Source organism: Miscanthus floridulus, chromosome 5 (assembly GCF_019320115.1).
Source record: "Miscanthus floridulus cultivar M001 chromosome 5, ASM1932011v1, whole genome shotgun sequence".
Taxonomy (NCBI): Eukaryota; Viridiplantae; Streptophyta; class Magnoliopsida; order Poales; family Poaceae; genus Miscanthus; species Miscanthus floridulus.
In genome coordinates this window covers 32,906,089-32,977,644 of record NC_089584.1, presented here as the reverse complement: position 1 = coordinate 32,977,644, position 71,556 = coordinate 32,906,089, and the positions used below count along the sequence as shown (strand labels likewise).

The window sequence follows — 71,556 nt, the reverse complement described above, 5'->3', positions numbered from 1 at the left end:
CCTGATTCTGACCCCTATGGGGGTCTGTCGTTCTACGACCATGCGTTCAGTCTCCCTACGAGTCCAACTTTCCTCGAGCCCACACCCATAGTAGGGGTTCGGTCGAGGGTCAGCTCGTCTTTGTGATAGTCTTCCCTCAAGCATTTTTTTCTGATAAAAATAGAGGGGCTAAATGGTGCCATGATTTTCCTCTATGGACGAATCATGGTGCTCAATGAGCTGTTAATAGCCTAGTCTGAGCGGGGCCCTGGCATCCCATTCGTGGGGTCTGGCTTGGGTCAACTGGTGACCAACTCCAGATTCTCAGTGGTCAATCCATATAGTTCTCGGGTCCATTCGGTCGGTCCCGAGGGCTCTTTGCCTTTCTTCGAGGAAAAACCATGGATCGTATCTGCCCGAGACTCAAACGTGGGCCAAGATACCCACGACGCTCATGCACCCGGGTACTGGCCACTAGCAGGCCCATCCCTTTCCACCCCTCACTCTAAAGGTGCCTGAACCGATTGTCAAACCCATCGGTGGGCCAACCTTCGAACTCCTAGGCCTAGACGGGCCGTAGGAGCGTCTTTAGCTCCGTATCCCTCTTACCTATGATGGATCGTGGTCCGTTTGGGGAGGTAAAATGTCTGACGTGTTTTCTAAGGGGACAACCATAAGTTGCGTGCACACGCCCCATGATGAGACATGGTGATAGGTCATGGCAGACACGAAGATCTAGGCGGGCGGTTGGTTTCCTCGCCCCCGTTGCCCTATAAAACAAAAGGGGTTAGCCCTCCATGTTTCATACGCACGCCTGCATCCTTACCTCTACAACCACTCCGCCACCACCAACGCTTAGGTTTCTTGCCTCCGTATCTCCACCATCGTTGAGCTCACATCCATCCGCCCCCACCTCCAATGGATCCATGGTGCTGTTTCGACATCACCTCTAGTGCATGGAGGGCCTTATCCATCGCGGTCTTCTCCGTGCATGAACATCAGCCAAGGAGTGGTTGCTGTCCGGCAATGAGGATTTGTTGTTGCCGCTCGTCGGCTACGTAGTGTTGTTCGCCTACTTCCGCGAGCATGGGCTCATGACCCCCGCCCACAAATTCCTCTGGGGGCTGCTATACTTCTACAAGATTGAGCTACAACATCTTAATCCCAATGAGATCCAGCACATGGTGGCGTTCATCACACTGTGCGAAGGATTCCTGGGGATCAGCCCCCACTTTGACTTGTGGAGGTATTTCTTCATCGTCAACCTCCAGAAGAAGAGGGAGAAGGATGGCAGGCAGGAGCTGCATGTCACAAAACCGACCAATTTATAACAGCACAAGTACAAAAACAATCGTCGAAATGATCAAATTCTCGCACTTGAGCCCATATAAATCTGGTAGTCAACTGAAACCATGAAGGATTTCAAACCAACTTGCATACAACCAAGATCACAGTAATTCAACATAACACATTGTACGTTACAACATTTCACAAACGGTTTGCAGATAGATTACAACACCTCAGAGTCATTGTTATTACAAAACAAGTCTTGTAAAGTAGTGGAAGCAAATAGTTTAACTCACACACACGAGTTCAAATACAAGTACCAGCTTGCTGATCATAACCCACAAAAGCATTTGGATAAGATAAACAAAGATCATACCCATGATCTAGTCTTCGTCACCCGCCGGGTGGAGACAATACTTACAGAAGCCCTGATAAAGAAGGTCATCTGCAACAAGAGGGAATAAACCCTGAGTATGAGAATGTACTCAGCTAGACTTACCCGTCGGAAACCAAAACAAATGACACCAAGGATCATGCATAGCTTAATTTAGTGGATCTGGCTGACACTTTCTTTTTGCGGAAAAGCATAAATAATAATGATCAACTCTTAACCTGAGCTAGCGTGACTTTTATCCTTTAACCTGTCATCTATATTAGCACATGTACTAAGCAATCATTTGATTAAGATGTAAACATTAATAACTATAGCAGGTATAAATCGTGGCAACATTATCATCATCATCCATTTAACCATATCGTTAAATTAATTGAATCTACGTTGCCGCTGCTCAGTCAAGTTCTCACTATCCGGACGGCGATTTGAATCGATTCCTATCCAACTGGAGGGGTATTCCTAACACAAACCTTGCTTCCTCCGTCAGGGTCGCAAACAAGTCACCTTTGGTACAATTCAAGAGTCGCGAGTCCGATCAGTGCCACAAAATCAGAGAACCACTCTGCCATGAGTGCTCGGTGACTTAACCCGCCCTTGGGCTTATGCCAATGGCTCTCCGCACATCCTTACTGCCATCCAGATTGCGACCACTGCTCACGTCCCTGGCCTAAATCGAGCTACTAGGCTTTGCGGTCGGAACGAGTTATCTGGCCAGCTAAATATTAGGCTGCGTTCAACATGACATAAGGACGTACAGCATATCGGTCCTTAAACGACATAGACAGAGTCACTATGTCCAAACCTACATAAGACTCTGCCCGGTCTTAATTCATTATTAATATGGTTCTTTTTTACGATAGCAAATATAGCCAACCGTGATCCACCTCATCCTAAAGCTCGCAGGTGACAGGAATCACCCGACTTCTACCGCACTAAGCATGGCTAAGCATTTAGTCTATTCCTGAACTTAATTAGGATTCAAGTGCGATATCTGGACAAGGATAGATATATAATGCAACAATTGGTTTCAACCAATTCCTATACTTAATGCATCATCAATGAATAAAAGATACTCAAGATATTTGTAAAAACATGGGAGACTTAATATGCTCCGGGGCTTGCCTTTCAGGAAAGAGGACGGGTGGTGGTCAGGGCACTTGGGCAACTCCTCCTCGGTGGCTGCTTCGTCGATTGCCTGAACCTCGGGCTCCTCCTCCTGGCTTGCTCCCTCGAACTCCAGAAGCGTCATTCCCTCCGGCACACCTATTGCATGTATGCGCAAGATAAATATCATGGATGCACATGAACGAAGTTAGAAATGCTCGGGGAATGCACATGCTTACTACAGTCCACATTTTTCGACTTAAGCTCTATTCAAATCACCTTAACTCACCAAGTTTATACAACCTAATGTACAATTGCTCATCTTTAGTTAAGGACCTAGCTCCTACACCTAAGCATGTTCTTAAGTTAGGCTAGCACCTAAACAATCAACAAGAACATCGCAACTGAGCATACACACAAACATTCGTATTTCAGCAAAACATGAACTTATATAGTGGTACAGTAAACTGATCATAACTGGAGATCTACAAATCGAAATAATAGGCAACAAGACAATTTGGAAAGCTTATGAAATTTCCTACAATTCATTTTCAAACCTCAAGGCATGATTCTAAACTTTAATAGGTCGAATTTACAGAACTACATAATCAGGTCCAAACAAGACAGAGAGCAAGCAAAACTATGATCTAACTTTGAACGACTGTAGCTCCTAAACTACTAGGCCAAATGCCACCAAATTTTGACAGGAGCTTCATACATCATTTATCTACAACCTTTGTATTCACCACTTTCCCAGCAAACCAAAATATCATGGTGAACTTTGTAAAGTCTCGAGAACTGTCTAGAAAGGCATAATGCAAGGATATATTTATTAACTTATGTTGTAAACATATAATTGGACAAAACCAACTTTACTCACTTATCACACATATCACAAGAACACCAGAAAGTAAAGTGTTCACCACCAATTCATTTCTTTTAATGTCTTTCTTAATTTAATTAATTAATTAAGAGGAATGATAAACATATATGAAAACTGCACCATTTAATCTACAAAAATTACAGTAGGTACTACATGCTACAAGTAGACTACTGTAAAAATTTCACATCATTTGAGCAAGTATAACATCCTACACAAAAATGACAAGGCATAAAGGCTTAAAATGACATAATTAGGAAACCCTAGTAAAAAGTGTCAAGCAACAGATTTTATATTTTTCCTAGCATCCTTAAGGTACTAGGGCATCCTCCAATAAATTTCATGGTCATTGGATTCATAGATAAATTACTAAAATTCACACAATGATCATCCAATGATAAAAGGAAAATCTATAACTCAAAAACCATACATGCAATGACTCTCAAATTTTTACCAGAGCTTCTACTCATCAAGAAGAGCTCACCAACAACATTTCATAATTGTTGGAGCATAGGAACTTAAGATATAAATTAAACAAGTTTGCATCCATTTAAAAACACATTTCAAGTTTCAATTTAATTCTTCCAAAAATTCCACTACAAGGGTTCATGTTATATTTTTCCTAAATACTACACTTCACCACGATCCTAACAAAATTGGAACCACCCAATTTGGATTTACAAAACTAGAGATACAAGTTTTACAAAACAGCAATCAAATCTGAGTTATTTGAACTATCCTTTGAATACTCAGTCACTGTCAGGCGGGGTCCACCTGCCAGCTGGGCCCGCACATCAGCGACACAAAAATAGGGGAGGCGGCTTGCTTGACGTGGAACTGGTGGAGCTCATCGACGGCGGCTTCACCGGCGACGAGGAGGGTACCTCCGTGCTCGCCATGACCTCCCGCACCGATTGACACCCTAACCCTAAACCCTACTGGCCCCTAAGTACCCCGCCCACGGAGCTCGGCGGCTCGACCATGGCGCACGGCGGTGCGCGGCTGTGTTCTGGCCTGGCTGGACCGGCGTGGATGGTGACATCTTCACCTGAGCATCAGTGCATGATAGAGAAGGCTAGACGGAAGCTAGGGAAGGAAGAGAGGAGCGGTGCAGTGCTGGCCACGGAGAGCGCAACTCCGATGAGGTTCGAACGGCGGCGGAAATGGAAATGTGGCCACTACCTTGGTTCTCTGGCTCAACGGCGAGGTGGACGAGCTAGAGGAGGCTACGGTGGAGTTGTGGGGTAGCTGGAGGTAGTGTTTTTGTGGTGGCGAGGGAGCTAGGCGACGGTGGTGCTCGGCGTCAATGGCGGAGGTAGGGCTGTCGCGACGAACGCTGCGCTGAGGCGAAGGAAAGTGAATGAGAGCGAGCTGGGAGGGTAGAAGGACGCGGCTTCAAGCGGAGGATAGTGGACAGCGGCGCCAGGCTAGCCATGGCGTGTGCCAGCCATGCCGTGGCAGAGGCCTGTGACTGGTCGGCACTGTAGCATGTCTAAATTTTTCGATTCAGTTACCAAAGGTGCCGACTGATAGCGGCATTTCCACGATCCATAACTTCCAAACCGTGATGATCTAGCTCATGGTGTAGTTGACAAAGTTGGAGATCAACATGAGGGCTACAACTTTTACAATTGGAGCTCGAGCTGGTTCGGCTTGGTTTGGGAGATACAATGCTCCAAACATCAACACATGAAACTGAAACTTGCTTTGTGACTTAGAAAATTTTCAGAGTCTCCAATTAGACCTCAAAACTGACTTGTGGGCCCTTTTTGAGTATGTTTTGTACATTTTCATGAGATGGTCATAAAATAACTTTTGTTCCTTATAAAATTTTCTACAACTTTGCTTTAGGTTGCTCAGACATGCAAACAATCTAAGCTATACTTTTTAATTAGTCAAACAAAAGAGCTCTAGAGGTCAACACTAGTCAAACCATGACTTGGAAACTTAATTAGGCAAAATGATCAACATGAACATTGTTCCTAATGACATTCTAAGTATAACTAAGTTGCTTAAGAGGATAATTAGCCACACCACACATTGGTCACCCAAAATCAAGCATCACATGTATTAAAACTAGGAAAAACAATGACTTTGTTACTTCTATTTCAAAACCATGTTTCCTGAGTTTGTGGCATTGTACTAGCTAACCATGTTTCACTAAAGTGTGTTGCACATGTTGCACTTGAGGGTTGCACCCTATTCACTTCCTAAAACAAACACACATGGAATATAACAATATGTTGCAATGTCTCAGAAGCATGTTTCATACAATCTAAGCTCATGAATGGATGAATGATGCTCATGTTTATGAAATGCAAGTGCAAATGTGGAAGCCAAACACCTGGGGTGTTACAACCCTCCCCCCTTATAAAAATCTCGTCCCAAGATTTGACAAGCGTATCATTGTTGATAGAATTCCATATAACCGTTCCTCAAATAATCTTCTCTTTCCCACGTTGCATCGCGTTCACTACCCTGATTACTCCACATGACCTTGTAAAACTTGACCACCCGACTCTGAGTCACTCGCTCCCGAGTGTCAATTACTTAAACCGGTTTTTCTTCAAAAGTCAAATCAGATTTTAACTCAATATCCCCCAGTGGAACTCTCTCTTCAGGGACACGAAGACATTTCTTCAACTAGGATACGTGAAAGACATTGAAGATAGCACTCATCTCAGGAGGTAATTGGATCTTGTATGCTACCTTACCACTTTGTCCAATGATTTGAAACGGACCGACATATCTTGGCACAAGCTTTCGCTTCACACCAAAGCGTTGGACACTCTTCATGGGTGAAACTTTCAGATAAACGAAGTCTCCAACTTCGAACTCGATAGGTTTTCTACGGTGATCAGCATAACTTTTCTGCCTAGCCTGAGCTGCGGCCATATGGGTTTGGATAGTACAGACTTGTTCTTCAGCTTCTTGAACAAAATCAATTCCATAATATCTCCTTTCACCGGCTTCAACCCAATTCATCGGGGTTCTACACTTCCGGTCGTACAAAGCTTCAAACGGTGCCATCTTGATGCTCTCTTGATAACTATTATTGTAAGAGAATTCAGCTAGAGGTAACCATTTTTTCCATGAACCCTTAGCCGAGATGACACATGCTCTCAACATATCTTCTAAGATTTGATTTACTCCCTCAGTTTGTCCATTGGTTTATAGATAATAGGCAGAGCTTCTTACTAGCTTAGTTCCCAATAATCCGTGTAAGTGCTCCCAAAAGCGAGCAGTGAATTGTAGTCCTCTATCAGAGACAATAGTGCGAGGTATCCCATGGAGTTGGACTATCTGATTAAAGTACAACTCCGCATAGTCAGTTGGACGGAAATCTATGCGGACAGGAATAAAGTGTGCAGACTTGGTCAGACAGTCTACAATCACCCAAATAGAGTTAAAAAATTTTTGAGTAGTAGGAAGTCCAACAATAAAATCCATACTTATCTCCTCCCATTTCTAACCTAGAATAGAGAGTGGCTGAAGCAATCCAGCCTTCATGTGTACAGCTTTAACTCGACAATAAATGGCTATCTCTTTCTTCATCTTGGTCCACCAAAAGTGAGGCTTCAAATCATGATACATTTTGCTACTACCAGGATGAATAGATAATTTCGAGGAATGTGCTTCGGATAGGATTTGATTTCTAAGCTCTCTATCTTTCGGAACCACTAATCTATCCTTGAACCATAACACATCATTCTCATCTACCCGAAAATGCTTGGTTTCTTGCTCTTTCATCTTGCGCTTGATGTGGAACACACCTGGATCTATCTTCTGTAGCTCAATAATTCGACTCTGTAGAGTACAACTAACAATGATGTTGTGAAGGACTACCGGATGTAGGAGTTTTGACAAATAGAGGTCACTTTCAATCAAAGAGTGGCAATGAGATTTCCTGCTCAAGGCATCTGCAACGACGTTTGCCTTGCCAGGATGGTAGTGCACTTATAGGTTGTAATCCTTGATCAACTCGAGCTATCTTCTCTGACGCATATTCAACTCAGGTTGAGTGAAGATGTACTTAAGACTTTTATGATCAGTGTAGATGTTGCACACATTGCCAAGCAAATAATGTCTCTAAGCCTTCAAAGCATGAACAACTGCAGCGAGTTCTAAGTCATGCGTCGGATAGTTCACCTCATACTTCTGAAGTTGGCGAGAGGTATAAGCAATGACTCTACCCTCCTGCATAAGAACACCTCCTAAATTTGTACCTGATGCATCGCAAAACACATCAAAAGGTTTCTCGATATCCGGTTGCGCCAGAACCGAAGCCAAAGTTAGAAGGGTTCGCAGGGTGTGAAAAGCCGCATCACACTCGAAAGTCTAGACAAACCTCATGTCTTTTTGCAGCAACCGAGTCATAGGCTTGGCTATTTTAGAGAAATCCGGGATGAAGCGACGATAATAGCCAGCCAATCCTAGAAAACTCCGAACCTCGTGCACCGAGATTGGAGCCTTCCAGTCCAACACTTCTTGCACCTTGGTGGGATCCACCATAATTCCACCATCGGACAACACGTGTCCGAGAAAAGGTACCTCACGAAGCCAGAATTCACACTTGCTGAACTTTGCATAAAGCTTATGTTCACGCAATCTATTGAGAACCACTCGCAAATGTTCAACATGATCTTCTTCATTCTCAGAATAGACCAAGATATCATCTATAAATACCACCACAAATTCATCCAACTCGGGCATAAACACCGAATTCATCAAATACATGAAGTGTGCGGGGGCATTGGTCAATCCAAAAGACATAACAAGATACTCATACAGACCGTATCTTATAGAGAATGCAGTTTTTGGAACATCCTCAGGTCGAATTTTGATTTGATAATAACCCGATCTCAAATCAATCTTGGAAAAGACTTTTGCTTTTGACAACTGATCAAATAAGATATCTATGCGAATGTTGTGCTTACACTCAAGAGTCTTGGTATTCATGACTTAGTTAACTTTGACTTCATGGATCCACCTCCATCAGAAGCCCTATTAAGGGCTCTGGAACAACTTTTTGCTCTCAGTGCACTCAACAGTCGTGGAGAGTTGACCAAGACTGGAAGAAGAATGGCAGAATTTCCACTGGATCCTATGTTGTCGAAGATGATTGTTGCTTCAGAGAAATATAAGTGTTCTGGCGAGATCATCTACATTGCATCCATGTTGTCAATTGGCAATTCTATATTTTATCGTCCGAAGGACAAACAAGTTCATGCAGATAATGCAAGGTTGAACTTCCACACTGGCAATGTTGGGGACCATATAACACTACTAAATGTGTATAATTCTTGGAAAGAAACAGACTATTCAACTCAATGGTGTTATGAAAACTATATACAGGTGCGCAGCATGAAGAGGGCAAGAGATATTCGTGATCAACTACAGGGGCTTATGGAAAGAGTTGAGATTGAGATTTGCTCAAATGCCAGTGATTTAGATGCTATTAAAAAAGCTATAACATCAGGTTTCTTCCATCATTCTGCACGGTTGCAGAGGGATGGTACATATAAGACTGTCAAGAACCCTCAGACCGTACATATCCATCCTAGTTCAGGATTAGCGGAGATACGTCGCGGTGGGTAGTATACCATGAATTGGTTCTCACAACAAAAGAGTTTATGCGCCAGGTGATGGAACTGAAGCCTGAATGGCTGGTAGAGATAGCACCACATTATTACCAACTAAAGGATGTGGAAGACTCTGGAACAAAGAAGCTACCAAAGGGCCAAGGACGAGCTGCATTGTAGCTAGGACCCTAGGACCCATGGATGTTTTGTGTTGGACTCAGCCTAGGAGCATCAGGCTTTGAGTGAAGATGTATATAACTCCTTATACTGCGAACATGATAGATGATGTCACTATTCATTGTCCTACTTAGGTTTCAGAGTAACTGATTGTTCATGTAAATTATGACATGAAGACATGCATGTGAACCGCTATAATTGTCACACTAGGGGGTTGCCAGCCGCCATGCTGGACGATTGTCAGCATCCTGCCGCCGTTGGGAGTTGGGACTATTGTCCAAAAAAATTCATATGTGCCTTGCCTAAAAAAAAATTATAGTTCCAAACAAATTAGGAAACCAGACAATGTATACATCAATTTTTTTTTTTTGTTGAGAATGGTGCTAATGAAAAAAAACGCTCAACATGCCAAGCAGAACTCCATCTGGCTGGCTTCATTGAAACTTCAGTGATCTATGCTTCCTGAATTCAGCATTATTCCTTTGTAGTGATACCAGCCATGACTTCACAGCTTCTGGTCTATATCATGGCCAACTGATTTATCCTGAAGATGAAAAGTAACCGTGAAGACATTATGCCAGAAGAAAATAGTCACTACATGATATAAAAATCCAGATTAAATTAATTTTACTGAATGTGTATTATTAGTTTCTCTACCATGTGCAAATTCAGCAAGTACAATGTAAAATACTGTGCTGCTGTTACGAAGTTGGACCTGCCAGCACCAATGAGTGAAATATTAATTTAGGAAGTTGCCCCTACAGCTCCTAAAAAATGAGTTTTTTCCACCAAAAACAAGCTAGTGTTCCCCGTTTAATTAGCAAGAACCTGCCAGGATGTTATGTATCCTGTTCATGCATGGCAACAAAAGCCTTGTGCATGGCCAAAGAACCTAGAGGAAGGGACTGAAGGCGAAATGGATTTTTTTTTAAAAAAAATCTGAAATATTTATGAACGAGACAGACATCTACTAGTAACAAATGAAGATGACACTGAGCAATGAGCTCACAACCCCTGTCGGCTTGGTGCAACTACTACTGGTAGGAGACATGGCATTAGGCCAGTCTCAATGCAATGTTTCGTGCCACTGTTTCCAATACTACTTTGGAATATGGAACGTGAAACAACCTCTCTCAATAGCTAGTTTTGTTTCACTGTTTTATAGGCTTGTTGTAGCATTTACTTCTTGTGTTTTGCTATCAAATATGCCGTACATGATATAGTTGATCCGAACACTATCTTTTTCTAAACTCTATCAAACGTAACATACTGATCAGGAGAGAATTCTAGGTTCTTCAATAGACGCTGAACTGGGAGCCACATTCAGATCTAGATTATCTTTAGTGTCCTCTTCCTTTTCATCTTCAACTATCATATTGTGAAGTATGATGCAAGCTAGCATAACGTCATGGAGTTGATCTCGGTCATATAGACGAGTAGGTTCGTTTTAAAATGCAAAATCGACGACGCAATACACCAAAGGCTCTTTTGATATCCTTTCTTGCCCCTTCTTGCTGCTGTGCATACAACTTGTCCTTGTCAGTAATGGGCATACGTATTGACTTCACAAGTACAACCCATTATGGGTATATTCCATCAGCAAGATAGTACCCTAAGATGTGTTGATTCCCATTGACCATGTATTGGACTCTAGGAGCTTGTCCTTTTAGCTCTTTAATAAATAGAGTACATTTGTTCAAACATTAATATCATTGTTAGAACCCGCAACTCCAAAGAACGCATGCCAAATCCAAAGATCATGTGATTCCACTGGCCTCAAGAATCAACAGTCGACACTTTCTGATCATCATGAATGAACTGACCCTTCCATGCAGTTGGCCATCTTTCCCATTGTCAATGCATGCAGTCAATGCCACCGAACATACCAGGAAAACCTCATCTCTCACCAAGTTTGAGTAGACTGGCTCAGTATCCTCCATAGTGGGGCAGCCTCAAATACCGTTCACCAAATATAGCTCTAACACCTTTGACAAAATTCTTCATATTGCCTCCATTGCAGTAGTTTCTCCAATCTTCAAGTATTCATCTAGTTCATCCGCAAGCACTGCCAATAGCAAACTGGCGAATAGCCGCAGCTGCACTTCTGTAGTGGAGTGAGACATTGCCGATTAAGGGCATCCACCCTTAGAGTGAAGTAATCAGACCATTGGCCTAAAGACTCAACGATGCGGATAAAAAGTGGCCTAGACATACGAAATCTTCCATAACATTTCCATTGAGACTGGTCTTATACAAACATAGACAAGACTAAGCCTCCGTTAATGTGTGGTCGTAAGCAAGCAAAGCAGTAGTAACTGGCCAAACAGAAAAAGCAAAAACTTAACTAGGCAGAGTCTGGATTGTCCAGGCCAAACCAAGCAGCATGCTTACTAGACAATGATGAATATCGTAGTGTGTTCAAACTTCATTTCATGGTATACCACAATCCAATAGTGTTTGTTTTCGTTGACGCTGGACACTACCATTTCATGCATACCACAATCAATTGAAAATAGATAAAATACCTGCAGGGCAAGAAACATACCACATGGTTGTAGCACTAATCATCTTCCTCATCATCTAAAGTGAACATACATTCTCCGGTCAGCTGCTCACCTACATTGATGAACAAGAAAAATAGTTATTATTCAGTTCATGTGCAACAAATAAAGTTCAGAGGCAACAAATTTACCTTCCTCTTCGTCACTGAACCCAAAAAGCCAATCCTTCACACAAATTAACGCTTCAAGTGTCTCTAGAGCAAGCGATGTTCAGTTTTTCCCTAGAATCCTTCCGACAAAAATGAACAGTCTCACTATTCGATGAACTAGGGTGGGTTTTTTTGGAACTGCCATTCAAAAAGGGAATTACTTTCGCTTTCTGCGCTCGCTCGTACGTGGGATTTGATCTTCAACCAAACCACCCTTTTTATGAAAATGGAGATGTAAACCGGCTCTTCCAAGTCACCATGCAGTTTTCGACTTTTCGGAAATATATTGGCGGATGCGGGGTGAGATCTCGTAAGAGTTGGCACCCTCGCCGCTGGCCAATGAGACTACTATACGCGTTTTCCGGTTTCCCCTTTGAGTTTGAGCGAAAAAAACAAAAATGCAAGAAAAATTATGCCGTAAGGGGGGCTCCACACGGGACGGGCTTGAATCAGGGTATTCAGGAAGAACAGGTTGTTCAAGGCTGTTACACTTATTTCAGCTAAAATAATTAGGAATGCTTCTCTATTTTTTCTGAAATCAGGGTAGGTTCTTTGAGCAAAAAGATAAAGATTGGATAGATTCGAACCGCTAGACATTGCCAGAAATTCCCTGACTTCTATCTAGATGTCTTTATCAAAAGAAAGATTTTCTAATCCATTAAAAACACTAAAATACCAAAATGAATAGATCCGGCGAGTTCAACCACATCGTGAACCAATTGAAGTCAATTTCTAAGGCTTCGTTTTTCTCCGGCAAGCTGCTTTTTGGTATTTTAGACTAAATTCTTTTGTGGGGAATGAAACAACATTAATGGAATGAGTTGAGGGAAGCAGCAGAGGGCAGAATCTATTGATTGAGGGAAGAAATGAAAAAGCTAGGCCGAAGGATGAGATGGCTTAGAGCTTTCTTAAAAAACTCTGCTTCCAATTAGATGTGTTACGCACAGTGACAACCCAAGGATGATGGGACTTTCGTGCAGGGATTTTTTTCGTACTCTTTTCCGAAGGCACTAAAAGCAGACTCTGATGACACTGTGCTCACTGGGGTAGCTACGAAATCTCTAACCATCAGAGATAAGATTGGGAACACATCATAATTCTTTTTTCACCATAGGACATTGAATTTCTCATGTACTCTGCAAATAAAGATGTATCATTTTTCCAAAATAAAGGATTTTCAAGGTAGTTGATTTACTCTTCTTGAGATTAAAGTGGTGTCATGTAGTTGAAACATGTGTCTAAACCGTCTATGGTGAAAAACAATGCTCGGCTGTGCTCTTTGCAGCATTGTGCAGCAGCTGTTGCAGAGCACTGTGAAGCAAAATTAATAGATGTGGTGCACAAGCAGCCATAGCAGCTGCAGCCATGCCAAAAAGTGTAGTCGGGCAGGCCAAACGTTTTTAGTTAAGGGACAAACAGAGCATCTCTAACATGGACTCTAAATAGAGCTCGTACTCTATTTTTTGTGCCAGAGAAAAAACCTTAATCCAATAGAGTCCTAACTCAAGTTCCTATTTTGTGAAGACCCTCAAATCTCCACTCTAGCCCCATCTCCCATGGGTGCGTAAGAAGCTACATTGCCAAGAAAATTTTCTCCCCACCAACTCACTCCTGCATTGCAGCCCTATTCTCCTCTCCTGTCGTGGCTCCTCTGGCGAAACCCCTCGGCCTGGTGAGGTTATCCTCTCGGACGTCCTTACTGTCCGTTCTGGTCAGGTCCATTCAATGCAGCTCCTCTCGTCCTTGCAAGGCACTTGACCTTGCCGAGGTCCCGTGCCCCGGTGCTCTTCGCCCTCTCTCGTGACAGCCTAGTTGATTGGAACGGTGATATATATGGCCAAATGATGAGTAGGTCCCACACGTCCAACGTCTACTCAAATGGATTTGATGGTTTTTATTTAAACGGCCTGTTCGCTGGTTGGTTTCTGGGGTGATAAGTCCGGCTGGTGCTGGTTTACTGTGAGAGGAAAACACTGGCTGACGAATAGGCTGAAAGGCTTTTGTTATAGTAAATGTAAAGAAAGTAGATATTTAAGAATAAGAGAGTTCTCAAATTACAATTAAGAGCAGTGGCTTAACCTGCTACTGCTAATCTCGAGGATAGTTGTGACTTTTTTTGGTTGTCTGATCCCATCTCGCACCTGAGACTGGAGTGGCTATTGTGGGAGAGAGAAAAAGAAGAGGAAAAGGAATCCATGGCGGCGACGCTGGCGAGGAGGGCGGGCGCTCCACGGCGGCGGCGGCGCTATGGGGCGCGGCGAGGGGCTTCGCGTCGGTGGGGTCCGACATCGTCTCGGCCGTGCCCGGCGTATCGCTGCAGAAGGCGCGGTCCTGGGACGAGGGCGTCGCCACCAAGTTCGCCACCACGCCTCTCAAGGACATCTTCTACGTGCGCAGCGCTGCTCCGCCTATGTCTTCTTCTGCTATATAGTCCATACCGGCCAATTTAGTTGTGTTTACCTCTTTGCTTGCTGTCCTTGTGCTCGCAGGGGAAGAAGGTGGTCATCTTCGGCTTGCCCGTAAGTTCCCCTCTCCACTGCTTCCATTCTGCTCTCCATGTAGATGTTTGGCCATTTTAGGGTCGCTAGATGAGACAGTTGTTTACATTGGTGCGGAATTGTTTCGTTAGGTTTGCTAGGCCTGAATTTACATTAGGGGATTAGGGATGCCTCAGTAGAACGTTGATTATGGGTGTGTTTTTTTGCTATAGGACGTTAATTTGGGAAATAGACGTAGGAATTGGTAATGGGAAGTTATGTTGTTTTAGTGACCATGGTGAAATCTGAATGCTGTATCTTATACATTGGATGGCGTTTCTACAAACTAGAGATGTTCATCTCTGATGCCTAGGAGAAAACATTACAGTACATTTCATTCGTCTCATCTGATAGGGCAATAAGATAGGTATGTGTACTCGATGATACTCAAAGGACAATCACAATCTTATATGGGTATTTTCTGTGTTTTAAGATGTGCCTATGTAAGGTTTTTAGGCCTGGTTTCCCTTATAAACTAGGCCAATCGTATTCTTCTTAATTGAAAGGCAGAGATCGTGCCATTACTTTAAAAAAAAAACAATCTTATATGGGCACCACAGGATCCATGTTTCATTTTCTAAGCCATGAGAAAACATTGTAACACATCCACACTACTCCCAGAGTTTCTAGTCATTGTTGTTTCCTTGGTGATCCATTCCATTGGAATTTGTATATTTCCACCTTTGGTATTATTCCTTTTATTGTCTTTCTCCATCTTTTATTCTGAAAGGCAGAATTCTCTCACTTCAAATGATCTAATGACTGTATGGTTTGGCAACTATCTTTTGAATTTATTCCAGGGTGCATATACAGGGGTTTGTTCACAAGCGCATGTTCCTAGTTACAAGAACAATATTGACAAGTTGAAAGCAAAAGGGATCGACTCTGTTATCTGTGTAGCTGTGAATGATCCGTATGTCCTGAATGGATGGGCAGAAAAGCTAGAGGCTAAAGATGCAGTAAGTAACTACCCTGTAATCTTTATTCTTCACAGGATTACCATTTTAGCAGAGAATCTGAGATATAATGAGGGTACATAATGTATGTATCCAAGTATTGTGCTATTATCATTGTGATAGTGATAGGACTATCTGCCTTTTGCTGTCAAGTGTTATTACTTATTTGGTGTTCTCAACTACATAAATGTTTGTCGTCATTATATTCCCATCCTATCCTCCTCAGTAATTCCTTACTATTGACAATTGTCCTATATGCAGTCAACCTGTGATGTTTTCCTTGTTTTCCCACCTAATATGCCGAGTCACACCCCTAAATTATTGAGACTCTACATCAGATGTGGTGCTTTTTTATACTTCTGCTGCACTCCGTTCACCTTGGTGCATAAAACTACCAAATGCTAATTTCATGTCATGTCTCGTAAAGCTCACCCCAATTTCTCTGTACTGATGAATGATTGAATGATCTAATTTAGATGTCAAACTTATGGGAAACATGTTTCAGATGTATCATCTTATGATCTTAACAAAAAAAAAAAACTGCAAATTTGAGTATGTGCAGTTGCTAGTTATTTGTAACTTTATATTAATTCCCTTGAGATCATATGCATATTCATATTTTTCCTATATGCAATGATTGGAAAATATAGATTGAGTTCTATGGTGACTTTGATGGGAGTTTCCACAAAAGCTTGGATTTGGAGATAGACCTTTCTGCTGCTTTGCTTGGCCGCCGTTCTCACAGGTTAATGGACTCAACTTGCAGTCATTCTTAAACTTCTGCCCTTATATTACAGTTTGAAGGATGGTGTTACGTAGTTTAATACTGAGTTACTTATCACACTGCCTGATTAGTAAAGCTCCTTTGTCTTCTGAGTTCTGACAAATTTGTCCTTGTTTAGTTGAATGTCTTTGCACCCTTTATGTAATTTATTTCCAGCCATGCCCTTGTCAGCAGAACCACATGCCATTTGGTTTAGTGTTGCTTTCATTTCACTAGGTTCATAATACTATAGAAGACATCCCAGTCTGACATGATAACAACCGTTCTTAGACAAAGAGTATCTTTTACATTTCCCCATTAAGCAAGGAAAGTATGCTTAATATCTAGTGCTTATGAGTAATGACAATACATCTTATGCTTGGTTTCTGTCTTCTGGTCTAAATCTTGACAACATTGTCATTTTTTAGGTGGTCTGCCTTTGTTGACAATGGTAAGATCAAGTCTTTCAATGTTGAGGAAGCACCGTCCGACTTTAAGGTTTCTGGTGCAGAGGTGATCCTGGACCAGATCTGAGCTTCTCAATGAACTTCGACTATCTTCAGTTTGTGCGGCATACCTCCTCTGCAGCCGCGAATAATTTAAATCTCTTACGACCCGTGTAAGAAGTTTTAGATACACTGCGCCCAGACTAAGGAATCAGAGTGTATGACCTCGGTTTTTCTGGAATGAATTAATCGATGTTCAGTGTGTGCATTGTTTTCTGTTTACATTGGCTTCAATTGTCTGTGGATTTGGTATGATGCCCAGGGAGCCAGGGCATTTCATGGCTCTCAAATCAGTGATGCAGTTCAATTCCCTCTGAGAATTCCGGTAGTCCCCAGTGACCCTGTAGTTGTTATCCTATTTCAGTACATTTTCGAGAGGCGACAATCTCGATGTCGTCACTGCTGATCGCAACATTCAGCAGTCACCACAACGCACTCACTCGTGCAGTCGTGCTTTATATCATCATGCATACAAAAAGCAGACGGCTAACCCGTTCGACCTTTAGAAGACAGGCATAGGAAATAGCCAGGAGCAGCAGCCGGCGGCGGCCATAGCCCAGGAGCCCGGAGCTGTTTCTTCGTCGCAGGAATGGGCAAGAATGGCATCCAGTACGCAGTGGTCAGTAATACTGCTCTGTACTCTCTTGCAGCGATACTACCTTTTCTTATCTCCCTCGCAGGAGGCCTGACATCGTCGCCGTGGTCGTCGCAGGTGGACGCCTTCACGGCGGAGCCGTTCAAGGGCAACCCCGCCGCGGTGTGCCTCCTCGAGGACGCCGCCAAGGCCGCTGACGAGCGGTGGATGCAGTCCGTCGCCTCCGAGTTCAACCTCTCCGAGACCGCCTTCCTCCTCCGGGACTCCTCCGCGGCCGGCGCCGCCCCGCGGTTCCAGCTCCGATGGTTCACCCCCGCCGCTGAGGTAGCCACCCGACTCATCGTCGCACGGTTGCGCGTAATTCGGTCTTGAGTCTTCTCTTGACACGGGCGTTCGTGACGCCGTTCCAGGTGGAGCTCTGCGGCCACGCGACGCTGGCCTCCGCCCACTTCCTCTTCACATCCGTCCTCGCGGAGCCCGAGGCGCTCATCGAGTTCTCGACCAAGTCGGGGATTCTTACCGCCAAAAAGGTTGCTGCGCCGGAGAGTACGGGCGTGTCAGGCGAGGGGAAACTGTTCATTGAGCTGGATTTCCCCATGATTGACCTCGTTGATTGCCATCCTTCTGAGCTGCCGTCCATCCCCGAGACGCTGAACGGAGCCTCCATTGTCAGCGTTCACAAGTCAACGACCGCTGATGACCTCATTGTAGTTCTCCTAATCCTTATTTTAGGCCCTGTTTGGATTGCTAGTTGCTAAATTTAGTCCCTCCTAAATGGTTTAGTTCCATTTAGTCACTCCAGAGTTGCTAGAGAGGACTAAAGCCCTTTTAGTCTCATTTAGTCATAGTGTTTGGGTAAAAAGTGACTAAATGGGACTAGATTTAGGAGCTCCTTACTTTCCTGCTTGAAATGTCTAGATTTTCTAATGCTACTGATGAAATGTCTAGATTTTCTAATGCTACTGATGTAGGTGCCTGCCTACTGCCTAGTAATGCACTTTGATGCCCAAGCATTATATCCAAAATTTACCAACATGAAAATGGATGGAAAGATTCCAAACAAATTTTCAAGAACATGATAATCCTACGTACAACAGCACTAAAATTATTTGTAGGCTGCATAAAGTTTACATAGAAGCAATGAAACAAAGATAAATAAGAGTGGTAGCTGATAATGAGGGAGTTCAGTTTGTTCAGGTAACTCATCACAAGAAAATCTGATTTTGCTTTCAGGTGGAGCTTTCATCAGGAAAAGAGGTTGCTGATATCATTCCTAACATTCATGAAATTAAAATGTGTTCTGGTGGAGGAATTATTGTTACAGGGCCAGCGCCTGCTGGATCTGGTTATGACTTCTTCACACGTTTTTTCTGCCCAAAATTTGGGATACCTGAGGTGATGTCATACTCTTTGTCCAAAATATATACATTGGGGGAGCTAAGATTGCTTAACATAAACTTAAATTGGAGTATTATACATTTTAGTATCAAATATATATAGGAGAATTTGTGACTGTTCTCATGATGTACCTTTATGGTACCTCGTGAATGCTTTATTTTCCTGCCTGTCTACTATGAATTTTGACTACATGCATGTAGTAAACACCACATACCTATATTCTTGCGGCTTCCTTTTTCTCAATTAGAGATGCATATTGATCCTTAACCAGAAGCCATACATATTCTGTGCATGGAGAATAATCTATCAGAATAGCTATTCTGTATCATGATACAATCACATTCCATCCTTCTAATAAGGCACTAAGCACCTTACAAGTCTGGTTTCACTGTTCTTGTTTATACATAACATTCTTTACCTCAGAGAATATGTTATCATGGAATCGGAATTTCTTATTGCTGCATTTATTGAAAAAAATCTACTATTTTTGTAGTAGTGAATTACAAATGTTTGTGTCTGGTACAATGTCCGGTTCTCCTGGTCCCGACGGTTTAGGAAAATTCTGTTTTGATTTCTCTCCTGTGTTAGTTTTACAAAATTCCTACTACAGCCTAACCCTCTAATAACTATGTTTTGACAGGATCCCGTTTGTGGCAGTGTGCATTGTGTCTTAGCACCTTATTGGGGCGGGAAGCTGGGGAAACACAAACTGACGGCATTTCAAGTATGTTTTTGCAACACTTTAGTATTTCCTTGATGAATCATCAGATTGGTTTTTGAATTCATTCTTGTGTCACCAGGCATCTCCACGGAGTGGAATACTATACCTGGAGTTAGAAGCTGCAGGCAGGAGAGTGCGAATTCAGGGCGAAGCTGTTACTGTGATGACTGGTACCCTCCTAGCGTAGCCGCTCAATGAACTTCCGCTGTCTTCAGTTTGGTTGTGCGGCATGATTACTCTGCAGCAAGGAATAAACTAATTCTCATTTCACCCGTCGAAAGAACTTAGATGCACTGCATCCAGTCTTTGGAATCAGAGTGTATGAGTCCGTGTTTCTGGAATAACTCAGTCGATGTTCAATGTGTCTGTATAATATTTTCTGTTTGCATTGGCTTGAATTGGAGCAATGAACTAGATTTACGGGCTGGATAAAGAACATAGATTTGAACAAGCTGCCTGTGGAGTATACTGATTCGTGGTGAACGCTTATAAAGAACACCGAATGTAATGTCGGGCTCGGGCAGGTGGATTTGGTTTTATGCCCAAGGGAGTCAAAGACTAGGCTCTGAAACTTGGATCTCGCACGACACAATTCAATTTCTATGAGAATTCTGGTACTCCCAACTCCCAAACAAACCTGCAGGCTGCATGACGGTACACTTATCTATCTATTATTTTACCACAATAGTGTTAAAAGAAGGCATCAGCCCACCATATTTTCAGAGCACAGAAATCATTACGGTGATTGAGAAAAAACCATTAATTGGGAGTGGCTATACATCCTCAACCACACAAAAGCGAATGAAAACATGACATGATATCATCTGAGAGTTATTTAGAAATCCCGCTGCTCGATTCTGACACACCTTGGTGCTTGTCAGAAGAGAGACGGTCTGGTTGGTGCTCGGCGGAGTCGGAGCCGCGGAGGTGTCGGCGCCGGGCGTCGCCGTCGCTGTCAGTGAAGGACTGTGCTTCACTCATCGTCTTCATCGCCTACTGAACCTGAGTGTCGTGCTGTCATCCGTATCTCCCAGCTGATTTTGGATTTCATTCGTTTTGCTTTGTCAACAAATTTTGTGTGTGCAGACGTCCCGGGGCGAAGGGTGTATCAACGGATGAGTTGGGCTAGGTGGCCAGCAAGTTATGGGCGTGAGAGAGGAGCCTGTTATCATTGATGCATGGTACCTGAATGAAGTTGGAGCGCAGTCTGTTGGAGAGGTTCAGGGAGAGCTTGAACTCCGAAGGCATCACCATGTGATTATTGATTCATTGTGCTCCCACACATTCAGGAATTAAACAACTGCAGTTAAATTGATGTGCTGCACAAAAGGTGATTCTGATAAAGTATTAGTGAGCAGACTTGCACACTGCCTATATTAAGATTATATGTCTGCAGTGTAATTAGTAGTAAGTTCCTTAATTTGAGTTTGTTTCCTTTCAGTATGTTCATTAGTTTTAGTTTTTTCAGTATATATTGTTATTTTTATATTGAGCGATATCCTATTATTCAGTTTGTTCTTTTTAATTTATTTTAGTTCAAGTCATTTCAATATTTCAGCACACATTGTTAATTTTTTTAGTTGTGCAGCTTTTGCAATTGTAATTGTATGATGTGTCATTTTCAAGCAATAGTGATGGGGTACTGTCAATGTTCAGTTTCAGCTATTTGATTTTTAGAAACCTAGCGATGGAGTATTGTCAATGTTCAGTTTCAATTATTTGATTTTTAGAAACTCCTTTTCAGTTGTAATGTTTCCATTAGTTTCAGTTGATTGAGTTCATTACAAACTCTGTTTTATTATTGTTTTAGTTGATTCAGTTATTCTGAAGCTCCTCTTTTTTCATGTGAGATTCTCGCGAGTGAGGGTTGTTGCTGCATGCACGTGATGTTTGTTGGAATTTTAATCACTTTTTATTCACTCTAAATTTTGGGCTAATTCTTTTTCCTTTATCTACCTGTTATGGTGGGCCGCGTCTACCAGCGCCGCAAGCGGAGCCGTGGCTGAACGGGCCAAATGACGTACGCGGAGGTCATGCGGCTGCATGCAGTACCTTGAGTTTAGGATCTCAGATTCATGTTTGTTATTCATTTGAGTTTGTTAGTCAGTTAGAAAAGTGTGGAACGCTCGGCTATATAGCCTAAACGATGGAATAATGAAAAGGGTAGCTGGAGATTGAATTAATCTCTCCCGTTCCTAAACCCATTGTCGCTCTGTTCGACGCCGGCCTTCAGGGCGGCGTCGCGCGCTCGCCGCCGAGAACCCAAGCCACGCCCTCCCATCTCCCACGATTACTTCTTGAGAGGAACAAGTAGTGATCACAACAATCTGGTATCGGCGATGTCAGGTCCGATGACAAGTCCGATGACCGGTGTGCCCACCTCTGGCCTTCCCAGCACCACCACCACCGCACCCACCACCACTGCGTCGCCTGCCACGGCGGAGTCCTCCGCCACCGATCCGCTCACCACCGCCATCCTTGGACTGCAGCGCCAAATGGGGCAGTTCGCCACGCGCCTCTCCGCTCTGGAGGGGCGCGCCTCGTCGTCCGCCACTGGACTGTCCGCGAGCAGTCCACCCCTGGTGTCATTTCCCTACGGCATCCCGGGCTACGGTGGCCTCCCGGCGACGCCGGCGGCGGCAGCGGCCACCACCGGGTCCGTCCTGATCCACACCACGGCGCTGCCTACGCCCTAGGTACCGTCCGCTCCGCTTCCCATTACCCAGATCCCTTTTCCGCATTCGCCATCGCCGCTGCCGACGTTCAGTGCACCGCCACCGCCGAACCACTACGACAGCTACTCCGACGACCGCGGCGCGCCGGGGCACTACGAGGGCCACCCGGACGCCCGCGGCGTACCCCGCTTCCAGAAGCTGTCCTTCCCGACGTTCGACGGGGCGGACGACCCTCTGGCGTGGCTGAACAAGTGTGAGCACTTATTCCACGCCCAGCGCACGCCGGAGGTCGACAAGGTGTGGCTCGCGTCGTTCCACATGAACGGCGTGGCCCAGCACTGGTACTGCATGCTGGAGCGCGACGCCGGCGACGTCAGCAACATCTCCTGGCCCCTCTTCAAAGCGTTCTGCCACCAGCGCTTCGGACCGCTGCTCACCACCAACCACCTCGCCGACTTGGCGCGGCTGCCGTTTCTGGGCTCGGTGGCTGGGTACCAAGAGGCGTTCCAGGCCCAGATGGCGCACGCCGGGCCACTCTCTCCGCTCCAGCAGGTCCAACTCTTCACCGGTGGCCTTCCGGACCCGATCCGCACCGACATCGAGCTACAAGGCCCTACGGATCTTCAGCGCGCCATGGGCTTGGCCCGTGCCTACGAACGACGCGCCGGAACACAGGCGGCGCCCGCTGCTGCTCGCCCACCGCGCCCTCCGGCGCGTCCTCAGCTGCCCGCGCTGTCGGCACCGGCACCTCCAACCTCGGTCGCGCCTGTGAACGCGGCACCGGCGTCGCTGCCCGCGGCTCCATGTTCGTTCCGTCGCCTCTCGCCCACGGAGATGGCAGAACGTCGGTGGCAGGGCCTGTGTTACAACTGCGATGAGCAGTACGTGCGCGAGCACAAGTGTCAGCGCCTGTTCTACCTGGAGGTCACCGACTTCGACGACACCGAGCCTCCCCTGCCGGATGAAGACCACGCCCCCGGGGAGCCGCGGGACGAGCTTCCGCCACTCATTTCCCTCTCGGCGATCACCGGCATCCAGACTGCAGACACGATGCAGGTCCGGGTGTCCATTGGCAACTACGAGCTCATGACCCTCATCGACTCTGGGTCGACACATAACTTCATCAGCTCGGGGGCAGCGCGCCGCATAGGCCTCCACTTCAACGATGGCCAAGGCGCCCATGTGGTGGTCGCTAACAAGGACCGCATCGCTTGTCGCGGCCTCGCCCACGACGTCGCCATCCGCATCGGCGACGAGTACTTCAACGTCGACTGCTACGCCATACCGCTCGACTGCTATGACATGGTGTTGGGCGTCAAGTACCTGCGCACGTTGGGCCCCATTCTATGGGACTTTGACGACCTCTGCATGGCCTTCTGGCACCACGACAAGCGCGTCTTGTGGAAGGGGATCGGGTCCACGTGGACCGACATTCCTCCCACTAGGCGCCTCCACGTTGTGACCGGCACCGAGCCCGCCCTCCTCGACCGTCTCCTGGAGTCCTTCGCTGACATCTTCGAGCCACCGTCGGGTCTGCCGCCACCGTGCGCCTGTGACCATCGGATCCACTTGCTGCCAAACACAGCACCCGTGGCGGTCCGTCCGTACCGCTATCCCTAGCTCCAGAAGGACGAGCTGGAGGCGCAGTGCAAGACCATGCTAGAGCAGGGCCTCAAACGTCCCAGCACGTCGCCCTTCTCCGCGCCCGTAGTCCTCGTCAAAAAAGCCGACGCGACGTGGCGCTTTTGCGTGGACTACCGCGCTCTCAACGACCATACGGTGAAGGACAAGTTCCCCATCCCTGTGGTGGAGGAACTCATCAACGAGCTGCACGGTTCTTCACCAAGCTTGATCTGCGCGCCGGCTACCATCAGGTGCGCGTCCACTCGGATGACATCGAGAAGACCGCATTCCGGACGCATCACGGGCACTTTGAGTTCCTCGTGATGCCGTTTGGCCTCACCAACGCGCCGGCGACGTTCCAAAGCCTGATGAACGCGGTCCTGCAACCCTTCCTTCGTAAGTGTGTCCTGGTGTTTTTTGACGACATATTGATTTATAGCAAGACGTGGACCGAGCACCTGCAACACCTGCGCGCCATCTTCATCGTCCTACGCGAGCACCAACTCCGGATCAAACGCTCCAAGTGCGCCTTCGCCACGTCCTCCGTGGCCTACCTCGGCCATGTCATCTCGGTGTCCGGGGTGGCCATGGACGGTGACAAGGTGGAGGCCGTGGCCTCCTGGCCACAGCCAGCATCGGCGCGTGGCCTGCGCGGCTTCCTCGGCCTCGTCGGGTACTACCGGCGCTTCATCAAGGACTTTGGCACGGTGGCCGTGCCCCTCACCAAACTTCTTCGCAAGGAGGGGTTCCGCTGGACCGACGAGGCGACCGCGGCGTTCGCCACGCTCAAGGAGGCTTTGTCCACGGCGCCAGTGCTGCACCTCCCCGACTTCACCATGGCCTTCACAGTGGATTGCGACGCCTCCGGGACAGGCTTCGGCGCCGTGCTCCACCAAGGCGCTGGACCGCTGGCGTTCTTCAGCAAGCCCTTTGCCGCACGGCACTTGAAGGTGGCTGCGTATGAGCGTGAGCTCATTGGGCTAGTGCAGGCGGTTCGCCATTGGCGGCCCTACCTTTGGGGTCGCCAGTTCGTCGTGCGCACGGATCACTACGCGCTGAAATATATGCTCGGCCAGCGCCTATCGACGGTGCCTCAGCACCAATGGATCAGTAAGCTTTTTGGTTTTGATTTCACTGTGGAGTACAGGCCGGGGCGATTGAACACAGTAGCAGATGCTTTGTCTCGGCGCCAATACGATGTCGAGCACCTAGCCGTGCTGTCCGCACCAACGTTCAGCCTCTTCGATGACCTCCGCGCAGAGCTGCTGGCCGATGCGCACCTATGCCAGCTACGCGACTCCATCGCCACTACGCGTGGCGAGCCATGGCACGTCCAGGATGGCCTAATCCTCAAGGGCATGTGCGTCTATGTGCCCCCGATGTCCAACCTGCTCCAGGTGGTGCTTCAGCTCGCGCACATGGCAGGGCACGAAGGCGTCCAGAGGACGCTCCACCGACTACGCCATGACTTCACCGTGGATCACGACCACGTCGTGGTCCGGAACTTCGTCCGCTCCTGCCCGACGTGCCAGAATAACAAAACGGAGGCCCTGCACCCGGTCAGGCTACTGCAGCCTCTCGACGTCCCCACATAGGTCTGGTCTGACATTTCGATCGACTTTGTTGAAGGCCTTCCCAAGGTAAACGGCAAGAGTGTGATCCTCACCGTGGTGGACCGCTTTTCCAAATACGCGCACTTCCTTCCCTTGGGCCACACTTATACGGCGTCATCAGTCGCGTGCGCGTTCTTCAACGACGTGGTTCGCCTTCACGGGTTTCCGGTCTCGATCGTGAGCGACCGCGACCCCGTCTTCACAGGACATGTTTGGAGGGACCTCTTCAAGATGGCCGGGGTGCAGCTCCGCATGAGCACCGCCTTCCATCCATAGACGGACGGGCAGTCCAAGGCGGTGAACAAGACTATCGCAATGTACTTAAGGTGCATCACCGGCGACCGGCCTCGTGCGTGGCTCGACTGGCTCCCCTGGGCCGAATATTGCTACAACACGACGTTCCACTCAGCGCTGCGCACGACTCCATTTCAGGTGGTCTACGGGCGGCCGCCACCGGCGCTACTTCCCTACGCACCGGTCACAGCGCGCACTGCAACGGTGGACGGTCTCTGCAGGACCGCGATGCCTTCCTCGCCGACGTCCGCGACCATCTTCTCCAGGCTCAGAACTACGCCAAGCGCTACTACGACGCGCACCACCGTGCCTTGACGTTCGACGTCGGGGATTGGGTTCTACTCCGCCTTCTTCATCGTCCGGCCCAATACCTTGTGCCTGGCCGGCGCGGCAAGCTTAGCCCGCGCTACGCCGGGCCGTTCCAGGTGCGGGAGCGCATCGGCGACGTCGCTTACCGCCTGCAACTACCGGATGGCGCCCGCATCAACGACGTCTTCCACGTCGGCGTCTTGAAGCCCTTCCATGGTGTGCCTCCGACAACCACTCCCGCGCTGCCTCCCCTGCGCAACGGTCAACTTCTAGAGGTTCCCGAACGTGCCATGCGTGCTCAGCTGCGCCGCGGGGTGTGGCACGTGCTCATCCAGTGGGCAGGGCTGTCGAAAGCTGACGCCACCTGGGAGCCGGTTGAGGAGTTCCGCGCGGCCTACCCGGACTTCCAGCTCGCGGACGAGCTGTTTGTCGACGGCGGGAGTGATGTTATGGTGGGCCGCGTCTACCAGCGCCGCAAGCGGAGCCGTGGCTGAACGGGCCAAACGACGTACGCGGAGGACATGCGGCTGCATGCAGTACCTTGAGTTTAGGATCTCAGATTCACGTTTGTTATTCATTTGAGTTTGTTAGTCAGCTAGAAAAGTGTGGAATGCTCGGCTATATAGCCTAAACGATGGAATAATGAAAAGGGTAGCTGGAGATTGAATTAATCTCTCCTGTTCCTAAACCCATTGTCGCTCTGTTCAACGCCGGCCTTCAGGACGGCGTCGCGCACTCGCCGCCGAGAACCCAAGCCACGCCCTCCCATCTCCCACGATTACTTCTTGAGAGGAACGAGTAGTGATCACAACACTACCAGATTCTGATTTGATTTCAGAACGTGTCATGAAACGATTGGACACAAAACTGATTGATGGATTAAAATAAAATCAACCGAAAGATGTATAGCCACTCCCATTCTAGATAGAGAGACTTACAGCCCCATACATATGGCTCACATGTCACACCATGTCGTCGGTCTCGCCGGAGCGGGTGGCCTCCGCATTCAGAGGCAGAACCAGATAAAAATCTAAGTGGGGGCAAAGATGAAGGAAATGCATGGATATAGTACCTTCAAAAGCTCCTTCTCTTTGAAATACCTACTATTACTATAGTTGAAGCAGGAGTATATATAAAAAAATAGACCATAGGGGGGGGGGGGCTGGCCCCTTCTAGCCCCCTGGTTACGCCTTTGCCCGCATTGGAGGGCGCGGGCTGCTTGGCACGCCTGTGGCGGCGTCGCCTCTTCATGACGGCGATCACCGCTGAAAAGAGCAGCAGGCCGAGGAAAGGTGATAGGATTATTTCGGTGACGTCTACTAACAGAAGGTTGACAGTCAAACGAGTGAGGCGCATCAGTGTCCGGACGTCGCTAAGGAGGAGAGGAAGCAGGCGGAGGATATCTCTTCTACAACCCGTAGATTGTGTTAAACTCGAGGCGGTCGGTCAAGTTACAACAACCGTCTCCGTTAATGTATATTAACGGAGACGGTCTCCCTAACCAGCTCCCTTCCGTTAACGGAGACGGTCTCCCTAACCAGCTCCCTTCCGTTAATCGATTAACGGTGGTGGCCATTTCGTACATGCACGCCTCCGTTAATGATTTTTCAGTTAAAAAAATAGTTTCCCACCATTTTATTTGAATTTGAATTTTTTCGCAATTTAAACACAGACAAAGCAGACAAATACACATGCAGAGAACACACATCTCATCGTATGAAACTAAGACTTGCAATGTTTTGTAGTTCGCCATTTTCTAATTAAAGATGTCCGGCAACTTGTCCTGTAGCTGATGCCAGTTTCTGAGCTTGTGGTACTTCTCCTGGTACGCTAGCTCGCTCTCGTGATTGAAGAACTTTCCTCCTCGATGTATGCATTTGTGCAAGACAAATCCACATATAGAGAGCATATAGAGAGCATGCTGAATTCCACATATGTCCGCTATAGTTTGAGATATTTTCTTGTCGGTGACCACCGCTTCGTTCCTTTTGCCACTAGTCTTGTGATTTCTTGAGCTCCTTGTAACTGATGTTAAATTTGCCGCACGCTCTAAGGTACTCGCAAACATAATATCCACATAATAGTGTCCTTGGAGGTCGTTTGGAGCACTACACGATAACACAATCTATTAGAACATATAGAGAGCATGCACAATATAATAGCATATACGACTTTTGATACGTATCAGAAAGTTGTGCCTGACAGTTATCGTCTTGCCACGCCTATTCTTCTTCTTCTTCTCACTTCTGAGATCGCGGTAATCGGGATCCTCTAGGTATCCTCTTGACTCTATAAAAGCCCCTTGATACACCTTAACTAGAAAACTAGTCAACCGACTAATAATCATGATTACGGTCATGCCATCTGGACATCAGTTGGACTAGCCCAAAAACTTTTTATGGTGGGAAGAAGTTGACCCATCCTTAGCAAGCCCATTAGGTTTATACAATGGTATTAAAACAAGAGAGGGACGATGTTCACGAGAGGATCCAGAAATTACCACATTAATTGAAAAAAAACAAAAAGAATCTACACCCTCAGATCTTAACTTGATATAGGCTTAGATTAAACAAAAAAGTCTATAGCTAATATAATTAGTAATAAATAGTAAATCCTAAAGATAATTAAAAATAGCAATTTAATTTCATACGAGTTGCAAAGGAAAAAAACTGCAATTAAGAGTCCATGTAAATACAATTAGTAAAGGCAATTTTTGAATAAACACTCTAAAAATTAATAGTTTAGTCTCCAACGAAAGAGTCACCACGTCTGCTACGAGGATCTAATTACCACATTAATCGAAAAAGGAACCTATATTGTAAGATTTTACGATCTAACGGTTTAGATTAAATAAAGAGTTTACGCTTGATACAACTAATAATTAATAAATTTAGAAAAATAGAAAATTGATTTTCATATGATTTGTAAAGAAAAAATCTTAAATGAAGAGGCCATGCAAAACAATGATTAAGTTTTTAAATAAAAATTCTGAAAAACTATAGTTCAGTTTCCAAAAGAATTAAGAAGGTAAAAATACTTAAATAATTAGCTCACATAAATTATAATTAGTAGATGGTTCAACACTAAAAAATTTATTCTCATATGTTTGAGAAAACACCAATATAAAAAAACTAATATATTACTACAAGTACATAAAGTTAAAATTCATATCTTAACTCTCAGGGGCAAAGGAAAGCTACCTAGACAAATAATCCATATAAATTATGATGAGTAAATTGCTAAATTCAGTAATGAAAATTAGAGATAATAGTACTTTCATCTTCATATGTTGGAAAACACCTAAATAAAAATTTAGCGTATTTCTAATAAGTAAATAAAGTTTTAAAAATAATGTCTATTTTTTACCGAAGTTAGCAAGGGAAACCCCAACCTATTTTTTTTAATAATTTTTGTTTCAGGCCTGTTTAATTCGCTCACACGGGTAGTCAAACCCAGGCCTGCTGGATGCTACTTAGGTGCTCTAACCACTACGCAGAGGCCATTTCGCCAAAAATAATGTCTTTATTGACCAAAATTGGAAAACTCTAGGAATTCTTGGCAAACTAGCCTGGTTGATTTCCCAAAATCGTCTAGGATGGGTTTGGTAAAAGTGTCAAATTGCATAATGGACTTTACTATTGCGTAGCTCTTGTTGAGAAGATCAAAATTTATATGTGAAATTCCCAATTTATAGTTCGAATGGAGAAGTTGTGGCCAGTTGGAGACGATTGAGAGGACCGTACATGCCAGTTTGGTCAAAATTCAAGTTAGGAGTTGTATTTGGCACTGAATTTGTTGACTTCTAACAAGACAAGACCTTCCCAACCTATAAATATATAAATGCTCATGTCGATTGAAGGACATCTAATGGAACAAATCATTCTACTCTATTACTTCTCATCATGTTTTCACTTGTTCCCTACTTTTCCAAATCGTGCATGTTGTTCATATCTTGATCTAATGATCAGAGGTGGTGCCCTAGACTTGCCCATTCACCTACCCTGACTAGGTACCTCCCATCCGAGAGTTTTGATGGCTCCTTTGCTAGTTTGTTTAGAAACTAGTTGTTCATCATCAAGTATGTATGATAGATATCCTTTGTTGGTTCGCTCGCAAACTTAGCCATCCTTTACCACCTAAAGTGTGATATTTACCCTTCTCGGTAAAACCCTAAGAGAACCATCCTAACAATTCGCTTCGTATCAATCAATATGTGATATGAGTTTTGGTAACTGGTTATAATACCCTATAGCTCAATCAATATAGCTCTTTGGATGTAGGACTAGATTTGATCAGGACAATTTTGGTAACTTCGTTGGGGAACTATAGTTTTGGCTATAATACCCTATAGCTGAATTTTTTTCCCTAGGCAATTGGTTAAGATACTCCCTTCGTACCAGAAAACTTGATGTTCTAGGATTTTTTTTAAAAAAATGTCCCACAGAACTTGATGTTTTAGCTCGACAAATATAGATTTGGCCCATATCAGGTCTGCATGTCTCTATATGTTCCTTGTAATAAAGGGCTTATTTTTCATTAGCATGGTTTACCACTCAATAAACAAAGGTACATAGGTTTTTATTAAGAACTAATTTGTCCTAAAAATCATAAATCATGATGAGGCAACATGCTATCATCATTGCATCTGGCTCTGAGGCTGGTTGCGTCTGTTTTTTATCACTTTATGTTGTTGCTTGCTGCTGCGCTACATGCTATTAGGTCGTGTTCCGATTGACGGCCGAGACAAAACATACCTGGCGCAGGCATCATTCCTAGGCGCCCGATTATGGACGACTGAGGTCCGCTGGCCGAGGTTCCTGGTTCATCCAAACACACCCTTTTTTTTGGGATTAAGCACGCCTTTATTGATATTATGTAGATGATCAACACACACCAAGGAGGCAACCAGGAGGTTTACTACTGCACCTTTTAATGAACATAGAAAGGTACCGTAGGTGCCGCCCTGCAACACCAAGCAGAGGTAGAAGTAAACTTGTAAATACATTATATAGTTCTAATAATTATTAGTACTAAGACAGTTCCATCAAGATCTGGAAACATCATCATATATATGGCGCCGGCTTTCTTCTCTGATCTACTCGGTGCGCTCCGGTTACAAAGGAAGTTCAAGTTTCGATCAAATTTGAGAGCGGGCCACACCCATCTGGAAATCCTGGGCGCCCGTGTGGCTTGCCCTGCTGAACCGCCTTTGGACGGCAGACCGACTACTACAATGGCAAACAAACGCCTGAACGCCACACGTGGGACCCTCCTCCCGTCGCCGGATCCACCCGCCCGCCCGACGTCTACCGCGGTGAAATCCTTGTCACCGCGCGTGAACGTGGGTGGTGTCGTGGTGAAAGTGAAAGTGAAACCGAGGAGCAGACGCTGCCGATCCCTCAACACGACACCTCACCGTCGATCGGTCATTCTATTCTAGCTAGCGCGGTTGATTTTCTTCCATTTCTGGCGACGTTAGTTAATATTAAAGCGACACAGAAATACTCCAACTACACAGTCAGAGAGCTAGCATGGGCATGGGCACCGACCAGTGACAAAACCGGCTTGGGAGGACGTCTTGGATCAAAATCTGTGCGTTTGGACGAGTTCTCCTTTAATTTGTGGAAAGGAATCAGGATGGTGACGAGCAGCTTACCTGGTCCTGTGGTCCATTCCACCGAGTCACACCCACCGTCAGATTACTGTTTGTTGCATCTCAGTCAGATTACTGTTTGTTGTCCTGAACTCTGTACCGAACTACCACTGCACATGCCTGATGGCATCTGTTCCAAGTGAGGTTATCGGCGTTCATCTGTTTTTTCTTGTCCAACTTGGAGATTCCATTGAGGCTTGCAGGCTGCAGCGGCTCAAACAACCCCGACCACGTAGGCACGTAGCAAAGTAGCAAATTCAGAGTAGTCAGGGCAGAATGCCAGTCATCGCTTGCTCGGTCTAGATCAGCTGGTTCCCCACGGGGTCAACGGTGAAATGCAGGTGGAGGGATCTCTCCACGACCAGGTGGAACTTCGATGCCCACATCTGCAACTCACAGACCAAACACATCCTGCTTCAGTTCAGAGCTGGAATCCAACCCTGCATTTGCACCATCATATTCTGTATGTAAGCCTCTATCTTATATTTTTCTAGTTTTAATTTACTTTGGGTTAGTAGAATGTGGTATGCAGATCCAGGCAGGAAACTCAAATTGAAATCCGTGTGAGCAGAATTCTTACATCCTTGTACTCCATGCTCTCCCTGAACAGCTTCAAGTCGTCAACTGCGTGATACAATAAATTGAGCAAGCAACCATAGCTCTAACATGCTGCTAACTTACACACAGAGATTCTGACATGTATAGGATGAGAGAGAACTTATAGCTCACTAACATGATGGGAAACGGATTAGTGCAGCATGACTGTATCCGCTATCCGGATGATCCAAACAGCAGCCTGATACAAAATAAAAGTATATAACATTAGAAGCAGTTCCATGAGATTTTGGAAAAAGTGCTTGTAACAAAAAATGTACATGTTAATGACGATCTATGTGGAACAGGATAAATAGGTTATATGTCTTCAGCCTTAGCAATCATGTACAGAATCGCAGTCGCAGTGGCAATGTGACCGAAGAACCGTAAGGATATCATGTTGTCTTACTGCAGGTTGCCTGCACAGTAAAAGAACTGCATTGGCTGATCAACTTCTGAAGAGAAGCTAATGCATCCTCCGTTGCCTCTCCGGATGCAGTCTTAAAAGAAAGATATCAGCAGCATGACCTCGACACCGTAGTTAAAATCTTGCCACAGGAAACAACATTTCGGTTTTAGTGCAAAAATGGCATTGGGACATTTTTTACATACCTAAAGAATGGTGTCGATTTACGCCAGGAAAAGGTAGCTTGAGTTACCTCTCCCCTACGAAAGATAGGTATAATGTCATCTTCCACCTCGGACTCGAAATCTACAGAAACCGAGCCCTGTAAGTTATCCAAACAGTGTCTATCACAGTGCTATGAGCATAGAGAATCTGTATGGTGTAAGAACTGGAAAGAAGATTACATGCTGAGGCATACATAGGAAACAGGTTTTACGTGCTCATCAACAATTTTCGAATAGTATGCACTACTCTGGAACTTTGTGATGTCTTCTTTCTGCTGAAAACGCGTGAAGACAGCATGTGTGAAATTCTCCCTGTTGGGGTCCTCTATGCGGCCTGCATCCAATATATCACAAATACCAAATTGAAGTTTATGCTTATTAACTGATTCTGCAGCTGAAGTGTATATAAGCCTAACCTAATGAGACAGAGTATCCCTCTCATCTGATACTGTGATGTATATAGGTAGTCCAGCATATCTCTTTCTTCAGCATCTGAGATGTTTGGCTTGGCTCTAAGCAGAATAATGTGCTCCAAAATCTTTCTGCAAAGTGTACTAGATCAGCTGTCTAGTACAGCTTTGCATAGTCCAAGGCATGAGGTGACAGTATGCAGAATTTAGAACACTGATGTAAATATGACACTTTCACAGTGTCAATTTCTGGGCAACAATTTTACAAATTTGAAGTGATTTGGTAATGCAACACTTACAAAACAACTCACCTTTTCTTCATAAGGCCACTAGAATGTGCACCATTGCTGGATTCAAGCACACCACGAGTGGAAAGAATCATCTTCTTTCCAGTCCCCCACCATCTGCGATCTACACAAACACAAGGGACTCTAGAATCTGTATTCAACATGCATACACTTCAAAAAGAAGGCCAAAGCTGAGAACGAGAACTCACATCGGTCCAAATTCTGCGCAGATAGTTGATGCAACCTAAAGCAGCTCCCAACAGGTCGTATGGTGTGAGGCTGAGGCACCTGGGCTGATGCTGGCACAGACATCCTGATGATTCAGAGCCTGGAAGCTTTAGCTCTCATTGTTGCCACACTGGTTTTTATGGTTTGGGTGGAGTTGTGGTATGGTGGTAACCGTGAGCAAAAGCAGGATCTTTTGGGTTGGATGCACATAGTGTGGCAGGACATCCTCTGTCCTCACCATCAGTGGGCGGTTGGAGCTTATAGCATTGTCCTTTTCACAGCTCCACAATTTCAGATTTTTTTTTTTTTTTTGCAACAAAGATACTAGATCTCTCATTGAGAAATACTTACTTAAAAAGGGAAAGCATCAGAACTGCCAGTGCCACACAACTGCACCAACATCAATTTGCATTAATCACCAAACAGTGACACAGAATTGCACCAACATCAATTCGCATTGATCACCAAAGGAGATTAAACTAAAAGTAGCCTAAATTAGAGTGACATGAGAATCACACCAGTCAACCTTCAAATCATTCACAAGTTTGATCACAAGAAAAGATGCTACAATTCTAGAACCAAAACAATAAAGATTCTAAAAGCTACTAAAGCTCCATGATGGACTTGACGGAGTCTAAGATCCTAACATAGTGGTAGAATAATGAAGAATGTTCGCCCTCCAAACCATCTCTGTGGTGACGGTTGCTCCCAGCAAGATTGTTACAGGGACTTCCACCAATCACAAGATCAAAGCCGCCAATTCTTCTAACATAAGCCTCGATCCTCTCAGATGTCAGTGTCTGCACATCACTAATCTCAATCAGAAGACCAGTCTGCGTCTGATCCCACCAACTCTTCAGAATCGTCCTATTGACCTCAGACTTCTCTACTGAAATAACTGTCTTCATGCGTATACCAAGCCTGTGGAGAGCTACCTCTGCTCCTCCAATACCAGAGAATAAAGACAGTACATTCATGCCTTGTGGGTACATATCCTTGAGGGCTGAGAGATGGTAAGCAACAGTATCAACTTGAAATGAATTTCCTAGAGATCGATACCTCTCTGTCCTGCTGATACCTCTGGTGTGATCCTTCGGAAAGCCGAGTAGAAACTCCATCTCATCAGGCTCTAAAGGAGCAACCTTGTTTAAGCCAACCCAAGCGAGATTCCATTTCCTACACTCCTCCAACACAAACTTTTGAACTCTTGGAGGAGGTGGATCTGAACTGTTTGTAAGGGCTACACGTATCCTCTCTAACAGTTTTGCACTAGACACACAAGTCTGGAGGCAATTGAACTGTCGTCTTGGGTCCCATGATGGCCACCACCTCCTGGTATGAGGAAATGCTTCGGATATTGTCTTTGGAGGTATGGGGAGGAGAGGTGACCTGTTCTCAAGTGGCAGATTGTGTATATAACCTCTTTTCCTGGCAGCAGCACAGAAGTACTTCGAGTCCACAAACTCCGGCTGAATATCATACAAGAATCTTGATATGGTAGTCCAGACACCTTTTGGAGCAAGAGCAACATTCTCGTAGTAGAAGTATGGTGGACCCATAGCTTGTGAAGGCAGCGATCTGTCCACTGGTCTGGCAAGTTAAATCCAACCATTGGATGTGGGAGAGGCATGGGTTCATTAGAGCTACCATCTAATGGGCCTCTACTTCACTGCGCTTGACCACCATATGTCTTTCTCTTTTTTTTGTTCCCATCCATGAACCTTCCTTTGTTTCTCCCTCCATAGGAATTATCCTGCAGTATTGCAAACACAGTTCCATTATCAGACCATTAAATTAGAACTAAATCTTATTGCAGACTTGTATGGACAGTTCACCTAAGATGAACCTCATAGTCAGACAAATTGCCACAGTAACCATCTCCTGCGGTCTGTGAAGCATATATTGAATCCACCAGAACAGAAATAGATGCATCCTGCCCTGAGTAATTTTAAACCACAGACTGACAGTAGATGGCGTAAGGTGCATGATCAGTGAACAGGGGCATTTGGAGCATACTTTGACAAGTTCAAATAATAAACTCTGAAGATAAGTTAAAATAAAACAGGGACAAGGACAGAATCTGAGTGGTACACGTTGCAAAAACAGTTTTATTTGACAGCAAATGCAATTAAAATATTCTGACCCCAAAAGAATAATAAATTGTTGGTTGCCTGCTTTGATACCCAGACTTGATGCAAACAGTAAATCAAGCTTAGAAAGAATCAACCATTCTAGGTTATCTCAGTTCAAGGTTGCAGACAATTTACGAGTTCCAACTTACTGCATTTGAGGAAAATTATCAAAATCCGGAGATAAACCAATAGAAAGTTTGACATATAATTAAACATGACAACATTATTATTCAACTAACTTATTCTATATGAGAGCATATCCCACTTTCAAGGTTGGAAATTGATGTTTATTTTGCTGAGGAATCTAAGGCAAACAGAGGAGCATGGAACAAAGGCTCAGAGAGCACACCGCATCTAGTAATAGCCAGTGCAGCCTCGTCTTCAGGAAACCCCATTTTAACCAAGGAATCAACTTTCTCATCCGTCTGTGATATCTCATGTAAGAAATCCTGTGTAGAAAGCACAAGAAAGCACTTAGAATACAGTTGACAAGCTACATAAACTAGCATTGCAACCAAAGGACAAAAACAACAATTCTTGTAATGTGTATAAAAATGGGAAGTATCATAATTCATAACTATGGACAATTTTAGGAAAACAATTCAATCAACTCTCAGCTACATGAAGTCACATGCCAAACACCACAAAGCACAATGCAAGTTCAATGTTAGAGTTGAACAGGAATGTTGTTGCACTACAGAGCCTCCAATTCTCAGGATCAGTGATTGATTTGCATAAGTATCAAAAAGGAAGTAGATTATAACCCATAACTAAAGTTTTTTTCGTGAATTAAAACAGTAGGAGAGAATGCTATTACAGGGAGGAGGGGCTACAGCAAACTTAAGTAAAAAGAAATGAATGTCAGATACAAAATAAGAAATTCATCATTAACGAACCACCCACAATTTTGGAATTTTATTTGTTAGTCCATGGTGGTGTCTTGTTCAAGAATATCACCAACACGAGAGTTCTAGTCATACGCATAAGATGAAACGCAATAGTTTCAAGTTTATGATTGACACAACTATCTTGCTTACCGTCTTACCAATACGATTTTCTTAAAAAATTAAGGATTTTGGTTTTATGGGAACATGTTGTTTTGCCTAAAAGAACCCAGTTGTCCCCAAATATAACGGAAAAACAAAGTAGATTGGCTTTCTAGTACAGCTATGTAGCTAACAGCTGTTTGAAAACAAAAGGAACAAGTGCAAGTAAAAGTAAGGAACCTTATGGTCTTCAGGATAAGTAGTCTACTTAATGGATTAACATTAAACAAGTTTAATGCAGAAGTAAATGTGATTGAAACAAACTAAATACATAGCAGGTTTCTCAAAATAATAAAGTAAATGCATACAGTCACCAAGGGGGCGCATCAAAATACCTCGTCTCCAGAATCATCAAAAGAGTTAGCAACCCTTGTGCTTCTACCACCAGCATCCTCATCATCCCAGTTTTCTAGAATGTCATCATCATCACTATCGTCAACAGTTTGGGGGACACAACCAGAAGCAAAGCCATTATCCACTTTGAGATCATTGCCTAGTTCCTGCATTTGGCATCACTTCGTAAATACAAATCCTCTTTGACACCATGCAACAACATCATCAAAGAATAACTAATAGAATTAGGAACACAAATGAATACCTGGTAAGTAAGAAGAAGCTCAATTAATGAATCTGCTCCATTATCCCCTGAAAGAAAAAGCAACTGTCAGATAGAGTATATAAAATCACCTAGAATCTAAGTAAATGAGAAGAAATGGGTTATTAGCCAAGTACCATTGTCCTTCATGGCCTTCAGAACAATCTCTTCTGCAAAACCCATGTCCATATACTTCTGAACCAAAGCGGCAGATGGCCCAGCCTTCCCATTGCCATTAGCAACCTTCAAATCAGCCCCACAAACAAACAGAAATTACAATCGTAGCCACTAGGAACAAGGTAACAGTAACATTGAGAGTGTTCGTGTCGCTATAGTGCTATACACTAATCATGATCCTGTTTGTGTTCATGACTACCATATATATCCAACCCCCCCCCACCCACCCACCCCACTCCGGCCAGTTTCGCACAAGTGGTTGGAACAACCCTGAGTAACATGAACTGAAGAAGAACTAGCTGCTGAGTTCACACATTGTTGCATATGCATGGATCAGTTAGCTGGCTTACCCGTGTCGATGGGCCTGGAGCATCAGTGTTCATTGATGTCATTGCTGATGAACTGGCACCAGCAGCGTTGAAGCTCGCTGCCTCCTCCCCATTGCCATCGCTATCCCATTCGAAGCTGTCACTGCCATCACTCTCCCTAACCCAGTGCTGTGACACGAATTAAGAACTAACCATCAGGCACCTCGACCAACAATAGGATCAAACCACCATCCATCCCGAAATAGCATAAAAAATGCAGGTTCTAACTCGATCCAGTGTTAAGAAAACCCTAGCGTTGAGCAGCAGAAAGGGAGAAAAAAAAAACAACCTCGCGACATCAGGGGCCCAATCTAACGCGCGGAATCACCGTAGCAGCGGATCAGACTATTAGTATCAAGAATTCATGGCGCGAGAGATCATCCCTTCACAATACATGGAAGGGGACAGAAAGGAAAGTCTTACCGCCATTCCGGAACCTTCGCGAAGGGGCTCCGGGGGATACCCCTCCCTCGATCCCTCTCGTTTTCCTCGGCCTCGGCGTGGCCGGAAGCTGCGGCGACCGACCCGGAGACCCCGGACGGCGTGGCCCGGCGCAGCCCCTCTCCGCCCTCAGCTCCACAGCCTCCCCCCGGATTACCAATGCCGCCTCTCCCCTCCCGTCGCCGTCGGCCCCTGCGCGCTGGGAGTTGGAAGCCGATGGCAGACGAGGAGGAGCAGGAGGCCGCGACGGCGAAAGGCGGCTCTGCCTGCCTCCGCCACGGCGAATCTCAACGACAAACTCACGCCGTCACGCGCCGTGCCCCCACAAACAGCACGAGCAATGGGCACATCGCTGGTGGTACACCACTGTGATGTGGGGACAAACTCATGCGTCCAGGGCTGTCAGCGAGAGAGTGCGGCACTGTCCCCGGTACGCCGGTACGCGTAGGCGGTGAAAGATCCCGTTTGGCGGTTGATCAGTGATCCTGATGATAAAAAAAAGGGAAATTGGTTCTGTGACAGTTAATCAACGTACGCGCTGTTCGCTCGGTCGTAGATCGTAAATTTTTAGTCAAAATAGTATTTTTCTCTCACACCAAATCAGCCAGCAGTAATAATCCACGATCGTATACGATTATTTCAGCTTCAGCCGAACAGACTGATCGTTTTTAAAAAATACCACGGAAAGATCCACGACCTAAATGTGTACCGTTACTTGTTACTTGAAAATAGCATTCCGTCATATTTCAAGCTAACGCCGTGCCGTCAAAATAGTATTCCGTTCCCACCCCATTTAACATGTCCGCTGTAGGGCTAGTACCCCGCGGGCACGGCACGCTCCGTCAAGCAAGCGCGTCGCGGTGCCATAGTCTGTCTTACGAGCTGCTCTCATGGATGAGGCATGAACCTCGTGTTCGCGATGCACGTGTTCTTGGTGCGTATGGGTCCAAGACTTCGACACCCTGTTCGCTGATATTGAAATTTGGTTTATACTGATGCTTATGTTGAAATATCGTAAGAGAAAAACACTGTTCCATGACTGAAAAGCAGTTCCGAATAAGCTCGAACGAACCGGCCGTCCGACCCCTGAGGCGTGTTCAGGGGGTCACGGCGTCATCCTTACCCGGCTCGACCAGGCCAACTGGCCATGGCACATTGGCACGCCACCATGGAGGTGCGCCGCACAAGGTCCTCATCGCCGGCAGATGTGGGCAGCCTGCTGCTGAAGCCGCTTCTCGTCGCCAAGCCGCTCGAGGCTGGGGAGAGTACCCGTTGTTCCTGTTCCTTCACGGCTAACCTCGCCACCAACTCCTACTCCCAGCCGTTCCAGGCTTCCAGCAGCGTGTTGCCTCCCATGGCTTCGGGTCACAGGGAATAATTAATATTAGCTGCACTCCATGTCCACGAGTTCAATTTAATTACCCCAGCTTCATGTTTCATCTACTGTATGCTCGTGTTGCACCGCGGCCCGTGGGGGACTGGCCCTGCGGCGGCTTGTTCAACGGGGTGAGGAGGGAATACTTTTTCACGGCACGGGCACGGCATTATCTTGGACCGTGACCGAATGCTATGTTCAGGTGACGGTTAGAAATTTCGGTGGTATTTCACGTGACGACAATCTTTCATTGGTATTTTCTTAAAACAGCGTCTTTTGAGTGCTATAGAACCAATGTTCCGTTCCCTAACAAAAATAAGTCGGTGGGGTCTGGGGTTCCATTTCGAATTTGATGAGGCACACAGCGCACATCCTCAATCAGAGAAGAGAGGAAAACTGTTTTTATGTGGTGATGGCTGAAAAAGCAAGCCAAGGCCCCGTTCGGCTTATCCAAAAACCGGCTTATTCGGCTTGTTTTTTCAGCCGAACAGTGTTTTTCTCTCACAACAATTTAGTCAGAACAGTGTTTTCAGCCGTTTCAGCCAAATTTCAGCGAGCCGAACGGGGCCCAATTCACCTACCACCACCCATGGAGGCCAGTCTTTAAAGCGTCATTACTGTCACATATATAGTGTAATAGCCTTCGATTTTATAAAAGAAGCTATTAAGTTATTTACTATACCTATCAAATAAGTGATGTTTTGATATACATGTAGTTCACTTTGGTTGTTTTTTATATAATTTATTTTTATAGAATAGATAGAGTTAAATGTGCTAGCGACCCTTGAACTTGTGGTCCTGTGCCATTTAGGTCCAAAACACTCAAAATCAAACTCTAGTTCAAACTTATGAGCGGCAGGTCCATACCCCTTCGGGTGATATTCACTGCAATAAAACTTTATAAAAACGTCCTTCCATAGTCATCTCCTACCTACCTGGAAGAGTGATAAAGCCCTGTTTAGGACAACTTTTCTCGACCTTATTTTGAAAATAAAGTTTTCTTCCACAACAAAGTTTTATAAGAATCACAAGGAGAAAAATCTTAGCGTTTGGTATGCTAAATTATAAGGGAGAACTCATGGACATGCTCGAGCTCCGCCGAGAATGAGGAGGATGAGAAGGGGCTCGGCGAGGAAGAGGAGGTAGTCCGCTAGTTAGCAACAGGCCTACTCATGGAGCGGTTCGACAACTACCACAGCAAGACAAACTCCCTTTTGTTCGATGGTGGACACCTTGTTCTCAAGAGCCACTAGCCCTGCCGCCGTCGCCAGAGAAAGAGGCATCTCCGCCTTGTAAGCATCACTTGTCCTTGTCGCTGCTAGAGGAGAAGGCGAGGGATCCATTGGGCTCGGGCTACGGTGCCTGAGCGAGGAGGTAGAGGTGGGTCTGCCGGCAAATCCGTCAGACTCAGTGTCCTGCTCTAGCTCCGGTGCCCGTATGAGGCGAAGGCGGGGCACGAGCAAGGAGAGGCGTGGGCGGAGCTTGATTAGGTGGAGGCAGGTGATGAGAGGGAGAGGAAGGAGAGAGTCGAGGGGATTTTCTCCAGTGCTCACTAATATGCGATTCTACGGTCACGTTTGTAAGTGCAATCAAGCCCTAATGTGGATTTTGGTGATAATGACCACATAATTATAGAACTAATGAGATTTATCAAGATGACAAGCAGGTGAAATAATAATGAGGATAACACATACAATGGTGGAGCCTCCAATTACAAAAAGATGTGGCAATGGACTCAATGGCATTTAAATTCTTTTATACTTTGAATTTGAGCTTAGTAAAAGCCACACTATAAAGGGATACAATGCACAAGCTTTAATGTGCAACCAAGTGCTCATATTTCCACCAAGAATATCTTCAAAATCTTAGCCAAGATAGCAAGCTTTTCATTCCCACTTCTCCAGTTGTCTGGCTATCATGGCACTACCGCGACTATTCAGACCATTGAGAGAGGGGAGGTATTTATACCTCTTCCCTTCTCCCCCAAAGGGCATCTCAACCATTCTCTACCAACAGCAACCAGAGCACCCTCTCTCTTCTCCATTGAAGGCTCTCAAGCTCTAAAGCTTTCTCCCCTTGATTTCCTTGCAAATCTATGAGAGATTGGGCCTCCAAACTCGATTAGAGAGCTGCTCAACCTGATCTTCAACTCCTATAGCACTTGGTTCACGAACCGATGGATTGTGCTTGTTACTCTTGGAGCTAAGCTCCTAGCCGTCTAGGCGTCGCTCATCGAAGCTTCCAACTCGTGTGGTAGCTCCAGGACATTTGTAATCACCCTCTACTCTAGTAAGAACCTCTCATCTCAAGAGACTTGCTCTCTTGACTTGACAAAGAGGATAGGGTTCTTGAAACCAAAGTCTTGGTGGCTTCCTCAACAACGTGGAGATAGGCAAGCCTTTGTAGTGAGCAGAACCACAAGATAAACACCTTGTCTCTCTTGTGATCTTGCTTTGAATCATCCTATACCCTGTGCGTGAGTTTTCAACTACATTCAAGTGGTGAAATAGGCTCAACACTACCCTAGGAACTTTAGTAAATTACTCGATCTAAAATGCCTTAGATAGATGTTGAATTATGTTCACGAGCTTCTCTGTGCTCGTGGCACCACCGTAGATTCACCCGCTAAAATGTCCTAATGGCTAGAGGGGGGTGAATAGCCTATTAAAAATTTCTACAAGCAACACTTAGCAAAGATGTTAGACAATTAAACAGTAAAGCGAGTGTTGCACTAGCCTACTAAAAAGGCAAGCCACCTACCACAATTCTAGTGACTATGATCTCTAAGCACACCAAGGCTAAGTCACTACACTAAGTTAGTGGGCTCTCAAAGACTAACTAAAGAGCCACACTAACCACTAGACTCGACATAAGCTTGCTCTCAAAACTAATTACACTAATGAGCGAAGCAACACTAGAAATGTAAGTGCACAAGAGAGGATATTGATGATTATACCGCCGTGTTAAGGGATTGAGCCAATCACAAGATGATCACAATCAATCATAATAAATACCGAAAAATCCTCGGACGATGATGACACATGATTTTTTTACCGAGGTTCCCTTGCTTGTCGGCAAGCTAGTTCCTCATTGGCTAAGCTCATAAGGTTGCTATATCAATGCAAATGGCCAAGAGAGTGAGCTTGAGCCGGCCAAACACCTTTTATAGAGGCTCCATCGAAATAGAGCCGTTGGGCTCTCACTATAGCCCAACACGTGTTGATCGAACGCGTCGATCAAAACAATCGGACGCGCGCCACCCTGTGTCCGGTCATAGGATTATAGCCATGTGTCACACTGATTCAACCATGATCGTTGATCGCCAACAGTCGGCTGAGTTCCTCGCGCGTGTTAAGTGGCGATCGGACGTGCGGCTAGGAAGACCGGACGCGCCGATGCCTCGTTAGACCAGGCACACACCTACACTAACACTCTACGACCGGACTGCGCCGGTGCCCATGGTACCCCAGCGTCAGGTCACAGTCCAGAGACTTCCCTGAGCGCCTAAAAGCCAACCTGACATGTCAGGTCTGCCCTGATCAGACACAGCCGAGCGTTAGGTCCTCGCTGCCTCAGCCGCCAGCGCTACGTCACCATTGCGTCAGCATTGATCAGACTCACCTTCACCGTGCTCGATTGTCAGCGCCACCAAAGTTCGGTCATCCACCAGACAGAGGCTGAGCGCACCCAACACTGATCGGACACACAGGTCCAGCGTCCGGTCCTATGTTCGGTACATGCCAGTGGCCTCCTTGACTTCTCAAACTTCACCACCCTTACTCAAATGTGCCAACCACCAAGTGTATCACCTTGTGCACGTGTGTTAGCATGTTTTCACAAATATTTTTAAGGGTGTCAGCACTCACTAGAATCTAAATGCATATACAATGAGTTAGAATATCTAGTGACACTTTGATAATCATATTTCAATACGAGTTTCACCTCTCTCAATAGTACGGCCATCAATCCTAAATGTGATCACACTCGCTAAGTGTCTTGATCACCAAACCAAAAAGCTCATATAAAGTTTCACCTTTGCCTTGAGATTTTTGTTTTTCTCTTTCTTCTTTTCCAAGTCTAAGCACTTGTGGCTTGTTCGACTAGCTGGTCAGCCGGCTTGTTCTATTTTTTTTTCTAGCTGGGGCAGTGTTTTTCTCTCAAACATTCCAGAATGAACAATGTTTTCTAGCATGAACGGTGAATAATCCAATTCAGCCGAACACTCCCTTGATCATCACCATGGTCACACCATCATCATGATCTTCACCATTGCTTCACTACTTGGAATAGTGCTACCTATCTCATTATCACTTTGATAAACTAGGTTAGCACTTAGGGTTTTATCAATTCACCAAAACCAAACTAGAGCTTTTAATCTCCCCCTTTTTAGGTAATTGATGGCAACCCTTTCACAAAGATATGAATTGAATTTCACTTGAATCCATGTTGCTTGCCAAGCATATTTACCATGTGTAAAAGGAAATGGACAAGTTTTGTGAACCCCATTGATAGCATTTGCTCCCTCTACATATGTGCTAAGAGTTTGGATTAAAGCTTGCATATATGCATGGATTAGAGTTTTGTGGAAGTAATGTCTACCAAATGATGTCCAAGGTATAAGAGATGGATCTTTGAAGCGTGATACCAATTGGAGTGCACCAAATATACCATCCTTAACACTATTAGTAATTAGACATACACAAAAACTATAATACCCAGGTGAGATCAATATTAGAAGCAAGGGTCTAGTTTTCATAATATAGACACAAGTCTAGTTACTCAACCTATGCATGCTAGTTTTTCATTTCATCATTCAAACTTACAACTAGCATACACCACACAAGTATGGATATTGAAATTTAAAACTTGAGCCATGCAAGCAAACATATGAAATACACATTCAAATACACCAATTAAGTTTATGAGCTTGCTCCCCCTACTTGTGTGCTCAAAATTTTAATTGATCCCCTTACTTTGTCATATCTCTCCTCCTATGTTAAAGTTCTCCCCTTTAGTGATTACTTCTCACCCTATCACTTATACCTTTGTTTCTCTCCCTCTTTATCATCAATGATCATAAAGGTTTAAATTTTAGATAGATTGAGATTATCAATGTTAATCAATGGGGTGAGGATCATTTTACCAAATTTGGTTCAATCTAGATCACTTGCCAAAGATATTTAACTCGGTTTGATCCAAGGACAAGCTTCTTTATATCTCCAAATAAGGGTTATCTTATACCATGTTGAGTTAAACACTTATAGCTCATTTTCTAGATCAAATAATAGGTTCACAGGCCCACAAACATGTCATATGCTACCACTAGATCAAGTCAAGCATAGAAGCAATAGTAGTACCATACAAGCATCAAATTCATTTGATTTTCATGAATGAGCTTATAACATGTGAGGAATGACTAGATGCACTAAACAAGTCCTTAGCAAAGGATGTATGCCATGCCAAATAACTTTTATATTGGATTGCTCGAAGGAGAGGCATGTCATATGAGTGGGGGATGCATCAACACATATTTGAGAAATCCAATATGTTCAACTCATTCCTTAGCTTGCAAAACCTTTTCTCATCAAGTGGCTTGGTGAATATGTCGGCAAGTTGATCTTCAGTGCCCACACTCTCAATGCAAATGTTCCCTTTTTGTTGATGATCTCTAATGAAGTGGTGGCGGACATCAATGTGCTTTGTTCTTGCATGTTGAACCAAATTGCTGGTTAACTTGATTACACTCTCATTGTCACATAGCAATGGCACTTTCTTAAACTTGATTCCAAAGTCATTCAAGTGGCCTTCATCCAAAGAATTTGTGCACAACTACCGACGGATATGTATTCGGCTTCGGCAGGTTGATAATGCAGTACTATTTTGCTTCTTTGATGACCATGAAACAAGTGATCTTTCTAACAATTGACATGTACTCGATGTGCTCTTCCTTTTAACCTTACATCCCGCATAATTCGAAGTTAGAATAATCGACTAGCTCAAACTTTGCTCCTTTGGGATACCACAAACCAACATTTTATGTATGCTTCAAGTACCTCAATATTCTCTTTAGTAGCCTTCAAATGACTTTCTCTTGGCGAGGCTTAAAATCTTACACACATACACACACTAAACATGGCATCCGTTCTTGATGTAGTCACATAGAGTAGGCTTCCAATTATAGACCGATACAACTTTTGATCCACCATGTTGCCACTTGCATCACTATCTAAATTTCCATTTGTTCCTATTGGTGTACTTATGGCCTTTGCTTCATTCATGCCAAACTTCTTGAGCATGTCTTTGATGTACTTCCTTGATTCACATATGTACCATTCTTCAATTGTTTGATTTGAAGACCAAGAAAATAACTCAACTCTCCAATCATGGACATATCAAACTCATTAGCCATCATTTTGCCAAATTCTTCACAAAAATCTTGATTGGTTGATCTAAATATAATGTCATCAACATAGATTTGCAACACATACAAGTCCTTGCCAATCTTCTTGGTGAAAAGAGTAGGTGTCAACCTTGCCCTATCATGAACTCTTTAGAGAGTAGGAAGTCCCTCAATCTCTCATACAGTGCTCTAGGTGTTTGCTTCAAGCCATACAATGCTTTTTTCAATTTGTACACATGGTTGGGCTTCTTGTCATCTTCAAAACCTGGGAGGTTGCTCAACGTATACTTCTTCATTGATGTAGTCATTTAGAAATGCACTCTTGACATCCATTTGATAGAGTTTGATGTTGTGGGCGCAAGCATAGGCTAGCAAGATTCTAATTGCTTTCAATCTAGTAACCAGGGGCATATGTTTCTTCAAAGTCAAGACCTTCAACTTGTGTATAGCCTTGTGCAACCAATCTTGCTTTGTTCCTTACTACTATCCCATCTTGATCTTACTTGTTTCTATAGACCCATTTGGTTCCAATCACATTAGTGATTCTTTGATCTTTCCACTAACTCCAATACTTGATTTCTTGTAAAGTTGTTCAATTCTTCATGCATACCATTCACCCAATCAAGATCCTTCAATGCTTTATCTATCTTCTTTGGTTCAATAGATGACACAAATGAGAAATACTCATAAAATAATGTTAATCTTAATCTTATTTGTACACCTCTAGAAATATCTCCAATTATAGTGTCTAATGGATGTTCTTCTGCAATATTGGTTGGTTGGAGTATTAGAACATTGTTGCTTGTACTTGCTTGATCATTGGGTTGAGATGATGTACTAGCCACTTGATCTTGCACATTGTCATGAGAGCCACTTGTGCTAGCTTGATTTGTATCATCTTGCATATTTGAGTTAGTGAGCACTTACACTTGATCTTCTTCTTCATCATTCACTTGTCTAGGCCTCAATTCACCAACATCCTATGTTCTTAATGGCATTTTAAAGTTGAATGCCTCTAACATCTTCTAAATTCTCATTCTCATCTTCGGAACCCTTGGTTTCATCAAATTCAACATCATGAACTTCTTCAAGAGTATCACTTGCCAAATTCCAAACTCTATATGTTTTGCTAGTGGTTGAGTATCCAAGTAAGAATCCTTCATCACATTTCTTATCAAACTTGCTCAATCTAGTGTCTTTCTTCAAGATATAGCATTTGCAACCAAATACCCAAAAGTATGCAATGTTGGGCTTTCTATCATTCAAGAGCTCATATGGTATCTTCTCTTTCAATGGGTGACAATATAGGTGGTTGCTACAATAGCAAACCGTGTTGATAGCTTCAGCCCAAAAGGATTGACTCACATTATACTCACTAAGCATAGACCTTGCCATATCAATGAGTGTTCTATTCTTCCTCTCAACAAGGCCATTTGATTGTGAAGTGTACTTAGCCGAAAATTGATGTCTAATTCCAAATTTATCACATAACTCATCAATTCTTGTATTCTTGAACTCACTACCATTGTCACTTATAACTCTCTTGATGGTTGTTTTAAATTCATTGTGTATGCCCTTGATAAATGATTTGAATGTTGTATACACATCACTCTTAGTCTACTAGAAAGAATACCCAAGTATATCTTGTATAGTCATCCACTATCACAAAACTATATTTATTTTCACCGATGCTAGTGTATTGTGTTGGCCCAAACAAGTCCATGTGCAATAACTCAAATGTTTTACTAGTGCTCATCATGCTCTTCTTAGGATGGGTGTTTCCAACTTAGTTTGCTGGCTTGACAAGAGCTACAAAGTTTATCCTTTTCAAACACAACATCTTTCAAACCTCTAACCAAGTCATGCTTAACCAATCTATTAAATTATTTTATTCCAACATGACCAAGCCTTCTATGCCATAACTAACCCATACTAGATTTAGTGAACAAGCATGTTGGCAATTGAGCTTCACTAGCATTGAAATCAACCAAGTATAGATTCTCATATCTAAAGCCTTTGAAGATCAAGTTAGAGCCATCTACACTTATGATCTCCACATCATCTACCCCAAATATACATTTGAATCCAATATCACATAATTGAGCCACGAATAGTAAATTGAAGTTTAAGCTCTCTACTAGCAACACATTGTATATGCTTCTTGTGTTTTGCTATCAAATATGTCATACAGGATATAGTTGATCCGAACACTATCTTTTTCTAAACTCTATCAAACGTAACATACTAATCAGAAGAGAATTCTGGTTCTTCAATAGACGCTGAACTGGGAGCCACATTCAGATCTAGATTATCTTTAATGTCCTCTTCCTTTTCATCTTCAACTATCATATTGTGAACTATGATGCAAGCTAGCATAACGTCATGGAGTTGATCTCGGTCATATAGACGAGTAGGTTGTTTTAAAATGCAAAATCGACGACGCAATACACCAAAGGCTCTTTTGATATCCTTTCTTGCCCCTTCTTGCTGCTGTGCATACAACTTGTCCTTATCAGTAATGGGCATACATATTGACTTCACAAGTACAACCCATTATGGGTATATTCCATCAGCAAGATAGTACCCTAAGATGTGTTGATTCCCATTGACCATGTATTGGACTCTAGGAGCTTGTCCTTTTAGCTCTTTAATAAATAGAGTACATTTGTTCAAAACATTAATATCATTGTTAGAACCCGCAACTTCAAAGAACGCATGCCAAATCCAAAGATCATGTGATTCCATGGCCTCAAGAATCAACATCGACACTTTCTGATCATCATGAATGAACTGACCCTTCCATGCAGTTGGCCATCTTTCCCATTGTCAATGCATGCAGTCAATGCCACCGAACATACCAGGAAAACCTCATCTCTCACCAAGTTTGAGTAGATGGCTCAGTATCCTCCATAGTGGGGCACCTCAAATACCGTTCACCAAATATAGCTCTAACACCTTTGACAAAATTCTTCATATTGCCTCCATTGCAGTAGTTTCTCCAATCTTCAAGTATTCATCTAGTTCATCCGCAACACTGCCAATAGCAAACTGGCGAATAGCCGCACTGCACTTCTATAGTGGAGTGAGCCATTGCCGATTAAGGGCATCCACCCTTAGAGTGAAGTAATCAGACCATTGGCCTAAAGACTCAACGGTGCGGATAAAAAGTGGCCTAGACATCCGAAATCTTCCATAACATTTCCATTGAGACTGGTCTTATACAAACAAAGACAAGACTAAGCCTCCGTTAATGTGTGGTCGTAAGCAAGCAAAGCAGTAGTAACTGGCCAAACAGAAAAAGCAAAAACTTAACTAGGCAGAGTCTGGATTGTCCAGGCCAAACCAAGCAGCATGCTTACTAGATAATGATGAATATCGAAGTGTGTTCAAACTTCATTTCATGGTATACCACAATCCAATAGTGTTTGTTTTCGTTGACGCTGGACATTACCATTTCATGCATACCACAATCAATTGAAAATAGATAAAATACCTGCAGGGCAAGAAACATACCACATGGTTGTAGCACTAATCATCTTCCTCATCATCTGAAGTGAACATACATTGTCCGGTCAGCTGCTCACCTACATTGATGAATAAGAAAAATAGTTATTATTCAGTTCATGTGCAACAAATAAAGTTCAGAGGCAACAAATTTACCTTCCTCTTCGTCACTGAACCCAAAAAGCCAATCCTTCACACAAATTAACGCTTCAAGTGTCTCTAGAGCAAGGGATGTTCAGTTTTTCCCTAGAATCCTTCCGACAGCACTAAAAGCAGACTCTTGATGATACTGTGCTCACCGGGGTAGCTACGAAATCTCTAACCATCAGAGATAAGATTGGGAACACATCAGAATTCTTTTTCCCACCATACAAGGACATTGAATTTCTCATGTACTTTGCAAATAAAGATGTATCATTTTTCCAAAATAAAGGATTTTCAAGGTAGTTGATTTACTCTTCTTGAGATTAAAGTGGTGTCATGTAGTTGAAACATGTGTCTAAACCGTCTATGGTGAAAAAAATGCATCGGCTGTGCTCTTTGCAGCATTGTGCAGCAGCTGTTGCAGAGCACTGTGAAGCAAAATTAATAGATGTGGTGCACAAGCAGCCATAGCAGCTGCAGCCATGCCAAAAAGTGTAGTCAGGGCAGGCCAAACGTTTTTAGTTAAGGGGACAAACAGAGCATCTCTAACATGGACTCTAAATAGAGCTCGTACTCTATTTTTTGTGGCAGAGAAAAAAACCTTAATCCAATAGAGTCCTAACTCAAGTTCCTATTTTGTGAAGACCCTCAAAGCCCCATCTCCCATGGGTGCGTAAGAAGCTACATTGCCAAGAAAATTTTCTCCCCACCAACTCACTCCCGCATTGCAGCCCTATTCTCCTCTCCTGTCGTGGCTCCTCTGGCGAAACCCCTCGGCCTGGTGAGGTTATCCTCTCGGACATCCTTACCGTCCGTTCCGGTCAGGTCCATTCAATGCAGCTCCTCTCGTCCTGGCAAGGCACTTGACCTTGCCGAGGTCCCGTGCCCCGGTGCTCTTCGACCTCTCTCGTGACAGCCTAGTTGATTGGAACGGTGATATATATGGCCAAATGATGAGTAGGTCCCACACGTCAACGTCTACTCAAATGGATTTGATGGTTTTTATTTAAACGGCCTGTTCGCTGGTTGGTTTCTGGGGTGATAAGTCCGGCTGGTGCTGGTTTACTGTGAGAGGAAAACACTGGCTGACGAATAGGCTGAAAGGCTTTTGTTATAGTAAATGTAAAGAAAGTAGATATTTAAGAATAAGAGAGTTCTCAAATTACAATTAAGAGCAGTGGCTTAACCTGCTACTGCTAATCTCGAGGATAGTTGTGACTTTTTTTGGTTGTCTGATCCCATCTCGCACCTGAGACAGGAGTGGAGACTGGAGTGGAGACTGTGTGACTATTGTGGGAGAGAGAAAAAGAAGAGGAAAAGGAATCCATGGCGGCGACGCTGGCGAGGAGGGCGGGCGCTCCACGGCGGCGGCGGCGCTATGGGGCGCGGCGAGGGGCTTCGCGTCGGTGGGGTCCGACATCGTCTCGGCCGTGCCCGGCGTATCGCTGCAGAAGGCGCGGTCCTGGGACGAGGGCGTCGCCACCAAGTTCGCCACCACGCCTCTCAAGGACATCTTCTACGTGCGCAGCGCTGCTCCGCCTATGTCTTCTTCTGCTATATAGTCCATACCGGCCAATTTAGTTGTGTTTACCTCTTTGCTTGCTGTCCTTGTGCTCGCAGGGGAAGAAGGTGGTCATCTTCGGCTTGCCCGTAAGTTCCCCTCTCCACTGCTTCCATTCTGCTCTCCATGTAGATGTTTGGCCATTTTAGGGTCGCTAGATGAGACAGTTGTTTACATTGGTGCGGAATTGTTTCGTTAGGTTTGCTAGGCCTGAATTTACATTAGGGGATTAGGGATGCCTCAGTAGAACGTTGATTATGGGTGTGTTTTTTGCTATAGGACGTTAATTTGGGAAATAGACGTAGGAATTGGTAATGGGAAGTTATGTTGTTTTAGTGACCATGGTGAAATCTGAATGCTGTATCTTATACATTGGATGGCGTTTCTACAAACTAGAGATGTTCATCTCTGATGCCTAGGAGAAAACATTACAGTACATTTCATTCGTCTCATCTGATAGGGCAATAAGATAGGTATGTGTACTCGATGATACTCAAAGGACAATCACAATCTTATATGGGTATTTTCTGTGTTTTAAGATGTGCCTATGTAAGGTTTTTAGGCCTGGTTTCCCTTATAAACTAGGCCAATTGTATTCTTCTTAATTGAAAGGCAGAGATCGTGCCATTACTTTCAAAAAAAAAAACAATCTTATATGGGCCCACAGGATCCATGTTTCATTTTCTAAGCCATGAGAAAACATTGTAACACATCCACACTACTCCCAGAGTTTCTAGTCATTGTTGTTTCCTTGGTGATCCATTCCATTGGAATTTGTATATTTCCACCTTTGGTATTATTCCTTTTATTGTCTTTCTCCATCTTTTATTCTGAAAGGCAGAATTCTCTCACTTCAAATGATCTAATGACTGTATGGTTTGGCAACTATCTTTTGAATTTATTCCAGGGTGCATATACAGGGGTTTGTTCACAAGCGCATGTTCCTAGTTACAAGAACAATATTGACAAGTTGAAAGCAAAAGGGATCGACTCTGTTATCTGTGTAGCTGTGAATGATCCGTATGTCCTGAATGGATGGGCAGAAAAGCTAGAGGCTAAAGATGCAGTAAGTAACTACCCTGTAATCTTTATTCTTCACAGGATTACCATTTTAGCAGAGAATCTGAGATATAATGAGGGTACATAATGTATGTATCCAAGTATTGTGCTATTATCATTGTGATAGTGATAGGACTATCTGCCTTTTGCTGTCAAGTGTTATTACTTATTTGGTGTTCTCAACTACATAAATGTTTGTCGTCATTATATTCCCATCCTATCCTCCTCAGTAATTCCTTACTATTGACAATTGTCCTATATGCAGTCAACCTGTGATGTTTTCCTTGTTTTCCCACCTAATATGCCGAGTCACACCCCTAAATTATTGAGACTCTACATCAGATGTGGTGCTTTTTTATACTTCTGCTGCACTCCGTTCACCTTGGTGCATAAAACTACCAAATGCTAATTTCATGTCATGTCTCGTAAAGCTCACCCCAATTTCTCTGTACTGATGAATGATTGAATGATCTAATTTAGATGTCAAACTTATGGGAAACATGTTTCAGATGTATCATCTTATGATCTTAACAAAAAAAAAAAAACTGCAAATTTGAGTATGTGCAGTTGCTAGTTATTTGTAACTTTATATTAATTCCCTTGAGATCATATGCATATTCATATTTTTCCTATATGCAATGATTGGAAAATATAGATTGAGTTCTATGGTGACTTTGATGGGAGTTTCCACAAAAGCTTGGATTTGGAGATAGACCTTTCTGCTGCTTTGCTTGGCCGCCGTTCTCACAGGTTAATGGACTCAACTTGCAGTCATTCTTAAACTTCTGCCCTTATATTACAGTTTGAAGGATGGTGTTACGTAGTTTAATACTGAGTTACTTATCACACTGCCTGATTAGTAAAGCTCCTTTGTCTTCTGAGTTCTGACAAATTTGTCCTTGTTTAGTTGAATGTCTTTGCACCCTTTATGTAATTTATTTCCAGCCATGCCCTTGTCAGCAGAACCACATGCCATTTGGTTTAGTGTTGCTTTCATTTCACTAGGTTCATAATACTATAGAAGACATCCCAGTCTGACATGATAACAACCGTTCTTAGACAAAGAGTATCTTTTACATTTCCCCATTAAGCAAGGAAAGTATGCTTAATATCTAGTGCTTATGAGTAATGACAATACATCTTATGCTTGGTTTCTGTCTTCTGGTCTAAATCTTGACAACATTGTCATTTTTTAGGTGGTCTGCCTTTGTTGACAATGGTAAGATCAAGTCTTTCAATGTTGAGGAAGCACCGTCCGACTTTAAGGTTTCTGGTGCAGAGGTGATCCTGGACCAGATCTGAGCTTCTCAATGAACTTCGACTATCTTCAGTTTGTGCGGCATACCTCCTCTGCAGCCGCGAATAATTTAAATCTCTTACGACCCGTGTAAGAAGTTTTAGATACACTGCGCCCAGACTAAGGAATCAGAGTGTATGACCTCGGTTTTTCTGGAATGAATTAATCGATGTTCAGTGTGTGCATTGTTTTCTGTTTACATTGGCTTCAATTGTCTGTGGATTTGGTATGATGCCCAGGGAGCCAGGGCATTTCATGGCTCTCAAATCAGTGATGCAGTTCAATCCCTCTGAGAATTCCGGTAGTCCCCAGTGACCCTGTAGTTGTTATCCTATTTCAGTACATTTTCGAGAGGCGACAATCTCGATGTCGTCACTGCTGATCGCAACATTCAGCAGTCACCACAACGCACTCACTCGTGCAGTCGTGCTTTAGTCATCATGCATACAAAAAGCAGACGGCTAACCCGTTCGACCTTTAGAAGACAGGCATAGGAAATAGCCAGGAGCAGCAGCCGGCGGCGGCCATAGCCCAGGAGCCCGGAGCTGTTTCTTCGTCGCAGGAATGGGCAAGAATGGCATCCAGTACGCAGTGGTCAGTAATACTGCTCTGTACTCTCTTGCAGCGATACTACCTTTTCTTATCTCCCTCGCAGGAGGCCTGACATCGTCGCCGTGGTCGTCGCAGGTGGACGCCTTCACGGCGGAGCCGTTCAAGGGCAACCCCGCCGCGGTGTGCCTCCTCGAGGACGCCGCCAAGGCCGCTGACGAGCGGTGGATGCAGTCCGTCGCCTCCGAGTTCAACCTCTCCGAGACCGCCTTCCTCCTCCGGGACTCCTCCGCGGCCGGCGCCGCCCCGCGGTTCCAGCTCCGATGGTTCACCCCCGCCGCTGAGGTAGCCACCCGACTCATCGTCGCACGGTTGCGCGTAATTCGGTCTTGAGTCTTCTCTTGACACGGGCGTTCGTGACGCCGTTCCAGGTGGAGCTCTGCGGCCACGCGACGCTGGCCTCCGCCCACTTCCTCTTCACATCCGTCCTCGCGGAGCCCGAGGCGCTCATCGAGTTCTCGACCAAGTCGGGGATTCTTACCGCCAAAAAGGTTGCTGCGCCGGAGAGTACGGGCGTGTCAGGCGAGGGGAAACTGTTCATTGAGCTGGATTTCCCCATGATTGACCTCGTTGATTGCCATCCTTCTGAGCTGCCGTCCATCCCCGAGACGCTGAACGGAGCCTCCATTGTCAGCGTTCACAAGTCAACGACCGCTGATGACCTCATTGTAGTTCTCCTAATCCTTATTTTAGGCCCTGTTTGGATTGCTAGTTGCTAAATTTAGTCCCTCCTAAATGGTTTAGTTCCATTTAGTCACTCCAGAGTTGCTAGAGAGGACTAAAGCCCTTTTAGTCTCATTTAGTCATAGTGTTTGGGTAAAAAGTGACTAAATGGGACTAGATTTAGGAGCTCCTTACTTTCCTGCTTGAAATGTCTAGATTTTCTAATGCTACTGATGAAATGTCTAGATTTTCTAATGCTACTGATGTAGGTGCCTGCCTACTGCCTAGTAATGCACTTTGATGCCCAAGCATTATATCCAAAATTTACCAACATGAAAATGGATGGAAAGATTCCAAACAAATTTTCAAGAACATGATAATCCTACGTACAACAGCACTAAAATTATTTGTAGGCTGCATAAAGTTTACATAGAAGCAATGAAACAAAGATAAATAAGAGTGGTAGCTGATAATGAGGGAGTTCAGTTTGTTCAGGTAACTCATCACAAGAAAATCTGATTTTGCTTTCAGGTGGAGCTTTCATCAGGAAAAGAGGTTGCTGATATCATTCCTAACATTCATGAAATTAAAATGTGTTCTGGTGGAGGAATTATTGTTACAGGGCCAGCGCCTGCTGGATCTGGTTATGACTTCTTCACACGTTTTTTCTGCCCAAAATTTGGGATACCTGAGGTGATGTCATACTCTTTGTCCAAAATATATACATTGGGGGAGCTAAGATTGCTTAACATAAACTTAAATTGGAGTATTATACATTTTAGTATCAAATATATATAGGAGAATTTGTGACTGTTCTCATGATGTACCTTTATGGTACCTCGTGAATGCTTTATTTTCCTGCCTGTCTACTATGAATTTTGACTACATGCATGTAGTAAACACCACATACCTATATTCTTGCGGCTTCCTTTTTCTCAATTAGAGATGCATATTGATCCTTAACCAGAAGCCATACATATTCTGTGCATGGAGAATAATCTATCAGAATAGCTATTCTGTATCATGATACAATCACATTCCATCCTTCTAATAAGGCACTAAGCACCTTACAAGTCTGGTTTCACTGTTCTTGTTTATACATAACATTCTTTACCTCAGAGAATATGTTATCATGGAATCGGAATTTCTTATTGCTGCATTTATTGAAAAAAATCTACTATTTTTGTAGTAGTGAATTACAAATGTTTGTGTCTGGTACAATGTCCGGTTCTCCTGGTCCCGACGGTTTAGGAAAATTCTGTTTTGATTTCTCTCCTGTGTTAGTTTTACAAAATTCCTACTACAGCCTAACCCTCTAATAACTATGTTTTGACAGGATCCCGTTTGTGGCAGTGTGCATTGTGTCTTAGCACCTTATTGGGGCGGGAAGCTGGGGAAACACAAACTGACGGCATTTCAAGTATGTTTTTGCAACACTTTAGTATTTCCTTGATGAATCATCAGATTGGTTTTTGAATTCATTCTTGTGTCACCAGGCATCTCCACGGAGTGGAATACTATACCTGGAGTTAGAAGCTGCAGGCAGGAGAGTGCGAATTCAGGGCGAAGCTGTTACTGTGATGACTGGTACCCTCCTAGCGTAGCCGCTCAATGAACTTCCGCTGTCTTCAGTTTGGTTGTGCGGCATGATTACTCTGCAGCAAGGAATAAACTAATTCTCATTTCACCCGTCGAAAGAACTTAGATGCACTGCATCCAGTCTTTGGAATCAGAGTGTATGAGTCCGTGTTTCTGGAATAACTCAGTCGATGTTCAATGTGTCTGTATAATATTTTCTGTTTGCATTGGCTTGAATTGGAGCAATGAACTAGATTTACGGGCTGGATAAAGAACATAGATTTGAACAAGCTGCCTGTGGAGTATACTGATTCGTGGTGAACGCTTATAAAGAACACCGAATGTAATGTCGGGCTCGGGCAGGTGGATTTGGTTTTATGCCCAAGGGAGTCAAAGACTAGGCTCTGAAACTTGGATCTCGCACGACACAATTCAATTTCTATGAGAATTCTGGTACTCCCAACTCCCAAACAAACCTGCAGGCTGCATGACGGTACACTTATCTATCTATTATTTTACCACAATAGTGTTAAAAGAAGGCATCAGCCCACCATATTTTCAGAGCACAGAAATCATTACGGTGATTGAGAAAAAACCATTAATTGGGAGTGGCTATACATCCTCAACCACACAAAAGCGAATGAAAACATGACATGATATCATCTGAGAGTTATTTAGAAATCCCGCTGCTCGATTCTGACACACCTTGGTGCTTGTCAGAAGAGAGACGGTCTGGTTGGTGCTCGGCGGAGTCGGAGCCGCGGAGGTGTCGGCGCCGGGCGTCGCCGTCGCTGTCAGTGAAGGACTGTGCTTCACTCATCGTCTTCATCGCCTACTGAACCTGAGTGTCGTGCTGTCATCCGTATCTCCCAGCTGATTTTGGATTTCATTCGTTTTGCTTTGTCAACAAATTTTGTGTGTGCAGACGTCCCGGGGCGAAGGGTGTATCAACGGATGAGTTGGGCTAGGTGGCCAGCAAGTTATGGGCGTGAGAGAGGAGCCTGTTATCATTGATGCATGGTACCTGAATGAAGTTGGAGCGCAGTCTGTTGGAGAGGTTCAGGGAGAGCTTGAACTCCGAAGGCATCACCATGTGATTATTGATTCATTGTGCTCCCACACATTCAGGAATTAAACAACTGCAGTTAAATTGATGTGCTGCACAAAAGGTGATTCTGATAAAGTATTAGTGAGCAGACTTGCACACTGCCTATATTAAGATTATATGTCTGCAGTGTAATTAGTAGTAAGTTCCTTAATTTGAGTTTGTTTCCTTTCAGTATGTTCATTAGTTTTAGTTTTTTCAGTATATATTGTTATTTTTATATTGAGCGATATCCTATTATTCAGTTTGTTCTTTTTAATTTATTTTAGTTCAAGTCATTTCAATATTTCAGCACACATTGTTAATTTTTTTAGTTGTGCAGCTTTTGCAATTGTAATTGTATGATGTGTCATTTTCAAGCAATAGTGATGGGGTACTGTCAATGTTCAGTTTCAGCTATTTGATTTTTAGAAACCTAGCGATGGAGTATTGTCAATGTTCAGTTTCAATTATTTGATTTTTAGAAACTCCTTTTCAGTTGTAATGTTTCCATTAGTTTCAGTTGATTGAGTTCATTACAAACTCTGTTTTATTATTGTTTTAGTTGATTCAGTTATTCTGAAGCTCCTCTTTTTTCATGTGAGATTCTCGCGAGTGAGGGTTGTTGCTGCATGCACGTGATGTTTGTTGGAATTTTAATCACTTTTTATTCACTCTAAATTTTGGGCTAATTCTTTTTCCTTTATCTACCATTTGATTTCAAAATGTGTCATGAAACGATTGGACACAAAACTGATTGATGGATTAAAATAAAATCAACCAAAAGATGTATAGCCACTTGAAAGGATAAAGATGCCCAAGAGGAGGGGTGAATTGGACTAATTACAAATTTCTTTGCAATAATCAAATCATATGGTTAGCCCAATTAACCCCTTGTGCCTAGAAAGTGTTTCTATTGATCTAACGCACAAAAGTTTAGCACCCTAAGTTCCAATCCTACTCTAGCATGGACAATTTTAGGAATGTAAATGACAAGTGTTGAATTGCTCAAAGTAAATGCTTAAAGTAAAGAGAGGAGAAGGAACGCGGCGATGTTTTGCCGAGGTATCGAAGAGTCGCCACTCCCCACTAGTCCTCGTTGGAGCATCCGCGCAAGGGTGTAGCTCCCCCTTGATCTGCGCAAGGATCAAGTGCTCTCTACGGGTTGATTCTTTGACACTCCGTCGCGGTGAATCACTCACAACCGCTTACAACTTGAGTTGGGTCACCCACAAGCTCCGCCGGATGATCACCAAACTCCCAATCACCACCAAGCCGTCTAGGTGATGGCGATCACCAAGAGTAACAAGCACGAACTCTCACTTGATCACGACAAGCCTAATGAGAAGGGTGGATGCACACTTTGCTACTCTTGCTTCACTAATGAGGGCTCTCTTTGGGATTCTCAAATCTCAATCATCCTCACTAGGACCTTGCTCTTCTTGGCACTCTCAAACGTGTTTCTCAGCTGTTGAAATGAGCAAAAGTACCCGCACACACGAATGGAGGTGGTATTTATAATATGGGCTGAAAAACGAACCGTTATGTGCCTCTGCGAGGTGACCGGACGCACCGGTCATGTTGACCGGACGCACCGGTCAGTTTACTCCGAACTCCAGTGTTTACAGTGTGATCGGACGCTGGCCAGCGTCCGGTCGCAATTTTCCCTCACTGGAACCTTACTGATGTCGACCGGACGCTGGACCTCCAGCGTCCGGTGACTTACTGAGCTGGTCCGGTCAGTAGCCGGCACCTGACCAGCGTCCGGTCAACACTGACTGGACGTGTCCGATCAGGATTCTCCCTCTCTGGGACCTTACTGAAGTCGACCGGACGCTGGCCCTCAGCGTTCAGTCACTTGACCTCTCAGCGTCCGATCGCACTAGACGAAATCATCTCGGTCAAATGAACTGACCAGACTCTGAGCCAGCGTCCGGTCAAACCGGAGCCAGCGTCCGGTTAGTGTTTGACCCTCCATTCACTTCCAACTCTCGATCATATATGAATGAAGTTTGCTCCATTGGATCTAAGGACTATTTTGGAGCTACCTAGTGCTAGTTTTAGCAAGTGTGCACCACACCTAACCCACTAGACTCACCTAGGTCAAGCTACCCATCCGTATCCCCCTTAATTGTACGGCCAAAGGAAAAACAAAGTCCTAAACTACTCTAAGTGTCACTCCAACTCCAATCGACACTTAGAACTAGTCCATCCTTAACCTTGTCGTCCATCCTTTGAAAACCGAAACGATTTCCATCGTAGGGGCATGACCATCATGATAGCCCAATCGATCTACATTACTGTGACCTAACTTAATTGCCTCTGCAAAACACACGTTAGTCACAGTAATCACGTATTGTCATTAATCACCGAAACTCAACTAGGGGCCTAGATGCTTTCAATCTCCCCTTTTTGGTGATTGATGACAATACGACCTCGAGTATGTGAAAGAGATGAGGTTTTTAACATGCTTGGTTCATATAAGCTTTTGGCAATAAGAACAAAAGTGTTAGGCAAGCTTATATGACCCAAGCCAACATGATGTACTCAAAAGATATGAAATAAGCATGAGTATAAGTAATAAAACTCATTTGCATCGGAGTAAAACACGGAAGCAAAGCAAATGAGCATAGCACACGTGATATGACATATAAATAATTTGAAGCAGAGAGCACACATGTCATATATCATGATCACGTAGATATCACTATCGCATAAAAGTAGTTTAATGCATAGAAGTAAACACACGACGAATGCATAAAAGTGTATCACACATAAAACTCCAAATGTACTAGATAATAAGCTACTAAGTAAGCTAAGCTCCCCCTAAATAGTCACTCTCCCTAAGACTATCATACTCGAACCCTCTCTCCCTTTGGCGTCAAACACAAAACCTAAGGGTCGATCAACGGGGCTGCAGCGGATGAGCCGAACGCTGAGCTACGAGGAGCTAGCTGGAACTGGGCACCATCATCATCAGACCCTGAGCTCTGAGCAGTCTGACCCTCTGTAGCTAGTAATGAAGCTGAAGCAATCTGGGTAGGATCAGGGACTAGAGCTACTGTAGACTCTATAGGGACAACTGTAGTAGCTGGCTTCGATGGTGCCACTGAGGAAGGGAGCGCCTCTGTAGTCGCTATGATAGGTGTAGCTGTAGAAGGACCTAGAACATGCAGATATGGAGGAGTAGGCTGCCCTATCAACTCACTGAAGGATGCACCAAGGCTCCTAGACACTGTAGTCTCTATCACTAGCAGCGAGGACGTCTCAGCCAGTGTGAAGCCCGTCTGAAGAGGTGTGAACTGTGGGGCTATCACTGGCGAAGCAAAATACTGGGACACCTGCTCTGTAGGTGAAGCAAACTATGCTAGTGGTTGTCCCTGACTCTGAAGCCCACTAGGTTGTAACGTTGGAGTCATAGAAGTAGTGGCAGTCTAACCAAGCTGGGGCGAAGGCTGTGGCGGTGGAGCCCCAATAGCTGTCACAACATGCTGCATAAATCCAAGTAGCTGCTGCTGCATGAGGATCTGCTGCTGATGCATGGCCTGCTGCTGCTGCTGTAGAGCCTGCGTTTGCTGCTGAATAGCCAGCTGCTGTCTCTGAAAACTCGTCCTGCCGAGTCTGGAACTGTGCAAAAGTGGCAGCGGTCTCCTGAGCCTGGCGTGCCTGATCCTGCCTCATTCGCTCAAGTATAGCAAGTAGAACAGGGTCTGTCTGTGGTGCAGGTGGAGCTAAACTAGAGCTGTCGGCCTCATGATCATGTCGACGTACATGCATTTGAGGAATGTCCTTGTAGTCCTCGTCTAAGCTGTCACTGAGGTTGCTCTCGACCATCCCCTCCTGCTGAGCAAGCTCCTCCTCCTCAGTAGCTGCAATACCCCTGATAATAGCATCCTGCTGGGCTGCAGTCTCTGGTACATCTGGACGATGGCGCGGCTGACTAGGTGCCTGTGGTGTACTATGGCAGATCATCTAAGTCAGGTTGTATGTAGGGAACTCTATAGTTGCACCATTGTACTCAGCTAGCATCTCAGGCGGCCTCACTATAACTGCCCTGTGAACAAGAAATGTGATCCAATGGGCATAGGGCAACTGTCGATGACCTCTGAACCCCTCAGCAATAGTATCCTCTATCTCTGATAGAAGGAGATCCCAAATGTCAAACACTGTCTGCTGCATCAGAGAGTTGAGAAGCCATAGCTGTAAGCGAGTCAAGCCCTCGCGATACCCCATCCTCGGAATCAAGGTCCTCCTCATAATGGCATCCAACACTCTAGCTGTAGGAGTGAGATCACTGGGAGTCCTGCTCGACCCCTCGCCAAAAGGCTCCTTGAAGCAGTGGCAAACCAAATCTGTGGGAGACACCATACCACCATGAGGGCGTCTGGGAGGCGCTGTCTGTCCATAGCAAACATTATGTAACCTGACGGGCTGCTCCTGAAGCCTGAGTATCTCCCTGACCCTAGTGCTCGTCAGCCTGTAATCTCTGTCTCTGCAAAGTGAATGTATCTGTGCTATGGGTCAATCCATAGTGTAGCATAGAACTAACGAACCCAAGATGGAACATATAATCCTATCCATCCAATCAAGTCTGTTGCTCTAGCAGATATGTAAGGTAGGGGCGAATGTGCTCTCCAGCTGCTGCAACTATAGACTCAATGTTGCACACCCTCTGAGGTCTGAATATAGCTCCACTATTAATATATGCATTGTAGAAATCCTCCTGGAGTGGTGTGTAGAAATCCTTTGATGCTCTGTCATCCCTCCTCGGCGGGAACCACTGCTCAAAGTCCACAAACCTAAGCTGCTGCACCGCTTGGCCGTGGCGGCCCTCAAGTCCAAGTGTGTCACAGGAGGCGGACCCTGTGGTCTGGGCGGTGGACGAGAACCCCTCTGCTGTGTATCTGCCCTCGATGTAACTAGAGCACGGGTACGACCAGAGAGGCGAAGCTATGGCTGAGGTGCCTGCTCTATCTCCTCGGCCTGCTGTCCCTCCTAAGTCTGCTCTACTAACGGTGCCTGCTGCTATAACTCCCCCTGAGGCTGACCCTCATCGATGGCAACACGCTGACCTCCAGTCATGAGAGTCCCAGCTAGACCACCATGAAGGCGCTCAACCCGCTCAAGTGTAGCCCTTGCTTCTAGTGAAAGCTGATCAGCAATCCGGACTCCACTGCGAGCACCTCCTCTCTCAGCACGCTCTGCAGCCTCTACAACTGCGGCTGCTTTAGCTATCTCTGCATCTGGGTACTTGCTGCTTCTTTGTTGCCATCTTCTTTGTCGCCTTGCCTTTTGGATCTGTAGGCAAGCGAGGTGGACTGCCTTGGATCCTCATCACCTAGACCACCTCTGGCGTTCTTCACACGAGCCATCTGAAGGATCTGAAGAGAACAACTATCGCTGACACTTCTGAGGCTTGGTCTCGATCCGTACTCGCGAGCTTGGCCCCGAGTTGATTGACAATTGCTAATAAGACCTCAATGGCACCGACTCGCTGCACGTTAGAGTAGATCAGATTTATAAATAATAACAATAAATCTAGATACACGAAACCCTAAGAAAGCAAGCAATTAGGTACTGAAATTGGAACCAAGGGCTTACTACCTGACGAACCGGTGATCCGAGGAGAAGAGAAACAAAACGGGGAACATCGGATTGTGAGGCTAGGGTTAGGATTAGTGCTGTGCAGTGAATCGACGATTAGGGTTAGTAGGGCTAGGTCATGGTGGTGCAGGCATGCTGGCCACGGTAGTGGGTGGTGCTAGAACACGTTGGTGGGTCAGCACTAGAGCAACTGCGAGCGGGCGGCGCCGGCGTGGAGGTAGGGCGACGCTACGGTGGTGCGTGGGAACGGCAGCGCGGTGGCTCGACGCGAGCAGGGCTCGGTGGCTCGGGCACGGGAGCTAGCGGAGGTGGCACATGGGCGCGACTATGGCGACACGAGGAGCTGGGCTGTGTGGTGGCGCTCGGGCATGGGTGCTGGGCAGTGTTGGCGTGGGCGCGGCAAGCTTGCGGCGGCTAGGGCACGGCAATGGAGTCAACGGTGATGACGGTGGAATAGATAAAAAACACAAGGCAGCATCCGGTTATATGAGGGTCCCCCGTGGGATTGGATAAGGAAAGAGGAAAAGGGTTCGTATGCCGCACGAATCCTATTGACCGGACACTCCGGTGGCAGCGACCGGACGCTGCCACCTAGCGTCCGGTCGATTCCAGAGAGGTCCAAATCTCCTAGAATCATGACCGGATGCGTTCGGTGGACACCGACCAGACGCAGCCAGAGTCCGGTCACCTTGCCTTGAACGCCTTCATGCTCGACCAGACACTAAACCTCCAACTGACTAGACGCTGAAATGCAGAGTCCGGTCACTCCTTCGCAGCGTGTTCACCTCCTGTGAACTGACCGGACGCTGGACTCCAGAGTCGGTGCAGCGTCCGGTCACTCTTTTTCCAGCAAATCTTCAAAATTCTTCGTGCTGCCTGTTCCCAATCAAGTCCCAACTTGTATAAGATCCAAATAAACACCAATTGGGACTGATGTGAGTGACCTCTCTCAAACCCTCAAGTTTTTCAAAATATTTTGCCTTAGGCTATAATTCTTTTTAAGAAAATAGGAAATAAGAGGGTAATTTGAAGACAAACGACAAAACAACATTCATGCATATGCAATGCAATACTTATAAGTAAATCTAGTTGCTTATCAAGTTTGATCCAAGGTTAAGCTTCTTCACACGCTTTTGGGCGGTTATCTTAACCATGTTAAACAAGCCCTATATGCATGACAAAACATTGAACATGTTGTATATTACAATGCAATGCAAGGGACAACACAAGCTCATTTTTTAGTGAAGTTACTAAAATCAAGAACATTGAGCTCATTCCGCAATCTACAAAATGTTTCCTCATCTAGCGGTTTAGTGAAGATATCCGCTAATTGATCCTCGGTCCTTACATCTTCTAATGATATATCATTTTTAGCAACATGATCTCTAAGAAAGTGATGGCGGATATCTATGTGCTTGGTGCGAGAGTGTTGAACCGGATTATTTGCAAGTTTTACCGCACTTTCATTGTCGCACAAAAGAGGTACTTTTTCTAGAACTACACCATAGTCTAGCAAAGTTTGTTTCATATAAAGTATTTGTGCACAACAAGCACCCACGGCAATATATTGCGCTTCGGCGGCGGACAAGGCCACACTATTTTGCTTCTTGGAGGACCAAGACACAAGTGATCTACCAAGCAAATGGCACCCTCCGAATGTGCTTTTTCTATCAACTTTGCAACCAGCATAATCCGAATCGGAATAGCCAACTAACTCAAATATTGCTCCTTTGGGATACCAAAGGCCAATGCTTGGTGTGTGCTTAAGGTACCTAAGGATTCTTTTTACGGCAATTAAATGAGTTTCCTTAGGATTAGCTTGAAATCTAGCACACATACACACACTAAACATGATGTCGGGCCTAGATGCGGTCAAATATAACAAGCTACCAATCATAGAGCGGTAGAGAGTTTGATCAACCGTGTTACCTCCCTCATCTAGGTCGAGATGTCCATTAGTTGGTATTGGTGTCTTGATTGGCTTACATTCATCCATCTTGAATCTCTTGAGAAGATCATTAGTATATTTCTCTTGAGAGATGAAAATCCCTTCTTTCATTTGCTTGACTTGAAAACCAAGAAAGAATGTAAGCTCTCCAATCATTGACATCTCGAACTCCTTCGACATCAATTCACCAAACTCTTTGCAAGATTCTTCATTTGATGATCCAAAGATGATATCATCAACATACACTTGACAAATGAAGATATGCCCATCAAGCTTCTTGGTGAATAGTATGGTGTCGACCTTCCCAATGGTGAAACCCTTCTCAATGAGGAAGTTCCGAAGGCGCTCATACCAAGCTCTTGGGGCGTGTTTAAGCCCATATAATGCCTTGGACAACCTATAAACATGATTAGGATATCTAGGGTCTTCAAACCCAGAAGGTTGATCAACGTATACTAGTTCATTAATAAAGCCATTTAAAAATGCACTTTTCACATCCTTTTGATAAAGTTTCATTTCATGATCTGATGCATATGCAAGGAGGATACGGATGGCTTCTAATTTTGGAACCGGTGCAAAGGTCTCTCCAAAATCCAAACCTTCAACTTGAGAGAACCCCTTTGCCACTAGTCTTGCCTTGTTCCTCACAACAACGCCTTGATCATCTTGCTTGTTTCGGAACACCCACTTTGTTCCAATGACTCTTGCACCTTTTGGCCGTTCTTGAAGAGTCCAAACTTCATTGCGGGTAAAGTTGTTCAACTCTTCATGCATTGCATTTATCCAATCTGGATTTTAAAGAGCTTCGTCTACCTTAGTAGGCTCAAAGTAAGAGACAAAAGAGTGATGAGCAATAAATGAAGCAAGTTTTTTTGAGCGAGTCATTACACCCTTTGATGAACTCCCTATAATGAGATCTTGTGGATGATCTTGTAGTAGAGGTGTATTTCTTCTATTGACCACTTGAGGAGGAAGTTGTGGAGCATCAACATCTTGTGCTTGTACCACCATTTGATCATGGGAGACATGAGTGTCTTCATTTTCTACTCTCCCATCTTTATCACCATCCTGTGGCACACTTGATGAAGAAGGTGGATCAATCACTTGTACATCATCTTCATCATCTTTAGGCTTGATGTCTCCAACCAGAATGTTCTTCATAGCCTCCCTCAATGGTTCATCACCTACATCATCAAGATTCTCATGTGCTCCTTAGGAGCTGTTAGATTCATCAAATTCCACATCATATGTTTCTTCAACCAAGCCGGTGGCATGATTAAATACTCTATAGGCTTTGGACTTTGATGAGTAACCAACAAGAAAACCAATATCACAATGTCTTTGAAACCTTCCTAGGTGTTGTCGCTTCTTATAGATGTAGCATTTGCAACCAAACACCCTAAAGAAGGAGACGTCCGGCTTTTTCCCATTGAGCAACTCATAAGGTGTCTTACCAAGGAACTTTTGAAGGAATAGGCGATTTGATACATAGCATGTGGTGTTGATAGCTTCCGCCCATAGAGCTTCAGGGGTGTTGTACTCATCAAGCATTGTTCTTGTAAGAGTGATCAATGTTCGGTTCTTCCTCTCAACTACACCATTTTGTTGAGGAGTATATGTTGCGGAGACCTCATGCTTGATCCCAACTTCATCACAATAGGCTTCTATGTTTATGTTGTCAAATTCCTTCCCATTGTCACTTCTTATCTTCTTAAGCTTCACTTTAAATTCATTTTGTGCTCTCTTGGCAAACTTCTTGAAACAAGATGCAACTTCGGATTTGTCATGAAGGAAGAATACCCATGTATACCTTGAATAGTCATCAACAATCACAAGACAATAAAGATTTTCTCCCAAACTCTTGTATGTGGTTGGTCCAAATAAATCCATATGAAGGAGTTCTAGCACTCTTGCGGTTGACATGAAAGCTTTTGTTGGATGGGTATTTGCAACTTGCTTGCCGGCTTGACATGCACTACAAAGCTTGTCCTTCTCAAACTTCACATCCTTCAACCCTCTCACCAAATCATTCTTCATTAGCTTCTTGAGTGAGCTCATCCTAACATGAGCAAGTCTTCTATGCCATAGCCACCCAAGTGTTGTTTTGGTGAATAGGCATGTCTTCAAGTTTGCATCTTCGGAGGTGAAGTCCACTAGATATAGGTTGTTGTATCTAAATCCTTTGAATATCACATGATCATCATCCTTCTTGGATACAACAACCTCCTTCTCGGTAAACAAGCATTGGAAGCCAAGATCACACAATTATCCAACGGATAGCAAGTTGAAACTCAATGAAGCAACATATAGCACATTAGAGATGGAATGATCATTTGATATAGCCACTTTGCCCAATCCTTTGACCTTGCCCTTTGAGTTATCTCCAAATATGATTCTTTCTTGTCCATCTACTTCTTCATCTAGTGAGGTGAACATACGAGGATCACTGGTCATATGTTGTGTGCAACCACTATCAATAACCTAATGACTTCCATCCGGTCTTGTAGTTCACCTATATACAAGAGATCAAGCTTTAGGAACCCAAACTTGTTGAGGGCCCTTCACCTTCTCAACAAGTGACTTTGCAACCCAAATTTTCTTAGGCCTATTCTTATTGGGAGGTCCTAAGACTTTCATCTTTCCACTAGAACCCTTTCTAAGCATGTAGTGAGCATTGAAGGCAAAAGATCTAGCATGCTTGGGCAAGGGTTGTGGTGGTGGAGTTTGGCACTCATGAGCAAAGTGGCCTTCTTGTCCACACTCAAAATATCTCTTTGGCTTTGGCTTGGACTTATGTTGTTGTTGAGCTTGAGCCTTCTTTTCTTGGTTTGCCAAGTAACCAATGCCACTTCTATCCATCTTCATGATGGTGTTCATTAGTAGCTCACTTTGAAGATGCTTACCTCTAATGAACTTGCTCAATCCAATCTTAAGATGCTCTTTCTCCAACTTGAGCTTCTTGTTTTCTTCCTTGAGAGCATCATTGTTTTTCTCTTCCTTGAGCTTCTTGTTCTTATCTTTGAGCTTCTCATTCTTAAGGATCAAACCATCATCATGAACAATAGTTTCTAGCACAATAGACTTGGTGGTTTTGAGTTCTTTAAGATCTTTCTTGAGCTTTTCATTATCATTCTTGAGCTTGACAAACTCATCATAATCATCGGCTTCAACCACTTGCTTGCCCTTGCTACTAGAACTTTGCTCAATGCTCTCAATAATCAAGTCATCACATGATGTAGCTATATCAATCTTAACAACATCGTTAGTAGCATCATGTGGCTCATTGGATAAGAATTCTTGAGCAATAACAAGATTATCATGATTAACCTTAAGAGTAGTATATTCTTCTCTTAGCTTGTTGTGGCTAGCGATGAGCTCATTATGTGTCCTCTCAAGTTTATCATGTTTTTCTTTAAGCTCTTTCTTAGAAGATTTGAGCTCCTTGAGTTTGGATGATATAGCATCATTTGCTTCTTTAAGCTCAACACTAGCCTTTTCCGCTATATCATATTTGGCTAAAAGAGAATTATTTTTAGCTTCTAGCTTTTCATTTTTAGCTCTAGTTTTTATAATGATCTTAGTGTATTGTTTTAGCAATCTAGCAAGATCATCATAAGAAGGTGATTCATATTCATCATCATCACTATCGCTATCATCATCACTAGCACGCTCATCATCACTACTATCATCATTATTAGATACCTTGCGGTCACCCTTGGCCATAAGGCATAGGTGTGTAGAGGATGATGGCGGTGGTGGCGGTGAAGATGATGAAGAGTCGATAACAATCGCGGCCACCTTCTCGTTGTCACTATCATCATCGGATGAGGCACTAGATGAATTAATGTCCGTGAGCCAATCACCGACAATGTATGCCTTTCTACTCTTCTTCTTCTTGTGGAAGTCCTTCTTGCCATCTCTCTTCTTGTATGGCTTCTTCTTCTTCTTCTCTTCTTCTTCTTCATTACTTGAGTCATCTTTCTTGCCCTTGTATTTGTTCTTGAACTTGTCTTTCTTAGGCTTAGTGCATTGGTGTGCTAGATGACCAAGTTCTCCACAATTGAAGCAATCCATCTCAGAGATTGGCTTCCTTCTAGAGCTAGTGAAGAACTTCTTCTTGCCATCAAACTTGATGCCACTCTTATTGAGCTTCTTTAGCATCTTGGCGGTCTTTTTCACCATGAGAGCAAGACTTTCATCATCAACTTCATCATCACTTGAGCTCTCATACTCAAGTCTTGCTTTACCCTTCTCTTGGCTAGCTTTGAATGCTAAGTCCTTATCTTTCTTCTTGGTAGAGGATGAGCCATCTTGTGGCATGATGTGCATGTACATCTCATGAGCATTGATCTTTCCCAAGATTTGTGTCGGTGTAGTGGTGGAAAGATGTAAGTGCAATCAAGTACTATTGTGGGTTTTGGCATTGATGACCACCAAATTAGAGGACTAATGAGATTTATCGAGATGACAAGCAGGGAATCAAAAAACGAGGATGATGTACAGGTTGCAAGTGTCCTAATTACAAAAGGTGGCTAGACCTAGCTCAAAGGAGGTTTAAATTCTTTTATGTTTTGAAATTGAGTTTAGGGAAAAGCCATACTATTAAGAGGGATTTTAGGACAGTTGGTCAACTATTGAACCAGATGCTCAAATTCTCAGATTTACATCCTCTCACCTAGTCAAAACAGCCAGCCAAATTTCACCTCAACTTACCTATTTTGGCTAGGGCGGCAGTGCCACCCTGTTAAGAGCGGCAGTGCCGCCCTTAACTGACTGTTGGACCCAAGGGGTATTTATACCCTTCAGGCCTAGCCCATAACGGTCATCTTCTTCACTCAGTCATTCTGCTTGAAACAGAACAGAACCAAAGCTCATCTCTCTCCTCCATTGTTGTTCCTCCATCCCTCAAGCAAATCCTTGATTCTAACCATCAAAACTTGAGAGAAAAGGCAGTAAAACTCAATCTGAGAGAAGATCCACTGATTCCCAAAGTTTAAGAGCATCTGGTTCATATTTGGCCGGTGGTTCTAGGGTTTGTTACTCTTGGAGCTTGCTCCTAGCCGGCTAGGCGTTACCCTTGGACTTGCCAACTTGTGTGGCAGCCTTAGGAGGTTTGTAACCTCATTCTTAGAGCTAAGAAATCACCTCTCACTTAAAGAGTTCATCCTCTTGATTCGAGAACGAGGGTAAGGCAAGCCTTTGTGGGAAGCCCAAGCCTTTTGTGGCTTCCTCAACAATGTGGACCTAGACAAACCTTTGTGGTGAGCTAAACCACGGGATAAATCTTGTGTCTCGCATGCTTCATCTTGTTTACTTGTTGGTTTAGCTCTTTGCTAGCTGGAGTTAGGGTTTGGTTGCTCAATCCACTCTTGTGTGGAGTTTCTGTGGTATTCAGTCTTTGAACTAGATCTTATGTTTCTATTGCAGGAAGGATTAAGTAGCTATTGGGGTCAGGTTCATCTCTGTAAAATCTCTGCTGTGTTAGATTTATTTTCGAAGAGCGGCAGTGCCGCCCTGTAGGCCAGTAGTGCCGCCCTCTGTTCTGATAGAGTTTTGAGTTGGATTTTTATAGGCCTATTCACCCCCCCTCTAGGCCTACTTTATCTTCCTGTAGATCCTACAAGTGGTATCAGAGCGAGGTTGCTTCGTATATGCTTCACCGCATGAAGTATGGAAGAAGGAGGAGGTTTAAGGACCGTTCGCGATGCAGACGCAAGTGGTGTGCACATCGAGGATGTCAGCAGCAGCAGTGAGCTGTCCATGTCAACAGCAAGTGATGCCACCATTAAAGAACCCAAGACCACCGATGCTGAAAGAAGAAAGGCAAGAAAAGAAAGAAAAGCCACCAAGATCGCAACAAGAGAAGCTAGAGAAAAGAAGAAGGAAGAGCAGCGGCTCAAAGACAAGAAGAAGAGAAAAGAAGCTAGAAGAATCACAAGAGAGGCAAGAGTCAAGAGAAGGGCAGCAAGAGCTCAAGAGCAAGAGAAGAATGAGTATGATGCATCATCTAGTGAGCTCTCTAGTAGCTCGGATGATGGAGATGATGATGTGTCATACCATGCTTCA

At 44.4% G+C, this 71,556-nt stretch overlaps 3 protein-coding genes and 4 pseudogenes across 18 annotated transcripts; 5 read left to right on the top strand and 2 right to left on the bottom strand.

The window, feature by feature from the left end:
- The first annotated feature begins 4,625 nt into the window (after window positions 1-4,625).
- Window positions 4,626-9,414, top strand: LOC136454496 (pre-mRNA-splicing factor ATP-dependent RNA helicase DEAH1-like; annotated as a pseudogene).
- A 4,894-nt stretch (window positions 9,415-14,308) lies between these two features.
- LOC136449789 (peroxiredoxin-2F, mitochondrial-like) lies at window positions 14,309-17,097 on the top strand (annotated as a pseudogene).
- A 263-nt stretch (window positions 17,098-17,360) lies between these two features.
- Window positions 17,361-20,100, top strand: LOC136449788 (uncharacterized). The gene is made up of 6 exons (XM_066449977.1): window positions 17,361-17,494; window positions 17,588-17,794; window positions 17,881-18,177; window positions 18,704-18,865; window positions 19,509-19,592; window positions 19,669-20,100. The coding sequence occupies exons 1-6, from the start codon at window positions 17,465-17,467 to the stop codon at window positions 19,774-19,776; spliced, it is 888 nt and encodes a 295-aa protein (XP_066306074.1). The 5' UTR covers window positions 17,361-17,464; the 3' UTR covers window positions 19,777-20,100.
- Window positions 20,101-28,294: 8,194 nt separating this feature from the next.
- Window positions 28,295-34,070, bottom strand: LOC136449787 (uncharacterized). 16 transcript variants are annotated; one of them, XR_010758126.1, is made up of 10 exons: window positions 33,887-34,070; window positions 33,702-33,801; window positions 33,397-33,604; window positions 33,161-33,314; window positions 33,010-33,062; window positions 32,632-32,898; window positions 32,490-32,552; window positions 32,337-32,380; window positions 31,760-32,196; window positions 28,295-31,066 (listed from the first exon to the last, which is right to left on the bottom strand). XR_010758126.1 is itself a non-coding variant. In XM_066449975.1 (9 exons), exons 4-9 carry the CDS (start codon window positions 33,174-33,176, stop codon window positions 32,173-32,175), a joined length of 273 nt encoding a protein of 90 aa, XP_066306072.1. In that variant the 5' UTR covers window positions 33,177-33,314; window positions 33,397-33,604; window positions 33,702-33,801; window positions 33,887-34,070; the 3' UTR covers window positions 28,295-32,172. The 16 variants fall into 16 exon arrangements, 2 of the variants coding, with proteins under 2 accessions (XP_066306072.1, XP_066306071.1); XR_010758130.1 differs by having other exon boundaries at window positions 28,295-32,196; window positions 32,632-32,785; window positions 32,963-33,062; XR_010758128.1 differs by having other exon boundaries at window positions 28,295-32,196; window positions 32,632-32,769; window positions 32,963-33,062.
- A 226-nt stretch (window positions 34,071-34,296) lies between these two features.
- On the bottom strand, window positions 34,297-39,031 carry LOC136449785 (DNA (cytosine-5)-methyltransferase DRM2-like; annotated as a pseudogene).
- Window positions 39,032-51,413: 12,382 nt separating this feature from the next.
- On the top strand, window positions 51,414-54,203 carry LOC136449784 (peroxiredoxin-2F, mitochondrial-like; annotated as a pseudogene).
- A 138-nt stretch (window positions 54,204-54,341) lies between these two features.
- LOC136449783 (uncharacterized) lies at window positions 54,342-57,204 on the top strand. The gene is made up of 6 exons (XM_066449973.1): window positions 54,342-54,598; window positions 54,692-54,898; window positions 54,985-55,281; window positions 55,808-55,969; window positions 56,613-56,696; window positions 56,773-57,204. Exons 1-6 carry the CDS (start codon window positions 54,569-54,571, stop codon window positions 56,878-56,880), a joined length of 888 nt encoding a protein of 295 aa, XP_066306070.1. The 5' UTR covers window positions 54,342-54,568; the 3' UTR covers window positions 56,881-57,204.
- The last annotated feature ends 14,352 nt before the right edge of the window (window positions 57,205-71,556 follow it).

Bases quoted from the DNA above. Each gene is read 5' to 3' on its own strand.
- LOC136449788 (XM_066449977.1), top strand. From the start codon at position 17,465: ATGGGCAAGAATGGCATCCAGTACGCAGTG. The intron at 17,495-17,587 runs GTCAGTAATACT...TGGTCGTCGCAG, and splicing joins ATGGCATCCAGTACGCAGTG to GTGGACGCCTTCACGGCGGA. The intron at 19,593-19,668 runs GTATGTTTTTGC...TTGTGTCACCAG, and splicing joins ACAAACTGACGGCATTTCAA to GCATCTCCACGGAGTGGAAT.
- LOC136449783 (XM_066449973.1), top strand. From the start codon at position 54,569: ATGGGCAAGAATGGCATCCAGTACGCAGTG. The intron at 55,282-55,807 runs GTAGTTCTCCTA...TTTTGCTTTCAG, and splicing joins CGACCGCTGATGACCTCATT to GTGGAGCTTTCATCAGGAAA. The intron at 56,697-56,772 runs GTATGTTTTTGC...TTGTGTCACCAG, and splicing joins ACAAACTGACGGCATTTCAA to GCATCTCCACGGAGTGGAAT.
- LOC136449787 (XM_066449974.1), bottom strand. The intron at 32,786-32,962 runs GTATGTAAAAAA...CAGCCAATGCAG, and splicing joins AAATCGACACCATTCTTTAG to TTCTTTTACTGTGCAGGCAA. The intron at 32,553-32,759 runs GTAAGACAACAT...ATTTTGTATCAG, and splicing joins TACTGTGCAGGCAACCTGCA to GCTGCTGTTTGGATCATCCG.